Source organism: Bos indicus x Bos taurus, chromosome 23 (genome assembly GCF_003369695.1).
Source record: "Bos indicus x Bos taurus breed Angus x Brahman F1 hybrid chromosome 23, Bos_hybrid_MaternalHap_v2.0, whole genome shotgun sequence".
In the NCBI taxonomy this organism is placed as follows: Eukaryota; Metazoa; Chordata; class Mammalia; order Artiodactyla; family Bovidae; genus Bos; species Bos indicus x Bos taurus.
This window is the reverse complement of record NC_040098.1, coordinates 30749038-30821126: the sequence shown is the minus strand read 5'-3', so window position 1 is coordinate 30821126 and position 72089 is coordinate 30749038. Positions and strand designations below refer to the sequence as shown.

Below are 72089 nucleotides of genomic sequence, written 5' to 3'. Positions count from 1 at the left end.
AAATAAAGCTGAACTGCACACCCCACATAGCTGATTGTCTTCTTAGACATTCCCAGGTTAAAGAGCATCTGAGGGACAATGCTTGTGGTGTAGCACATGTCCAAAAAGGAGAGGTTGGTGAGGAAGAAATACATGGGACTGTGCAGACGGGTGTCTAACTTGGACACCAGAATGATGGCTATGTTTCCCATCATGGCCATGGGGTATGTTATAAGCAGAATAATGAATAGAGGAAGCTCTAGCCAAGGACGGTCAGTAAAGCCTAGTAGAATAAACTCTTCAGGATGGCTTTTGTTATTTGGTTCCATTATCTTCAATTTGTTTCACCTATAGCAGGGAGGTAGCAAGAAAGGTAGAAAAAATTTGAGAAATGATAAAACAGAATTATGTAGCTCGCACCATTAAGCATCCAGTCATAGGAGGTTGAGTATAGTAACTAACTGGAAAAAAGTCAAAGTGAAGTCGCTTAGTCGTGTCCAACTCTTTGCAACCCCATGAACGGTAGCCTACCAGGATCCTCCGTCCATGGGATTTTCCAGGCAAGAGTACTGGAGTAGGGTGCCATTTCCTTCTCCAGGGGATCTTCCTGACCCAGGGATCAAACCTGGGTCTCCCACATTGTAGGCAGATGCTTTACTATCTGAACTGGAGGAGAGGACTAATGAAACAAATGTGACACTAGGTGACTTAATTTCTTTTCAAGAGTCTACAGAATAAAGGTAACTAGCTTAAGTAACCTAACCTTTTTGAAATTGAATTTTCTTTTGTGTATAGTAAAGATGCTGTGCCTATGTCCTTGTGCTATGGTGAGGATTAAATGTCAAGTAGAAATGACTGTGTTTTATATTCTCCAAAGGAATGCTTTCAAACTATGTTTGCATACTTATCAGCTGAAGATGCAGCTAAAATGAAGTTTATTGGTTCCTATATTCACATGTCTAGTAGAGTAGATGTGGCATGGGACCTAGGAATCAGGTAGTTTCTTTTCAGAATCACTGCTGCAAGGTATTACTGAAATATTTAGACTAAAATCGTTAGCTATAGCTACAGCTGTAGCACAAGAAGAAGGTGGGGAAAACCCTGCACTTAAGCATCATCAAGGTAGCCTTGTTCAGATACAAGTATATTATTATAGTTGAAGAGTTACATCATCCGCATAGGAACTGACAAGGCAGGTTTTATTCAAATCCATCTTAGTAATTTATAATTGAAAAAGAAATTTAAACATTTTTGTGCCAGTGTCCTGAAATATAAATGGAGAGGATTTAGCTATGACATGTTTTCCTATACTCAGAATTTTGTTTTGGAATGTAAATTTTCTTGCCCAACTACATCATTTAAACTGGGCAATTGGTTTTTCATGTTAAATTTTAATCATCTATCTTGCAGGAATTTTTCTTTATTGAGTGGGCTTATCCTGTTTGTACATAAGAATTTGGATAGTTATCAATGACTTAGTTAATTGTCAGTTCAATTGCTCAGTTGTGTCTGACTATTTGTGACCCTGTGGACTGCAGCACGCCAGGCTTCCCTGTCCATCACCAACTCCCAGAGTTTACTCGAACTCATGTCCATTGAGTCAGTGATGCCATCCAACCATCTCATCCTCTGTTGTCCCCTTTTTCTCCCACCTTCAATCTTTCCTGGCATCAGGTCTTTTCAAATTCAAATGAGTCAGTTCTTCGCATCAGATGGCCAAAGTATTGGATTTCAGCCTCAGCATCAGTCCTTCCAATGACTATTCAGGACTGATTTCCTTTAGAATTGACCAGTTGGATTTCCTTGCAGTCCAAGAACTCCAAGAGTCTTCTCCAGCACCACAGTTCAAAAGCATCAATTCTTCAGTGCTCAGCTTTTTTTAATAGTCCAACTCTCACATCCATACATGACTACTGGAAAAACCATAGCTTTGACTAGACAGACCTTTGTTGGCAAAGTAGCTACAAATCTAATCTTTATGTCTAGGGAACTGGATCAGGAGGCAAATCTTTATTCCTGTTCAGGATAGGAGACTTATCAGTTTAGGGGCAACAGATTACATTTGTAGGGTTGCAGAGCAAAGTTCTCACATTCACTAGTTCATCAAATCCTCAAAGCCATCCTGGGAAGTGTCACATAAGATTACTCAGGGCCAAGATGTCACCATGGCTCTTTGATTTCACACTACCCCAGGTCAGGTGTGTGAAATACAATAATAAAATAATAATTCCAAGTAATCCTTGATGAGTGCTGTGTGTCAGACACTACAGGAAGCATTTTACATCCATTGACTCATTTAGTATCTATCCCTAAACCTCATGACAAAGGAAATATTAGTATCCATATTTTAAGATATAATTAATCATTTATCCCTATTAATAGCCTAACAACTATGAATGTTCTAAAGATCAAAAAGCAATCAATTTCTTCAACCAGGTAGGAGATAATGAGAGTAAAAATTCAAATTTAAAGATTCCAAAACTGTATATTTAATCTATAATCCTATCCTAGATCTCTTTCTAGTCTTTTCCATGTGATTCTCATGATATTTCTTTACTTTTAAATCTCAAATATCATGACATTTTAATCCAACTTTTGAAGTACTTCCAGTGATTTTTCCATCACTGTTTAACCACATAGGGATCTCTTTATCTGTGAAGGTTTAATGTCCACTACATTTTATTGTAGTATATCTTTTACTATATAATTTTCATTACACAGTATTTTATTTATATTTACAGTGACTTTAAAGTTATATGTGGAAAAAGATTATTGAAGAAAGAAAATATTTTATCTGATTTCACAACATCTGGATCAATCATGTAGACAAGTTGATCCACCAGATTTTTACTACATATTAAAAATGTTCACATAATTGACTACAAGATGCACATTTAATTCAGGTATTTAATATTTGTCAGATTTAGTGTTTATTGGGCTTCCCTGGTGGCTCAGATGGTAAAGAGTCTGCTTGTAGTGCAGGAGACCCAGGATTCATCCCTGGATCAGGAAGATCCCCTGGAGAAGGAAGCAGCAACCCACTCCAGTATTCTTGCCTGGAAAATCCCAGGGATGGAGGAGCCTGGAAGGCTACAGTCCATATGGTTGCAAAGAGTCAGACACGACTGTGCGACTTCACTTTCACACTTTTATAGTGTTTATTAAAATGTACATGCTTTTAATGTAGGTTCAAATGAGAGAATGAGTTTGATTACAGAGAAAAATCTAGTTTCTTTCTACAACACCACACTAGTTATTTCCAACGTTTAAAGAAGGCTCTCAGAATTGAAATGCTTTCTGATTTTCCTTCAAATATTTGGCACTATGATGTACACACATTCCAACCTTTCCTAAGAATAGATAGATTTTAAAAGAAGAGTCTTTTTGCTTACCCTTATTTTGATAAATATCATTTAAGAAAAAGAAGTGTGAGACATCAAGGAATGCACTTGATTTTTCAAATTTTCAGAGAAGGATTAGAAACTGGAGTGTGCAGATGAGTACTTAAGAAATAGCTTCAGAAGTGTGAGTTTTCCATTTGATAAAATGCTGCCACAAAGGAAAAAGCCCAGCTTAGGAAGACCTTAGTAGATAATGTCAAGAGTGTCCTGTGGGTGTGCAATTTTATTATATTCCTGAGACCCTTGGGCATTATTTTCAAACAGCGTATTTATCGTTATCTCAGATGAGTTAGCAGACAAGGTTCCTTGGGACAGAGTTCTCCATGGGAATGCTCCTTATGTACGTTTGTTTACCTTCTGAATTGAGGTTTGTATTAAACCTCCTCTATTGCTAGATTTGTTTTATTTTTATTTTTTTTTTAAATTCCAAGAGTTTATTTTATTTTATTTTTAAACTTTACAATATTGTATTAGTTTTGCCAAATATTGAAATGAATCCACCACAGGTATACATGTAAATAGACTCATTTGATTTCCCAACACACTGGAAACTAATTTTATTTTATTCACTTATTTTCCTTTTAACTGTATGTTTTATTTTCATGATTTTTAAAATTGAAGTATAAATGACATATATTACATTATTTTCAGGTGTACAATATGATGATTTGACATTTATATACATTTCGATCACAGTAAGTCTAATTACCATTGATCATTATACAAAGTTACAATTTTTTCTTTGTGATGAGATCTTTTAAGATTTATTTTCTTAGTAATTGTCAAATTTGCAATGTAATGATATTGACCATATTCACAACGTTGTACATTACATCCCCATGACTAATTTATTTTATAGCTGGAAATTAACCTGTTGATTCCCTTCACCCTCTTTTCCACCTTTCAACCCTCATCCTCTCTGGCAAACACCAGTCTTTTTTCTATAAGACCCGTTTTGTTTGCTCATTTGCTTTTTAAAAAATATCCCACATACAGTATGTGTCTTTGTTTGTGTGACTTATTTTCTTAGCATAACTTCCTCAAGGTCCATCTGTGTTATTACAAATGGCAAGATTTCATTCTTTGCTTATGGCTAGGTAGAATTGCGTTGTGTATGTGATACTACATCTTCTTTATCCATTTTTCCATTGATGGACACTTAAGCTGTTTCCATATCTTAGTCATTGTAAATAAGGCTGCAATGAACATATAGGTGCATATATCTTTTTGAATTAGTGTTTTTGTCATCTCCAGATACACACCAAGAATTGGAATTGCTGGATTATATAATAATTCTATTTTCAATTTTTGAAGGAATGTCCATATGATTTTCATAGTGTCTCCACAAATTTTCTTTCCCATGAGTTGTGCATATGTTCCTCTTTCTCTACATTCTTCCCAGCACTTATTATTTCTTGTTCTTTTGATAAAAGCCATGTGAGAAATGTGAGGTCATACTTTTGGTTTTGATTAGCATTTCTCTAATAATTAGTCATGTTGAACATCTTTTCATGTGTTTGTTGGCCATCTGTATGTCTTCTTCAAAAAACTGTCTATTTGGAACTTTTACTTGTTTTCAGTTAGATTGTTTGTAGTTTTGTTATTAAGTTATATGGGTTCTTTATTTTGGATATTGTTTTTATAAATTTTTCTGTATAATGATTTGTAAATATCTTTTCCCATTCTCTAGGTTGCATTTTTTATTCTGTTCATGGTTTCCTTCATTGTGAAGAAGCTTTTATGTTTGATGCAGACTCATTGGATTATTTTTGCTTTTCTTGCCATTGCTTTTGGGGTTAGATCCAAAAAAACTACTGCCTTGAGTGATGTCAAGGAGCTTACTGTCTACACTGTCTTCTGGGAATTTTATATGTTTTCATCTCATATTGGAGTCTTTAATCCATTTTGAGTTAATTTTGTGTATAGTGTCAGGTAGCAGCCCAGTTTCATACAAAAAAGATCTTAATGACCCTTGTAACCACAATGGTGTGATCACTCACTTAGAGCCAGATATCCTGGAGTATGAAGTCAAGTGGGCCTTAGGAAGCATCACTATGAACAAAGCTAGTGGAGGGGATGGAATTCCAGGTGAGCTATTTCAAATCCTAAAAGACGATGCTGTTAAAAAATGCTGCACTCAATATACCAGCAAATTTGGAAAACTTATCAGTGGCCACAAGACTGGCAAAGGTCAGTTTTTACTCCAGTCCCAAAGAAAGACAAGGCCAAAGAATGCTCAAACTACTGCACAATTGTACTCACCTCACATGCAGGCAAAGTAATGCTCAAAATTCTCCAAGCTAGACTTCAACAGTACATGAACTGAGAACTTTCAGATGTTCAAGCTGGATTTAAAAGAGACAGAGGAACCAGAGATCAAATTCCAACATTTGTTGGATCATCAAAAAAGCAAGAGAATTCCAGAAAAACATTTACTTCTGCTTCATTGACTATGCTAAAACCTTTGACGGTGTGGATCACAACAAACTGGGAAATTCTTCAAGAGATGAGAATACCACTTTACCTGCCTCCTGAGAAACCTATATGCAGGTCAAGAAGCAACAGTTAAACTGGCCATGGAATAATGGACTGGTTCCAAATTGGGAAAGGAGTATGTCAAGGTGGTATATTGTCACCCTGCTTATTTAACTCATATGTAGAGTATATCATGCAAAATGCTGGGCTGGGTGGAGCACAAGTTGGAATCAAGATTGCTGGGAGAAATATACATAACCTCAGATATGCAGATGACACCATCCTTATGACAGAAAGTGCAGAGGAACTAAAGAGCCTCTGATGAAAGTGAAAGAGGAGAGTGAAAAGCTGGCCTAAAATTCTACATTCAAAAAACGAAGATCATGGCATCTGGTCCCATCACTTCATGGCAAGTAGATGGGGAAACAATGGAAACAGTGACAAGTTTTATTTTCTTGGGCTCCAAAATCACTGTAGATGGTGATTGGAGGCATGAAATTAAAAGACACTTGCTCCTTGGAAGAAAAGCTATGACAAACCTAGACAGCATATTAAAAAGCAGAGATGTTACTGCTGACAAAGGTCTGTCTAGTCAAAGCTATGGTTTTTCCAGTCATCATGTATGGAGGTGAGAGTTGGGACTCTAAAGAAAGCTGAGCGCCAAAGAATTGATGCTTTTTAACTGTGGTGTTGGAGAAGACTCTTGAGAGTCCCTTGGACTGCAAGGAGATCCAACCAGTCAATCCTAAAGGAAATCTGTCCTGAAGATTCCTTGGAAGAACTGATGCTGAAGCTGAAGCTCCAATACTTTGGCTACCTGATGTGAAGAAATGACTCATTTGAAAAGACCCTGATGCTGAAAAAGTTTGAAGGCAGTAGGAGAAGGGGATGACAGAGGATGAGATGGTTGGATGGCATTACCAACTCGATGGACATGAGTTTGAAGAAGCTCTGGAAATGATTGACAGGGAAGCCTGGCATGCTGCAGTCCATGGGGTACTGAAGAGTCAGACGTGAATGAGTGACTGAACTGAACTTCCAATTTTTACAACACCATTTGTTGAAGAGACTGTCCTTTACCACATCATTATTGCTTTTTTTTTTTTTTGCCATAAATTAACCAACCATATGTGGGTGGGTTTGTTTATGGGCTCTCTATTTTGTTACATTGATTACTATGTCTTTTTTGATGCCAGTACCATACTGTTTTGTTTTTTGTTGATTCTTAATATAGTTTGAGATCAGGAAGATACATGCCTCTGGATTTAGTCTTCTTTCTTAAGATTTTCTTTGACTATTCAGGAACTTTTATAGTTCCATAGAAAAATTTACAATTGTATGTTCTAATGTTGTGTAAAATGCCATTTGAATTTGATAGGGAATTCATTGAATCTGTATATTGTTCTGGGTAGTATGGATATTTAAATTAATTCCATCAATCTGTGGAATATATTGCCATTTATCTGTATGTCCTTCAGTTCCTTTTTCAGTGTCTTGTAGTTTTCAGTGTACTGATCTTTCACTTCTTTGGTTAAATTCATTTTTAGGTATTTTATTATGTTTAATGCAATTGTATATGGGATTGCTTTCTTAATTTTTCTTTCAAATAGTTGTTAAACAACAACTTAATATATCATCAGAGTAAAGCTATTTTGAGCAAATGATTCTGGAGGATTTAAATGTGAGTTCCTTCAACACCTTATTTTGTTTATTTGTAGAATATCTCACATAAGACTTAATATTTCTGACCATACAATGAAGGGGCATAAAAATGAGCTGGCAAGAAAAGAAAAAAACCCCATAATTGGTCTTTCCAGTGAGGAAGAATAAAGTGACATTAAAAAATTCTTTAGAACATTTAAAAACTTTTCTAATATAAGGACTTAAGATAGTCTCTCTTTCAACCCTTCACTCTCTTTCTCTTAATCTCTCACTTACACACAATAGTAGTCAGATTTGTATATATGCCTTAAGATTACAAAGTTACACTCATAGATTCCTTGGAAAACCAGGAATAAAACCACCATATAACCCAGCAATCCAACTCCTAGGCATATACCCTGAGGAAACCAAGATTGAAAAAGACACATGTACCCCAGTGTTCACTACAGCACTCTTTACAATAGCTAGAACATGGAAGCAACTTACACGGCCATCGACAGATGAATGGATAAAGAAGTTGTGGTACTTTTACACAATAGAATATTACTCAGCCATAAAAGGAATGTATTTGAGTCAGTTCTGGTGAGGTGAATGAATCTAGAACCTATTATACAGAGTGAAGTAATTCAGAAAGAGAAAGATAAATATTGTATACTAACACATATATATGGAATCTAGAAAGATGGTACCAAAGAATTTATTTGAAGGGCAGAGATGGAGAAACAGACACAGAAAACAGACTTTTGGACATGAGCAGAGGAGAAGAGAGGGTGAGAAGTATGGAGAGAATAATATGGAAACTTATATTACCATATGTAAAATAGATAGCCCATGGGAATTTGCTTTATGTCTCAAGAACTCAAACAGTGGCTCTGTATCAGCCTAGAGGGATGGGCTAGGGAGGGAGATCTGAGGGAGGTTCAAGAGGGAGGAGACATATGTATACCTATGGCTGATTCATGTAGAGGTTTGTTAGAAAACAATGAAATTATGTAAAGCAATTATCTTTCAATTAAAAATAAATTAATTAAAAACTTAAATTCTTACGTACAAAAAAATTTCACTCATATCCATGAGTATATTATATATTTTGAAAAAAGCAAATTTAGATGTACTGAATAACAGTTATAAACAGATATCTCTCCTTGAACATTCTCTTTCATGGCTTATAATCCCACTATCCTTTCCCTAAATGTAGCCACTAGTATAAAGTGAATCATATGTTTGTTCTACTTTACAAGTGTGATGGGTGGATATATTTCATTCCTCTTCTGTCCAGATCCCCTCTTTATTGCATTAGGTATGTAGAAGGACGGGCACTCATCTTCTCTTGTGAGAACTCCAAAATTACAACTTGTTGCTGAACAACCATCGACAGGAGAATGTTGGATCCCACCAAAAAAAAAAAAAAAAAAAAAAATAGCCCACGTCCAAGGGCAAAGAAGAAGCCCCAACATGATAGTAGGAGGGGCAAAATTGTGTTTAGAATCAAACCCCATACCTGCCAGAGATGCTCAGAGGGCTCAAACACAATCTTGTGCACACCAGAAGAACTCACAGAGAATGAGCCAGACCTGCCTGTGAGTGTTTGAGTGTCTCCTGTGGAGGTACGAGTGAGCAGTGGCCTGCTGCAGGGGCAGGGGTTCTGGGTGCAGCAGACCTGGGTATGGCATAAGCCCTCTTGGAGGAGGTCACCATTAACCCCACAATAGAGCCCCCAGAACTTACACAGGACTGGGGAAACAGACTCTTGGAGGACACAAACAAAACTTGTGTGCATCAGGACCCAAGAGAACGGAGCCATGACCCCAGAAGAGGACTGACCCAGACTTTCCATGAATGTCCAGGTGTCTCCAGATAAAGTGTTGGTCGGCAGTGGCTTGCTGCAGGGTTGGGGGCACTGAGTGAGGCAGGAAGTGGAAAGCCACTTCAGTATTCTTGCCTTGAGACCCCATGAAGAGTATGAAAAGGCAAAAAGATAGGATACTGAAAGATGAACTCCCCAGGTCAGTAGGTGCCAATATGCTACTGGAGAACAGTGGAGAAGTAACTCCAGAAAGAATGAAGAGACGGAGCCAAAGCAAAAACAACACCCAGTTGTGGATGTGACTGGTGACTGAAGTAAAGTCCGATGTTGTAAAGAACAATATTTCATAGGAACCTGGAATGTTAGGTCCATGAATCAAGGTAAATTGGAAGTGGTCAAACAGGAGATGGCAAGAAGGAACATCAATGTTTTAGGAATCAGTGAACTAAAATGGACTGGAATGGGTGAATTTACCTCAGATGACCATTATATCTACTACTGTGGGCAAGAATACCTTAGAAGAAATGGAGTAGCCCTCATAGTCCACAAAAAAGTCTGAATGTACTTGGATGCAATCTCAAAAATGACAGAATGATCTCTGTTTATTTCCAAGGCAAACCATTCACTATTACAGTAATCCAAGTCTATGTCCTAACCAGTAATGCTGAAGAAGCTGAACTTGAATCGTTCTATGAAGACCTACAAGACCTTATAGCACTAACATCCAAAAAATGTCCTTTTCATTATAGGGGACTGGAATGCAAAAGTAGGAAGTCAAGAGCTACCTGGAGTAACAAGCAAATTTGACCTTGGAGTACAGAATGAAGCAGGGCAAAGGCTAATAGAATTTTGCCAAGAGAACGCACTGGTCCATAGCAAACACCCTCTTCCAACAACACAAGACAAGACTCAACACATGGACATCACCAGATGGTCAATACCAAAATAAGACTGATTTTATTCTTTACAGTCAAAGATGGAGAAGCTTTATGTAGTCAGCAAAAACAAGACCAGGAGCTGAGATCATGAGACCAAGGCTCGGAGATCATGAACTGCTTATTGCCAAATTCAGACTTAAATTGAAGAAAGTAGGGAAAACCACTAGACCATTCAGGCATGCCCTAAAACAAATCCCTTATGATTATTCTTTGGAAGTGACAAACAGATTCAAGGGATTAGATCTGATGGAAAAGAGTGTCTGAAGAAATACAGATGAAGGTTCATAACATTGTACAGGAGGCTGTGATCAAGACCATCTCCAAGAAAAAGAAATGAAAACCAGCAAAATGGTTGTCTGAGGAGGCCTTACAAATAGCTGAGAAAAGAAGAGAAGGAAAAAGCAAACGTGAAAAGGAAAGATATACCCATCTGAATGAGAGGTCCAAAGAATAGCAAGGAGAGAAAAGAAAGCCTTCCTCAGTGATCAATGTAAAGAAATAGGGGAAAACAATAGAATGGGAAAGACTAGAGATTTCAGCAAGAAAATTAGAGATACCAAAGGAACATTTCATGCAAAGATGGGCACAATAAAGGACAGAAATGGTGTGGGCCTAACAGGAGCAGAAGATATTAAAAAGAGGTGGCAAGAATACACATAAGAACTATACAAAAAAGATATTCAAGACCCAGATAACCATAATGGTGTGATCACTCACCCAGAGCCAGAAATCCTGGAATGCAAAGTCAAGTGGGCCTTAGGAAGCATCACTATGAACAAAGCTAGAGGAGGTGATGGAATTGCAGTTGAGTTATTTCAAATCCTAAAAGATGATGCTGTGAAAGTGCTACACTCAATATGCCAGCAAATTTGGAAAACTCAAAAGTCTCCACAGGACTGGAAAAGGTCAGTTTTCATTCCAATCCCAAAGAAAGGTAATGTCAAAGAAATCTCAAACTGCCACACAATTGCATTCATCTCACATGCTAGTAAAGTAATGCTCTATATTCTCCAAGTGAACCGTGAACTTCCAGATGTTCAAGCTGGTTTTAGAAAAGGCAGAGGAACCAGAGATCAAATTGCCAACATCTGCTGGATCATCAAAAAAGCAAGAGAGTTCCAGAAAAACACCTATTTCTGCTTTATTGACTATGCCAAAGCCTTTGACTTTGTGGATCACAATAAACTGTGGAAAATTCTGAAAGAGATGGGAATACCAGACCACCTGACTTGCCTCTGGAGAAACCTATATGCAGGCCAGGAAGCAACAGTTAGAACTGGACATGGAACAACAGACTGGTTCCAAATAGGAAAAGGAGTACGTCAAGGCTGTATATTGTTACCCTGCCTATTTAACTCCTATGCAGAGTACATCATGAGAAACACTGGGCTGAAAGAAGCACAAGCTGGAATCAAAATTGCCGGGAGAAATATCAATAACCTCAGACATGCAGATGACACCACCCTTATGGCAGAAAAAAAGCCTCTTGATGAAAGTGAAAGAGGAGAGTGAAAAAGTTGGCTTAAAGCTCAACATTCAGAAAACAAAGATCATGGCATCTGGTCCCATCACTTCATGGCAAATAGATGGGGAAACAGTGGAAATAGTGTCAGACTTTATTTTTCTGGGCCCCAAATCACTGCAGATGGTGATTGCAGCCATGAAATTAAAAGATGCTTACTCCTTGGTAGGAAAATTATGACCAACCTAGATAGCATATTGAAAAGCAGAGGCATTACTTTGCCAACAGTGGTCCATCTAGTCAAGGCTATGGTTTTCCCAGTGGTCATGTATGGATGTGAGAGTTGGACTGTGAAGAAGGCTGAGCGCCGAAGAATTGATGCTTTTGAACTGTGGTGTTGGAGAAGACTCTTGAGAATCCCTTGGACTGCCAGGAGATCCAACCAGTTCATCTTAAAGGAAATCTGTCTGAATATTCATTGGTAAAACTGATGCTGAAGCTGAAACTCCAATGGCCACCTGATGAGAAGAACTGACTCATTGGAAAAGACCTTGATTCTGGGAAAGATTGAAGCTGGGATGAGAAGGGGATGACAGAGTTTGAAATGGTTGGATGGCATCACTGACTCGATGAACATGAGTTTGATAAGCTTCATGAGTTGGTGATGGACAGGGAGACCTGGCGTGCTGCACTCTATGCAGTCATGAAGAGTTGGACATGACTAAGTGATTGAACTGAACTGATGTCTTATTCTGTGCTGTACCTCAAGTGAAATTAGAAAAAGAGACTCTGTAATACATAGGAGCTATGACTCCTGTGTGATACCTCCAGGAGCTATGACTTTTGGTTGAGCAACACAGGCAACCTCATGTTTCCCAGCTGCTGCTGCTGCTGCTAAGTCGCTTCAGTCGTGTCCGACTCTGTGCGACCCCATAGACAGCAGCCCACCAGGCTCTCCCGTCCCTGGGATTCTCCAGGCAAAAACACTGGAGTGGATTGCCATTTCCTTCTCCAGTGCACGAAAGTGAAAAGTGAAAGTGAAGTCGCTCAGTCTGACTCTCACCGACCCCATGGATTACAGCCCACCAGGCTCCTCCGTCCATGGGATTTTCCAGGCAAGAGTACTGGAGTGGGGTGCCATTGCCTTCTCCGGTTTCCCAGCTAAGAGGGAGCAAATGGAAAATAACACAAATTTGTTTTTCTCTCATTCTCTAATCGTCAACTGTCTGCTGTCATTGGCTGAACCCAACCAGAAGCCATAAATTAAGGAATTCTTTAATTCTTTTGTTTTGAATACTTGAAGTATACATGAGGTATCCGAATCAAAAGAACTTAAGAATTCTTTGATACCTCAAGCCTTAGGTTTGAGAGAGACTCCTAAATGTGACAAGTTCCAGGGTAGTGCATGTGTAGTACACATATAGAAATCTTTTGTTGATGTTTAAATTCTTCTCACACCTTTGTCAGTTCTTCCTTTGTTCAACTTTTCTCATTTTCCCAGTTGGAATGTGCATCTATTTTATGCTGGGATCATAGCTGATATAACTCTCCATTTAAAAACAGGCCAAGATCATTTCTGGCTTCCATACTGTTTGTTTTTGTTTTGTTTTTTTCCCCTAAACTTTGAACTTTTTATTTTTTATTGGGGTATAGCCAATTTTCAGTGTTGTGGTTGTTTCAGGTGAACAGTGAAGGGACTCAGCCATACATATACATGTATCCATTCTCCCCCAGACCTCTCTTATTCAGGCTGGCACATAACATTGAGCAGAATTCCCTGTGCTATACAATAGGTCCTTATTGGCTATCCAATTTGAATATGGCAGTGTGTACATAACCTTTCCAAACTCCCAACTGTCCTGTCCCCCTGGCAACCATAAGTTTGTCTTCTAAGTCTTTGAGTCTCTGTTCTGTAAGTTCTTTTGTATCATTTCTTTTTAGTTTCCACATTTAAGGGATGTCATACTATATTTCTCCTTCTCTGTTGGCTTCCAGAACTTTGGAATTACCTTTTCTCCCACTTAAAATGCTGTTTCCCTGATTTCATCATGGCTGGCTTCTTCCTGTCTTTCAGTTTGAGTTTAAATATCACCTTCTAGGAAGGAATACCCAATATGAATTTACTACCCAGTATCTCAATATCATATTCTTCTAAAATTTCAATCAAAAGACAATGTATTTTCTAAATTATTTTGCTTTCCAAGTATATCCAAAATTATTTTGCTCTGAAAGATGTAAATTTCATGACACTAGTAACTCAAAACATATAATAGAGTCATCTTCTACATATTATGTCAGTTGATTTTTATACACACATAGAAACCTTTTCATGGCAGATAAATTGATAAATCAACAATTAAAATATATTTATTTTTTATATAAAACATATCTGAAATACTTTTGCTACATTCCATATATTTTGGTATGCTGTGTTTTCATTCTTCTCAAATTCTTTGCTAAGACATTTATTTCTTCTGAGATATTTATTATTTATGAGTGCATTATCTAATTTCTACATACTTGTATATTTCACAATATTTAAAAAATTTATACTAATATCATTTCATTGTGCATAGAGAACATACTTTCAGTCACTTAAAATTTATTGTGATTTTTTCATGGCCTAACAAATGATCTACTCTGTAGAATGTTCCATATGCAATGAGAAACATATGTATTCTGTTTTTGTTGGGTGAAGTGTTATGTAGATCTGTTAGTTTTAGTTTGCTTATATTTTTCAAATCTTCTCTTTCTTTGCTGATTTTATGTCTAATTGTTCTTTCCGTTATTTTAAGTGGGGTATTGAAGTTCAACTATTATTGTGGAATTAACTATTTCTTCAATCAGTTCTGTTAGTTTTTACTTTACATATTTTGCAATATGTTACTAGATACATATGTGTTTGTAACCATTATATCTTCTTGATGAATAGCATAAATTTATCACTATGAAAAGGTTTTTTTTTTTTTTACTGTGGCAACAATTCTTTTCTTTATGTCTTTATTCTGTTATTAGTATAACTAAATAGTGCTGTCTTTTCCCTTTATCTTATTAGCATTTTATTGAAGTATAGCTATTTTAGAATATTATAGAAGTTTGAAGTATATAATATAGTGACTCAGTATTTTTATAGATTATCAGTTCAGTTCAGTCTCTCAGTCGTGTCCGACTCTTTGTGACCCCATGGACTGCAGTACTCCGTGTCTCCCTGTCCATCACCAACTCTCAGAGTTTACGCTTACTCATGTCCATTGAGTCAGTGATGCCATCCAACCATCTCATCCTCTGTCATCCCCTTCTCCTCCCACCCTCAATCTTTCCCAGCATCAGGGTCTTTTTCAATGAGTCATTTTTTTGCATCAGGTGGCCAAAGTATTGGAGTTTCAGCTTCAGCATCTGTCTTTCCAATGATTATACTCTATTAAAAATTATTACAAGAAAATGGCTATAGATGACTGTGTTATACAATGTATTCTTGTTGCTTGTCTATTTTATACATAGTTTGTATCTACTACTGCTAAGTCAGTTCAGTCGTGTCCGACTCTGTGCGACCCCATAGACGGCAGCCCACCAGGCTCCCCCGTCCCTGGGATTCTCCAGGCAATAATACTAGAGTGGGTTGCCATTTCCTTCTCCAATGCATGAAAGTGAAAAGTGAAAGGGAAGTTGCTCAGTCGTGTCTGACTCTTAGCGACCCCATGGACTGCAGCCCACCAGGCTCCTCCATCCATGGGATTTTCCAGGCAAGAGTACTGGAGTGGGGTGCCATTGCCTTCTCCATAGTTTGTATCTATTAAGCCCATACTAATCCCATACTTACTCCTATCTTGCCCCTCCTTTCCCTCTTTCCTTTGGGAATCTCTAGTTTGTTCTCTATATTTGTGAGTTTGTTGTTACATACATTTGTTTTATTTTTTAGATTCCAATAGAAGTGATGATATGGACCATTTGTATCAATATTTCAATATTTATGTTATATATATATATCCTTTATCTCCTTTATGCATTCAAGTGTTGATGAACAGTAAGGTTGCTCTCATGTCTTGGAAAGAAGATGCTGCTATGAACATTGGACTGTGTGTATCTTTTCAAATTAGTGTTTTTTTTTTCTTCAGGTGTATCCCCAGGAATGGAAATCCTGGATTGTAGTATATGTTGTATTTTAGTTTTTTGAGAAACCTCCATAATGTTTTTCATAGTGACCGCACCAATTTATATTCCCATCATGAGGAGTTTTCTTTTCTCCACATCCTTGCCAACGTTTGTTGTGCATACATTTTTTTGATGATAGCCATTCTGATGGGTGTGATGTAACATCTCATTCTGGTTTTGATTTACATTTCACTAATAATTTGTAATGTTGATCTTTTAATGTGCTTGTTAGCCATCTATACGTCTTCTTTGGAAAAATGTCTATTCATGTCTTCTGCCCATTTTTTTGATTGCATTATTTGTTTTTTTTGATACTGAGTTGTATGAGCTATTTATATATTTTGGATATTAATCCCATACCAGTCATATCATTTGCAAATATTTTCTCCCACTTAGTAGGTTGTCTTTTGGTTATGAATAGATTGTTTTCTTTGCTGTGAAAAAGCTTTTAACATTAATTAGGTCCAATTTGTTTGTTTGCTTTTTTTCCTTTTGCCTTTAGCATACAGTTTTAAAAAATATGGCTGTGATTTTACTGAAAGAGTGTTCTGCCTATGTTCTCTTCTAGAAGTTTTATGATTTCTGGTTTTACATTTAGGTCTTTAATTCATTTTGAGTATACTTTTGTATACTCAAAAAATATACTTATTTTGAGTATACATTTGCATTTTGTATATGATGAGAAGAAATGTTCTAATCTTATGCTTTTACATGTAACTGCCCAGTTTTGATATTTTTGAACTTATAAGCCTTTAGAAAATTAGTAAACCAAGTAAAAATGATCATGCTATACAAATTGTTTTTACTTGCTTTAATTTTTAATAATCATTTTTCTAGATTAATAAACACTTTGAATAATAATCCCTAATGCCTGCATATAATTCTTGCCTATTTCTATAGCATAATTGTTAAATAGTTATTTTTTCATGTTCATATTCTTTCCATTTTTGTTAATTTTACACAGATATAAATAAAAACTGCAATATATTATGTTTTGGTCTTCAATGAGTTATATAGCTTTTGGTAAAATGTGTCCAGTAAAACAAATCTTGGTCATTAGTGAACATCACTACCATCCCCTAATCGTAACATTATCACATCTTCTTTTTCTTTTTCAGCTTTATTGAGATAAAATGGAAAAAATTGTCAAGAGTTAAAACGTAAGGTGGATACTGTGATGATTTTATATATGTGTTCATCGTGAAATGATTGTCAAAATCAAGTTAAAAAACATCACCTCACGTAGATATCTTTTGCGTATGTGTGTGGTAGGAACACTTAGGTCTATTCTCTTAGCAAAGTTCAGGTATACAATTCAGTATTATTAACTACAGTCAGCATGCTATATGTTAGATCACTAAAATTTATTCATCCTATTTGTAAGTTGTCATAGCAGCAGAGTTCTCCATTCCTGTCATGTTATCACTACTGTATGGGTAGTTGCTAAATTTTCATAGACCACAGCTCTTCCCCAAGGACTAGAGTTCAAATCCAAGATAATTTCTTCTATAGATGCCTCGAGATACTAGATTTTGTTGTAACTATGTTCATTTCTCTTAAGAGCAAGTTTTGGATAATTTCCAAATATATCCTGCCAGGATTCATCTGCACATTTGTACATGTCGTAAATTACATAAAATCATTAAAATTATTTATATTAATTATTTTAAGCTCAATTTTCTTCTTCCATCCTTGAATTTAAATATGATTTCTCTTTCTTTTCAAAAACATTTTTTCTATGGGGACTCTTGGTAAAAATTTCTCATGCTTTTCTTTTAATATTCTGCCACAATTACCTCTGAATTTTAAGAATTGCTTTTTTGAGTTTTATCCACAACTCAAAAAAGAATTATTTGACTACTTCATATACCAACAATTAAGGATGAAGAATTTAAAACATTTTTATGGAAGAAAGTGATGAACATCATAGAGTTATTAAGGAATTAAGAGCCATATGGGACTGGCATATGTGGAAGCACTGCCTCAGTGACCATGGCAGAAGTCATATTGACCTCTCAGAGGAGAGAAAATGCCTCAGAGTATGAGTGAGAATTTCCTAGGCTTCTGAGATAGATTCTGGTAATTTATACTCTAAGCCTGTACTTTAGCCTAGACTGAAATGTTTTAGAAAGCCAGTCTAGTATTAGATTCACTTATTAAAATTCATTGGTAGCCAATTTCCTTTCAGAATTTGGCAATCAGAACTTTTGCTATAAGAAGAGAACTATCTCCAAAATTAAAATCACTGTTACGAAAGACATTTCTTACAAAACACCTTGACAAGTACAGAGTTTCCTTCCTTCCTTTCTGTCTTCCTTCCTTCTTTCCCCCCAACCTCCTACACTCCCTCTCTCCTTCTCTCCCTCTTTCTTTCTTTCTCTCCTTCCCCCTTCCTTCCTCCATCCATACTCCCTCTCTTTATCCATATCTTTCTTAATTTTCTTCCTTCCTCTGAGGTTGAGTGTGCATCTTTTTCAAAGAAATTTGTGTGGTCCTTTGGTATCTACCCGTGAGTCAAAACATTTTTCTTGCCCAGAGTTCTCCGAAGAGCTGTCTTGACTTCCTTATTCCGTAAGCTGTAGATGATAGGGTTGAGCATGGATGTCACCACAGTATAGAAGAGGGCCAGGAGTTTATCTACCCCAGGTGAATGGCTAGCCTTGGGCCTCAAGTAGGTGACAGATCCTGAGCCATAGAATAGTGTTACTACCAGTAGGTGGGAAGAACATGTGGAAAGAGCTTTTTGACGGCCTTCAGGGGAGGGCATGACCAATACAGCAGCTAGAATTCTGCCATAAGAAGCAATGATTAATAAAAATGGACTGGAAATGCAAAGAATGGCTGCAACAAAGACTGCAGCCTCATTATGGGATGTATCCCCACAGGCTAGTGCCAGAATAGGGGGGAGGTCACAGAAGAAGTGGTCTATTTCACAGGGGCCACAGAAGTCCAAAGAAAAAATATAGTTGGTTTGGCCCAAGCCTACTATGCAACCCACTCCCCAAGAAATCATTGCTAAATGGACACACACTCCATGACTCATTTGTGTTGCATAGTGAAGTGGGGAGCATATGGCCGTATAGCGATCAAAAGCCATGGCTGCCAAAAGACAGCACTCACTGATACCAAATAATGTAAAGAAAAACATCTGTGTAGCACAGCCCTCCCGAGAGATTCCTCGGGCCTCACTCACAAGGTTCTGCAGCATCTTGGGTATAGTAGAGCAAGTGTATCCAATCTCCAAGAGAGACAAGTTGGCCAGGAAGAAGTACATGGGGGTATGGAGGGCTGGATTGGTCCAGATGGCAAGGGCTATGAGAGCATTGCCTGTCAGTGATGCTAAAAACATGAATAGAATGAAGGAAAATAAAAGGAAGCACTGTTCAGTGGCCTCAGAGAATTTGACAAATGCAAAGTGTTTCACAGACATGCTGTTGTCTTGCCACAAAGAACAATTGAAACTCATGATCTGAATAAAAGAAAGGCAAAGTCATCAGAAAGATAGTTTCAGATAGAAGTATACATCTTTATATTACTCTTAACAAGCTCTAGTGAGTCAAAGAGATAAATTTCTTACCTATAATTTAAATTTAAATAGTTTGGGAGTTATGCTCATCCTGAAACCAAATCCTATCCTATGTTCACTGTACCAGTTGATTTGTCCAATATATGTCTAGTCAACAAGCATAAATTGGAAAAAAAAATTCAGTACAATTTTCTTCACCCCTTCATTTTCTCAAATAAACGTCTTATGATTTCTATTTCTTTCCTCTTCTTTGGTTGCTTAGTTGCTTTCTTCAGTTGTTCACTCAACAAACATTTATTGAACATTGAGTATTTTCAGATTATTTTGCATTTACTGTTGTCATGGGATTAAAAGGTAGGAAAAAAGGGTCAGAAATAAGTGGACTGATTCAAAATTCTGTTAAATATGGAGTAACAAACCTGCATGATGACAAGAACCCTTGATGGATATGATTGTTGAAAAATTTGCTCATACATAAAATATTATAATGCATTTATGTTATTTAAAATAATTTATATATATTTACCTTGCATTGTATCTAATTAAATTAACTAATACAATTTAATATCTATATTCGACATGTAGCAAAGAAATTCAGTTAAGGCTGTGGCAAGAAAAAGAGACAACTGTTTACTTATTTTTTTTTAAAACCCCAAACATTTTCTTATATATCTTTACTTCTAAATAATAGCCTATGTTGTTGCATAAAAGCTCTGGATGTGGAGAAGTTATCATCTGTTTTGTCAGTTAAACACACAATTTTTTTTTTTTAAACTAATTCTATCCTCCTGTATTTGGGAAGAACTGCAGCTTTCTCAGTGAGACTGATGGAAGAACCAAGGGGGAAATTCTGACCAAAAAAGGAGAATACCTGACTCTTTCCTAGGTAGTGATATCGCAAAGATTTCATTTCATAAATATCCTTGCCCATTTAGGCTGTAGACATAAATGCAAAAGCCTGTGTTGGGGGTGAAAGTCGGGGGATGTGGGGAATGGGAGAAACCTAGTTGTGGAAGGCACACAGGGAGGGTTGACTGCACAAAGGCTAATGCATGCTGTTAGTCATTCTATATTCTCAGATGCACAGGATGAATAAACAGTCATCCTGTGTTAAGTGCTTTTTAAAACCTCATGAAATTCATAGATATTTGAAAAAATAAGTTGTCCAAAATAGTGAAGTGAGTGCTTTGAAATATTTAAATGGACTTAAGAATATTAATAAAACTATACCAGGTAAAATCTGATTTCTTCATTGCACTTTCTATTGTTTTCAGGATTTGCTCTGTTGACCTTTGTGCAGGGACCTTCAGACACATGTAGTAGAGGTCAGCTTTATGTTCATAGCAAGAATGTTTCATTTTAATCATTGTTACAGAAAAAGAGCAAGATGCTCAAGGACAGGTGTCAGGAGTCTGCAGAAAGGACCATCACAGGCAGTATAACAGTTTGGACAGACATTTTTCTGTCTCTCACCTGATACGTTTTCTTGACCTAAAGCCTCTGATTAATCATTTCTGTATGAAGTAAGGATGATGAAGCCTTTCCAGTCTTGCTTGCTGAGTTGTTTTGAGTTAAAATGGAAACATTATAGAGGGAAACCATGAATGAAAAATAAGGAATTAAAATTCACTTTTATCATCATCTAAATTCAACTCATATGGCCTGCAGTATTCCCTATTATCACCAGATTATTAAATAACTATATTCAGTCACTCATCAAGCAAATATGCACTGTGATATTAATATAAAGACATAAGAGCTTCATGCCCTATTTTAAATTGTATTTGCCTATTCCTACTCAATGTGATAAAAGATTTTGTGGACATTGGACATTGACATATGTGTGAAGGTTTGAATCTTGACATGGAGTTTCAGTGACAGAGGAAGAAGACAAGATAATTTTAATAACTTAATGGCTTGGGATCATGTACCACCTTACCCAGCCTCAAGATCCAAGACAAGCACATTCTATATAGTTCTGCTTTGGAAATAATCCAGCAGAAGTGATTCATTTTGGGTCAGTACCACATAGTTAGAAATGCTCCTTAACTGACTCAATCCCTGATTAATCTCAGTTTTCATAATGAAATGTTTGGTTCCTATTAGTCAAAGGAAAATGTCTGAGACATTATCAGATATTTTACCTGAAACAATACAGTGCCTGGCATACAAAAAAACCTCAATGAATATTAACCTTTGTTATTCTGAAATCATCATTTCAAAATTCTTGAATAGTAGATACAATTTATATAAACTGGTCATTTGTTTGTAGAGATTTCCCATTGCTTTCCACAATTCACCCATAGCCTTTTCATCAAGCACCTAATATTTAGCTGGGTGATGCCTTAACATAGCTCAGCAGAAACTATGTTATCATTTGTTTGGAGTAAAATTTACAGGATAATCTAGGCATTTGCATTACCCAACAATAAGAGATATGCCTATTTCCTGAGAAATAATTATTTTAGAACAGCTTATAACAATTTTATAACTGCAAACTGAGTAAATCCTTATAGTCTTCAGATAAGGAGAAAAGAACTGATTAAAATAATCTCCAGAACTGAATAATGCTTTTGGTATTGTCTATCCATGTGCACATTTTAATCCACTGTTTTCTACAACCCTCTTTTCTTTTAAGGCATCAGTTATATCACATACCTTTAATTCTAATATTTGAAGAAAAAAGTAGATAGTATTTGCTTTTGATGAGCCACTCCCAATTTTTGTCTAAACACTCTCTGTATAACCTCCCAAAATTCAGAGGATGTATATCTCCCTAATCCTCTTTTCTAAGAGGAAGATTTTGTTGTAATCAGGGCCACGTCTGATCCCAGGATGATTGTCTTCTCAGAGAGCACTCTGTCCCTCCTAGCCATGCTCTCAACTACACACACACACACACACACACACACACACACACACACAACACATGCATGTGTGGGTGCGTGAGGGCTGTGCTAATTACATGATGATATATTTGAACTTTTCTCGCCATGAAAAAAAGGGTATATGAATATGTTACACTTCATTTCTTCTCCCTGTTCTGAATCCTTATCCTGTCTCTCTTGCCCAGGAGACATATTCTCAGAAGTATGTCAGGAAGTAGTTTGATCCATCTCTCAGGGATTGCCATGGACACATCTGTCTCCATTTGTTGGTGAATATGAACATTTAGGAAGCAAAATAAATAAATATAAGAGGTAATGTAGGGACTTTCATCATGGTACAGTGTTTAAGATTCTGCACTTCCAGTGTAAGGGGTATGGGTTCAATCCCTGGTCGGTAAACTAAGATCCCACATGCCTCAGAGTATGGCAAAAAAAAAAAAAGTAAAACAATAGTAAAAGTACATCAACAGTAAAATATAATGAATAACCTATATTATATGTAACTGCTATCATAGAGTGCATACACAATGTGATATTAATTCTGTGGAAATGTACTACTGAAATCAAATATTTATGTGACCATTCTATGGTATTAATATTACTATGAAATTCTCAGATTTAAAATTTTTGTTTGAATTAAACCAAGTAGTCATCCAAAATAATTATGAAAACAACAAATAACTTTCATATCATATTATATCAATGCAGTTAGTATTTATTTTGATTATTATAAAACATTCTAGTAAATCTTAATAATCTTCCAGATACACAAGAGTTCACAAAAGTATCTATTTGTTTCTGTCAAAAGTAATTAAAAAAAACCTCAGTAGTCAAAGGTATATATTAAGATGATGAAAAAAAGTAGATGATACTTAATACTAATTGTTTAAATGATTTAAAAAGTGGATAAGGTACTGAATACCTATCAGTGACATGATCTAAAGGGAAGTGAGAAAGACTAGGAGCAGGAAGTTGGCATTTGGATATAAATTCTGCTTCTTGCAGCCCCATTAGATGAATTATGCATAGGAAGAGAACAGATGGTGGAATAGGAGGATGGGGAAACTCTCTCCCCTAATGAATGCACAAAAATTATATCTACATGTGGAACAATTCTTACTGGAAACTAACTGGAGACTGGGAGAAAGACTCCTGTACAACCAAGGCTATAAGAAATATCCACATGGAAGCCAGTTAGGAAGAGAAGCAGTAGGTCAGGACCCGTACCCTTGGGATGGGACTCAGAAGAAAAGAGAGATTACATGGGCAGAGATCCTCCCCAGGGAGTGAGTGGTTCCAGCCAGATACTGGGCACCCCAACTCTGTGTTCCTTGACAGAGAAGATGAGCCCCTTTGACTGATTGGAGGACTTGTGAGATTAAGAGAAGGGCTGTGGGAAGCTTGGACTCCACTCCTTAGGAGCCGTGCACACTTGCTTGCTCCTAAAGCAGTGAGGAGAGAGAGGATTGAAAACGGCATGAGTGACTGACCAGTTTCCCAAGACTGCTCCCCAGGCCCATGTCCCAGCCTGAGCCTAGGGAACCCTCCAACTCTGCTTGCTTCAAGATGCAGCTCCACATTTCCATATTCCATACTCTTCTCTCTCTCTCCTCTTTCTGGGATCCCTATAAGGTGAATGTTGGTACCCTTGATGTTGTCCTAGAGATTCCTTAAATTGTTTTCACTTTTAAAGAGAAAGGCGTTTCACTATTTATTTAACATTTAAGTCCTTACACTGTATTTTTATAAGCTGGTGAATATTGACAAATTATTTCTCTCACAGAACTATAACCACATGTTCCCAGACAGTATAAATATATGGTTTTAATCAATTACATAATAAAACAAATTGTCAAGTATCAAATATTAAGTTACCCAGCTCCAAAGGCATATAAAATATTAAATGTCTGCTCAATTCATTAGCAGAAACCACTTTTTTTGTGTGTGTGTGTGTGAAAGAGGTTGGGAATCACACTTCAAACAAAAATAAGTTGGTAAACAACTTCGGACAAGTATGGGAAAATTACAAGAATTTCAGAAATTTTATGATTAAGAATTGTTTTAGCCAGAAGTATTTTTTAATGAATAAAATTCCTTTTAATTTCACATAAATTACACCCACCTTGAAAGTGAAAGTGTTAGTCGCTCAGTCGTGCTCAACTCTTTGTAATCCCATGGACTGCAGTCCACTAGGCTCCTCTGTCCATGAGATTTTCCAGGCAAAGATACTGGAGTGGTTTGCCCTTTCCTTTTCCAAGGGATCTTCCTGCCCCAGGGAGGGATCCTGAGTCTCCTGCACTGCAGGCAGATTCTTTACCAACTAAGCTATCAGGCAACACCCACCTTATTTCTCTCTATATGGTTCTGATTCAAAGTTAGAGTTATTATAGATATTTCCTCTCTAAAAGGTTATTCCTTAGTATTTTCTAAGGAATTTATTCAACTAATATTTATTTAAAAAGTAACACTAATCATTGGTTTTTCAGGGATTCATACGCACACACTAAAGACATAATGGTAGACTTGACACAAAATAGATAGGGAATTCATTAAATACAGGGGAAGAGTAGTGTCTGTTGAAGATGGTTAGCAAAAATAGCTACCTTTTTCTCTCTCCACACCCTCTGCAATGTGTATGATTAAGTGCACATGCATAAGTGATATGTTAGTGTTTCTCAAGTGTTTCCTCCCTTGAATTTTGACTGGTCCTGTGACTTGCTTGGCTAATAGAACGTGTGTGGTAGAAGGGATATTGTGCTGGACTTCAGAAGTGTTGCATGCTTCCACTCTCTCCCTTGGATCCCCATGATCTTACCATGCGAACAAGTGTTAGCTAAAAGATAAAGCACTATCTGAAAGGGGGTTCATTTACCTTGGTAAGGAGTCATTCAACTTCTGAATTTATGAATGAGTCCTTACTATTCAGCACCACCGTCAAAAGGCCAGCTGAGATCACAGATGCCTTCTTTCTCAAGAATAGTGTTGTAAGTTTCTTCACACAGTCTTATTATTGTGGTAACTTCACATACTCTTATAATTGTAGTAACACTTTGCTGACAATGGTCCGTATAGTCAAAGCTGTGGTTTTTTCAGTAGTCATGTATTGATGTTAGAGTTAGACCATAAAAAAAGAATGAGTGCAGAAGAATTAATGCTTTTGAATTGAGGTACTGGAGAAGACTCTTAAAGTCCCTTGGACAGCAAGGAGATTGAGCCAGTCAATCCTAAAGGAAATCATCCCTGACTATTCACTGAAAGGACTGATGCTGAGGCTCCAATATTTTGGCCACCCAATGCGAAGAGCTGACTCATTGGAAAAGACCCTGATGCTGGGAAAGACTGAGGGCAGGATGAGAAAGGAGCCACAGAGGATGAGATGGCTGGATGGCATCATTGACTCAGTGGAAATGAGTTTGAGAAACCTCCATGAGATAGTGAAGGACTCTGATGCTGGAAAGGTTGAAGGCGGGAGGAGAAGGGGATGACAGAGGATGAGATGGTTGGATGGCATCACCAACTCAATGGACTTGAGTTTGAGTAAACTCTGCGAGTTGGTGATGGCCAGGGAAGCCTGGCATGCTGCAGTCCATGGCGTTGCAAAGAGTCGGACAGGACTGAGCGACTGAACAACAACACATACTCTTATTATTGTGGTACTTCTTAAGTTCCTCTATACAGTTGTTTAAGTTTGCATTAATTTGATTGTGTGTAATAAGAAATCTCATGTTCTTGTATATGAGTTCCACAGGATCTTGGTGGTTCATTTGAAGCATGTCAATTTAGTTAAAAAATGCTCGATTATGAAAAAATTTAAAAATTGAATAACAGAAATGATGGAAAGAAACTGAATCTACTTCAATATACTCCACTTGAAATACTCAGTGCTTTAGAGTATGAAGTTGAGAGGAACGGGAAATGAAATGACCCTCCTAACAAGAAGCAACAATTCTTTGGTCCAGTAATACTAAGGTGATAGAAATGAAGTGCGCTGAGGTTTACTCCATCCAGGTCAGAAGTCTTGTAAAAAATGCTCTGTGAATTTCAGTTCAGTTCTTCTGTGTCCAGGTTACTCACTGGGAGCTTCTTATTGGAGTGGTAGTGAATTTCTACAAATCACTTTTCTGCATAGAGGTCATGCTGTGCCTCGCAATAGTCTCCACTGCCCTTCAGAAACTTCATAAATGTGTGATGAAGAACACCACAGAACTGAGGAATATGTCTCCTCACTGAAGGCTGTGGCCTAACTATACATCCTGTCCCCAGGTGGTGGTGACACAGGTGGTGGCGGTGGCAGGGCAGGGAGGAGGTTGTTGTCACAGGGTGGTGGTGGAGTTTTTGGCTTTGACAGGGGTGTTGGACTCCATCCTGCAGTGAGCAGCACCGAGAAGCTCATTTTTTGAAATTCTGTTTTCTTTTTGCTAGTCTCATTTGGTGATTTTAAAGTAATCTTTCAAATCCCTTATGTATTTTTCTTTATCACCTAGTCTGCTGTTTGTTTCTTCTGCTGCTGCTGCTAAGTCGCTTCAGTCATGTCCGACTCTGTGCGACCCCATAGACAGCAGCCCACCAGGCTCCCCCATCCCTGGGATTCTCCAGGCAAGAACACTGGAGTGGCTTGCCATTTCCTCCTCCAATGCATGAAAGTGAAAAGTGAAAGTGAAGTCGCTCAGGTTGTCTACTTGAAAGTTATACAGTCGTGTCCAACTCCTAGCGACCCCATGGACTGCAGTCTACCAGGCTCCTCCATCCATGGGATTTTCCAGGCAAGAGTACTGGAGTGGGGTGCCATTGCCTTCTCTGGTTTGTTCCTCCTAGTGTGTTTTATTTTTATTTTATTTTTTTTATTATAATTTTAGTTATTGTATGCTACAGTTCAGACTTGTTCTTTTAAATTTTTCTATTTTCTTGGTAAAATTCTTACAGTTTTCATCTATTCTTTTCATCCATTTTTCATCTCATGCTTTCCATTTATTCAGTTAGCATTCTTATCACTAATGCTTCCAACGTTTTTGTTGTTGTTCAGTTGCTCAGTCATGTCTGACTCTTTGCAACCCCATGGACGACAGCAAGGCATTGTCCTGTCCTTCACCATATCCCGGAGCTTGCTCAAACTCATGTCCATTGAGTTGGTGATGCCATACAACCATCTCATCCTCTGTCGTCCCCTTTTCCTCCTGCCTTCAATCGTTCCCAGCATCAGGGTCTTTTCTAATGAGTCGGCTCTTCGCATCAGGTGGCCAAAGTATTGGAGCTTCAGCTTCAGCCTCAGTCCTTCCAATGAGTATTCAGTATTCAGGGTTGATTTCCTTTAGGTTTGACTGGTTTGATCTCCTTGCAGTCCAAGGGACTCTCAAGAGTCTTCTCCAAAACCACAGTTCAGAAGCATCAGTTCTTCAGTGCTCAGCCTTCTTTATGGTTCAACTCTCACATCCATACATGACTACCAGAAAAACCTTAGCTTTGACTAGATGGACCTTTGTTGGCAGTAACATCTTGGCTTTTTAATATGCTGTCTAGGTTGGCCATAGCTTTTCTTCCAAGAAGCAAGCATCTTTAATTTCATGGCTGCAGTCACCATCTGCAGTGATTTAGGAGCCCAAGAAAATAAAGCTTGTCACTGTTTCAATTGTTTCCGCATCTATTTGGCATGAAGTGATGGGACTGGATGCCATGATCTTAGTTTTTTGAACGTTAAGTTTTAAGCCAACTTTTTCACTGTCCTCTTTCACTTTCCTCAAGAGGCTCTTTAGTTCCTTTTGACTTTCTACCACAAGGGTGATGTCATCTGCATAACTGAGGTTATTCAATTCTTTAGTAAATTGTTTATTTCATCTCATTAGTTCCCCACCCCCCCAGGAGTGTTCTCTTGCTTTTTCAACTGAGAAAAATTACTCTGTCTTCTCATTTTGCTTAACTTCCTCTGTTTTTATGAAATTAGGTGAAACAGTTATCACTGGCAATCTTGAAATAGTGTACAGATTTGGCAGTGTCCCTGTACAATTCATGTGGGTGCAGTGGCTTTGGGGGAAAAGCTGAGTTTGATTTGAATACAAGACAGATATTTCTTCAGAGTGTGCTGGCAGGTACCACCTGGTTAGGAGGTGGGGTTAGAGATGAAGGGGCTAGGGCCAGAGCCAGGTGTGAGCCAAGACATCCTCTCTGCTCAGTTGCTATCACCACCCTATTTAAGGCAAGGGTGGGTCCCACGTTGCTGGAACAGAAGCCCTGAGGGTTGAGTCAGTTGGCTCCATTCCCTTATAGTGTGTGTTCCTCTCCCTTCCAGCACTGGCCCCCTCAGCCCCAGAGGGGAGCAGTGCTGGAGTAAGAGAGGCTGGGGATGTTTATTTGGCGATAGTCAGTGTATTGGGTGTGGTGGTCTGGCTGCCATCAGAGATCTGTTCTGTTCATGATGTGCTACCTGTGTAAGTGCCCATAATGGCTGCCCCCTCCCTGCTCAGAGGCCATTTGGTTTTTCAGCTGCCTCAGCATTCCACACTCAGCTTTTCCCTCCGTCATGGCAGCCCTCCCTCCAGTGAGCAGCTGTGAGTGTTTGCTCAGCTCAGAGTGGGGCTTGCAGAAGGGCATTCTAGGAAAACCAGTCAGCTAACTGGTGGTTTCAATTGGTCCTTTCCACCCTGCTTTGGGAGAAAGCAGGAAACTGTTCTAACCTGGGACAACTCCTTGAAGGGCATTAATTGCTGCTTTGGGATTTATACTCCCAGTGGCCTCAGTCAGGGAAAACAAAACAGTATTCTTTTGTTTCCATAAGGGCTCTGTTTGCTCTAGGAAAAGGGGTCCATTCCCTGACACAGTATATGCTCCAACTAGTTCCTCCTTCCAGATAAAATGAGATCTTTTTGGTAGACTCAGGATCCTTTCTTGTGTTGTAATGGTAATCATAGTTATTTTCAGTCTCTGCTTTCCTGTACTGATGTAGTAGATTAGAATACATGGTGTAGGCAGACATTTATATTGGTGATTTCAAAGAGATCATTGGCCCACAGATAAAGAGGCATGGATTGGGCAGACAAATACAGGGAATCCTCCATAATGTTGTATTTCAAAAATAGAGAAGAGATATTTCATTCTACAGCCTATGAAAGCAACCTTTGATGAGGTCTTTATTTTCCTTTCTTACTGTAAGTAGAAATTTAATCCTAAATTTCCTACCAGTTTTCTACTTACATCAATTTTTAAATTAAAAAAAAAATTTTTGGTCTCATATCTTATTTTTAACTTCTATAAGAATACTGAACGATGGGTCATGCAACAGATAAATATATCTCAGAGCTGCTACTCTTTAAAATTAATATATTATGTTATTCATGCAACTGTGTAAGGAAGAAGAAAATTATATCTGCATCAGAAGAAGCAACAAAAGCATCTGGGTTTATATTTCTCATGATATACTGTCTCATTCTAAAGAAATATTTAAAAATCTGAAATTTTCCTGCTGCTGCTGCTGCTAAGTCGCTTCAGTCGTGTCCTACTCTGTGTGACCCCATAGATGGCAGCCCACGAGGCTCCCCCGTCCCTGGGATTCTCCAGGCAAGAACAGGAGTGGCTTGCCATTTCCTTCTCCAATGCATGAAAGTGAAAAGTGAAAAGTGAAAGTGAAGTCGCTCAGTCCTGTCCGACTCTTAGCGACCGCATGGACTGCAGCCTACCAGGCTCCTCCGTCCATGGGATTTTCCAGGCAAGAGTACTGGAGTGGGGTGCCATTGCCTTCCTATTACCCCTCAAATGGCAGTGATCTCTAAGTGATGTATCTTTGTAATTCACTCTTGGACCATTGCTATATTTTGATTCAGCCACAGTTAAGTTCATCATCCAGGGGACGCAACCACACCCTCTTTGAGGAGGTCTGAACTGTAGCCTTGAGCAGGAAGTGCCTCTTTCCAAGCTTGTCCTTTCTTGGATACTGTCCCTTGGGCCAAGACATTATTTAGAGTTCTAACAACATTAAAAAAAATAGTTCCTCTCCTTTTATAGCTTAATAATTCTTTATAATAAATCTTATGTTTAATTACAAAAAGTTTCTTTTAGGCAATTTGCTATCTGATTATCATCCATGGTTTCTGAGCTGTAGACAGTAGTCTAGCGTAACAATTAGTTAAAGACTAAGAGTTTTAAAGCCTAAATCAGACTTACAAGTGTGAGGCTAACTGTTTTTAATGTGCCTGTTGAAATTCAAGTATTTGTCTACTGCTAACATCTTTTTCAGGAGTTGTACTTATAAAATACAAGCAATTAAAAGACCCCAAAAGAGGTAACTACAGGTGGCTCCAATGTACTTTTTTTTTTTTTGCTTTTGCAGTATTTCTTTAAATTTCTAGGGTATATATGATACTTGCCTCAGATAACAAGTAATGAATGACCACGAGAAAAATGAATGCAACCTCTGAAGCCTACTTTGTTCTACTGGGGTTTTCTAATTGGCCTCATCTGGAAGTAGTTCTCTTTGTGGTTGTCTTGGTGTTCTACTTGATGACATTGACAGGCAACCTGTTCATCATTATCTTGTCATACTTGGATTCCCATCTCCACACTCCTATGTATTTTTTCCTCTCAAATCTCTCTTTTCTGGATCTCTGCTACTCTACCAGCTTCATCCCTCAGTTGCTGGTCAACCTCTGGGGTCCAGGAAAAACCATCTCTTACACTGGTTGCATGATTCAGCTTTATTTTGTCCTCGCACTGGGATGCACAGAATGTGTGCTTCTGATGGTGATGTCCTATGACCGTTATGCAGCTGTGTGTAGACCCCTGCACTACTCTATCCTCATGCACCCTCGTTTCTGCCATCTGTTGGCTGTGGCTTCTTGGGTAAGTGGCTTTACCAACTCAGCACTTCATTCTTTCTTTACATTTTTGGTACCCCTGTGTGGACATCGCCAAGTGGACCATTTCTTCTGTGAAGTTCCAGCACTGCTTCGACTGTCATGCATTGATACCCGTGCTAATGAGCTAACCCTCATGGTCACAAGCTCCATTTTTGTTCTCATACCTCTCATCCTCATTCTCAGCTCCTATGGTGCCATTGCCCGGGCAGTGCTGAGGATGCAGTCGACAACTGGACTCCAGAAAGTCTTTGGGACGTGTGGAGCCCATCTTATGGTCGTATCCCTCTTTTTCATTCCAGTCATGTGCATATACCTCCAGCCACCATCAGGAAATTCTCAAGATCAGGGCAAGTTCATTGCCCTCTTTTATACTGTTGTCACACCTAGCCTCAACCCTCTAATCTACACCCTCAGAAACAAAGATGTAAGAGGGGCAGTAAAGAGACTAGTGGGGTGAGGATGGTCTGTTTATACTGGTGACATGAATGGTAAAATGGAATATCTCTTCACCAATGGTTTTTCCAGTCATCCACTCATCAATCTTTCATTCACTCAATTAACACTTAATGAATGTGTACACTCACAAGGTCACAAAGTTCGTGGTAATAGATATGAATTAGACACAGTCTGTCTTAATACTAATCATTCTTTAGTGGTGATAACAGCCATGTAAAAATGGATCAAACATGAATATTCAGGTTTTAGTGCACAAACATAATAAAAGTATAATTTTCTTAATTGAAAATGAAGTATAGAATTTATTATAAAAATTGACAAAATTCAGGTATAATTCCTTAAAAAAAACCTAGAATATATTGTTTAATTTCTTGCTTTGTAGGCAGAATTTGTTATTCAATTTGTCTTCCATCTTTGGTCTAACGAAAGACATTTTGAAAAACTTTACATGTTTTCTCCAACATTGTTATTCTTTTTTTGAATGCTAGTTAATATTGAGAGGAATTTTGGTCTGTATTCTATAATGTCCCATTATCATTAGTAACAAAGTGACTTGCATGAGTCGTAACAAGAAGTGCTCTCAGTAATGCAGCGGAAGTAAGCGTCTCATATTTCTCTCTTTTTCAAGTTAGTGAGAAGTGTAAAGGAAGGGAAAATAAGTTTAAAGCTGTGCTATATAGCTCATAAAGTAATGGTCATCGTAGGCTAGGTATTGTTAAGTGAAATAAGTGCTTGTAGCACCTGCGTAATCCAAGAAGCAGTAAACAGTATCTAAAGCGACCAAGTGCTAGGCTCTGAAAAGTGTATTGATGAATCCAATGGGTATTTGAAGGAATTACTTGAAAATATATTGGAAAAATTTTATGATAAAAGCTATATGAAAATGGTAGTTTTTTCTTTTCTAAGCTCGATCTGATTTGAATATTTGTGGTTAGAAAGTTCTTATGAAAATTAGCATGTATTTTTCAAATAAATAAATAAATGCACTTTGAATTAAAGTAATAGTGTTGTTTCCTATATTATTAATACCATCTCCATCTGAAGTAAATGTACTATGTATATAACATTTTAAACTGCACCATATTGAGATTATTGAGATAAAAAATGGAATAAGGAATAAAGTAAAATCTTGGCAACACCTGAGTTTTGTATGGTTCTTAAATGTCTGTTTTAGTTTTGGGGGCCTCTAAATTTTAGATATGATTGATTCAAGCCCTTTTCCCTAAATTATTAAAAAGAAAAACGTCCCACATCTTTGTCTCAACTTCTCGTGTGGCTCTCATGTACGTTGATTCTGATGTCTGTGTCTTTGCCTTTGTATGTCTGTGGTTGTTTACTCTAACTAGCAATAAACAATAATATGGGGTATATACATTTGTCCTTAAGCTACTTTCCAAGAAATGAAGAATCAAGAATCATGTCTATAAAAGAACTTTTAGTAAATAATTGGGGCCACGCAAAAGAACTATCACAGAGCAAAAATCTTTTAAGAACTTACAAGACATAGTTTAGTTCTTTGAACCACCTTGTACTTATGGAATTCTTATTGTTTGCTATACCTCATACAGTACCAGAGTATCTCACTAACTTGAAAAAGCTTTGAAATTTCCCATTTCTTCTTTTCCTTTTATGCTTGAAAAACACAGAAATATCTTTTTGTATGTGTAGACTATTTTTCTTGAAATGTATAAATTTAGTGTTTATGGTTTTGAATCCTAGCCATGTTACTGTAATATTTATTTGTAATCTAAAATAAAGATTACTTTCAAAAAATTCTCCCAAAGATCACCACAGATACTATTGTTTATATTGCTTCTATTTTCATACTTCTTACATGAAACTTTTTTTATCACAGGCAGGATATAAGTATGTTTTTTTCTCACCTTCTAGATGAGAAAACTGAAGAGAAGAAGATATGAGACTTACCTAAGCTTAAGTAACTTGTATATGACAAATCAGGTAACGACAATAGATTTTTACCTGAGTTCCCTTGTTATGGTCAACAACAACTAGATCTAAGACTCTATCATTGCCAACCCTAAACCTCCAACCAATATTTGGTAAATTGACATTTAAACAGCACACATGAATTTGGGTCACAGGCAACTTTACTGAAGAACTGATGATGAAAGCATTTTCTCAGCTAAGAATGGAAGCTAAATGCACTGAAGGATCATCTTCTTTTATCTTAGTAAAATTTTCCTCCTCTTCAGGACGATATCTCCCAATCTTTGCCCACTTCTCATTACTGATTCCTGTGCAGCATATTCCCTAAACACATGCTCAATTGTTTGTTCTTAGTATATCTCAGCAGTGCAGGATTATTGGCACAAATATGCCATCAGATAGTTACAGAAACTAGCTCTGGCTTCCAGTTCAGATTCACTCATTCTCTACTATTTTATTAGCCTCATTGCCATACATTGTATTCTTTTTACAAATATGAAGCTGAAAGGTCACTGGTTATCATATGCTATGACAGCATCAAGTGATTTCAAGCATAATAATTTCAAATACAAATACACCATATTCAAATTACAATTCAACAACAGTAAAACTTCCAGAAAAGAAAATAGTGCAGATTTAGACCTCCACCAGATTTCATAGTGTTAATGTTTCACCACGGGTGCTTTGCCATTCTGTCTATAATTATATAATATTAATATGAATTTAAATATTTTTCTGAAATAGTATATATGCTGACCCATCCCTAACTGTTCCTGAGAGTATTTCCTAAACTGAAGAGCTAATTCAGGATAACAAATTAGATTTAGGTGTTATGTCTCTTAGTGTCCTTTAATCTAAAACCATTTTTCAGTTTTTCTTTGCCTTTAATAGCTAAATATTTCTGAAGAGTATAGGCCATTTATTTTATACAATGTTTTTCAATTTATAGTTGCCTAGTGTTTATGCAGAATTAGAATTTTCCTTTTTGACAATGAGACTCCACAAAACTGATATTGTGTCACCTGAGCTGCATCTTATTAGAAGGAACCTGGTATTTACTTATTCTATTACTGATGATATGAGCTGTGAACACTTGGATAACATGGTGTCTTTTAGGCTTCTCTACTATAAAGTTACTATGTTTATTTGGTAGTTCACAAGAACCTGGTGGGGAGAAGGTCGAAAATTAGGCGGAATTCCAATTTCCTTTAATTTTCATCCATAATTTTTATGTATTTATATTTTTATTTTTCCTCCAGCTTTATTGAGGCATCATTGACATACAATATGTTCAAGTTCAAGGTGTACATTGTGATGATTTATACATGTACATATTGCAGATATTTACCAAAAAATAGTTAACCTATCTGTTCTCCCATTTATTATACATTTTTTTTTGTAGTGAGAATATTTAAGATCTACTCTTTTAGTAAATTTGAAGTATATAATACATTAGGTGGCACTAGTGGTAAAGAACCTGCCTGGCAATGCAGGAGACTTAAGAGACTAGTGTTTGATTACTGGATGGAGAAGATCCCCTGGAGGAGGGCATGGTTGCCCACTCCAGTTTTCTTGCCTGGAGAATTCCATGGACAGAGGAGCATGGTGGGCTACAGTCCCTGGACTTGCAAAGACTGAAGCGACTTAACACGCACATATTGTTATAGTCACCAGTGTAAATTAAATCTACAGAAAGTGTTTTAGTGCTGAGAATTTGTACTCTATAACCAACATTTTCTGTTCTCCCAAGCAGCCCCTAGTAACCATTCTTTTACTAGCTATTTTTCTGTTTGCCTTTTATTTATTTTTAAATTTCACATAAAAGTGAGAACATACTTGTTTTTGTCTTTCTAATTTATTTTACTTAGCATAACACCCTCAAGTTTCATCTATATTTTTTGCACAAGGCAAGATTTTCTTCTTTCTCAAGGTTGAAGGATATTTCACTGTATGTAAGGTATTCTTTATCCATTCATCTTTTGATAGATTCTTAACTATTGTGAATAAAGCTGCTCTCTCTGTTTTTCTGTGCTAATCTTGCTAAAGGTTTGTCAGGTTCATCTTTCAAATAAACCAACTCTTAGTTTCGTTGGTCTTTTCTGTTGTTTTTCTTGTATCTCTATCATTTATTTCTGCTCTTTGTTATTTTCTTTCTTGTTTCTAACTTTGGGCTTAGTTTGTTTCTTTTTCTAGTTACTTGAGATAAAGATAGATTGCTTTTTGTAATTTTTTCTTTTTATCTTTATAAACTTGCCTATTAGAATTGCTTTTGCTGCATCTTGCAAGTTTTGGTATTTTGTATTTCCATCTTCATTTGTCTTAAGATATTTTTGGTTCCCCCACCCCCCCATTTTTTTGACCAATGGTTGTCAGGAGTATGTTGTTTAGTTTCCATTAGTTTGTAATTTTCCAATTGTCATCCTGTAATTGACATCTAATTTCTTATGTTTCTGGTAAGAAAAGATACTTGATATGAATTCAGTCTTCTTACATTAGCTAAGGCTTGTTTTGCAACTTAACATACGTTCTATGCTGAAGAATAATCTGTGTCCACTTGAAAAGAATGTGTGCACTGCTGCTGTTGGATGAAAATTTAATCTACCAACTGTCTAACAAAGAATTCAAATAATCCTTTAAAAAATTCAGTGAAGTACAAGAAAACAGAGGTATACAACTAAATAAAATTAGGAAAATATTATATGAACAAAATAAAGTTCAACAAAAAATGGTATGGAATTGGATATTAATAATAGGATGAGAATTGAGAAGTTGGCATTTCTTTACAGTATGTATTGTGTTTGGTGGTATCATACCTTCTTGATTACTCATGATATTTGTGGTCTTGCCTTGGTATCTGTGCATCTGAGGATGTAGGTTCCTGTACTAGTCTTTATAAATCTGCTTTGGCAGGCAAAGGCCTCTACCAGTCAGCTTGTCTAGGGAGTCTATGTGTGCATTCTGGTGGCATCCATGGTCAACTGCTGCAGGAGTATTTTGGTGACCTGGTGCTGGGGTGCATCAAAAGCCTGAAATAGGAGTCAACCTGGTACTGGGGCCCTACAATATCATGAGTTAACAAGTGCTCTCTAGACCCTGGTTTGTGGTCACTGATTGGAAGCCTAAGACCAGAGGAGATATCCTGGACTGTGGGAGTTGGCCAGGGCAGAAATATGCCAGAAGCCTGGGTGTGCTGGCCTGCTGGGAGCCTGTTACTTAGGAGATGCCCATGGTCGTGGGAGCTGGTCAGGAACTTGATGCCATGGGTGTTGGTTGGTGCCCTGCTTGATTGGGAGCCTGGGTTCACAGGATCTCTTTATTTATTTATTTATTTTTATCAATAAAAGGTTTATTTTCTTCTAATCTTATAAATATTAGGCTCTTCTTTACAACAGATTTCATAATAGGCAGCACTCAGAAGACAATGTTGGTATAAGTTGTTTTGGAACATCAACTTATATGCCATTCTTTCAATGCTGGAACAGCCACTGTTTCTTTTATGTTACCTTAGAAGTTTATTGTCTAACCCCCTGCTGCTGCTAAGTCGCTTTAGTCATGTCCAACTCTGTGCAACCCCATAGACAGCAGCCCACCAGGCCCCGCCGTCCCTGGGATTCTCCAGGCAAGAACACTGGAGTGGGTTGCCATTTCTTCCTCCAATGCATGAAAGTGAAAAGTGAAAGTGAAGTCACTCAGTCGCGTCCGACTCTTAGTGACCCCATAGACTGCAGCCCACCAGGCTCCTCGGTCCATGGGATTTTCCAGGCAAGAGTACTGGAGTGGGGTGCCATTGCCTTCTCCCACACAGGATCTCTTTAGAATCTTGGAGCAAATGAAGCTTCCTCTAGCCAAGGGAAACTTCTGGGGCCACCGAGTTACTTGTGACTACTGGAAGCGACTAGCACTCAGGTGGTCAGGAAGCTTAGGTTTGCAGGGCCCTCTGAGAGCCTGAAGCCATCACCCACTGGTCTTATTATCAAGCACCCTTTATTAATTCTTCCAAGAAACAGTGATTGTTATTTTGCACAAAATGGTGATTTTTAGAGTTCATTTATTCTTGTGCAGAAAAGGGAACATTTGTGTACTGTTGCAGAGATTGTAAATTGATGCAGTCACTATGGAAAACAGAATGTGGAGGTTCCTCACAAAATGAAAAATAGAAGTACCATCAGTTCAGTTCAGTCCAGTCCCTCAGTCCTGTCTGACTCTTTGCAACCCCATGGATTGCAGCACAACAGGCATCCTTGTCCATCATCAACCCCCGGCGCTTGCTCAAACTCATGTCCATCGAGTCGATGATGCCATCCAACCATCTCATCCTCTGTCATCGCCTTCTCCTCCTGCCTTCAATCTTTCCCAGCATCAAGGTCTTTTCCAATGAGTCAGTTCTTCGAATCAGGTGGCCAAAGTATTGGAGCTTCAGCTTCAGCCTCAGTCCCTCCAATGAATATTCAGTATTCAGGGTTGATTTCCTTTAGGTTTGACTGGTTTGATCTCCTCGCAGTCCAAGGGACTCTCAAGAGTCTTCTCCAACACCACAGTTCAGAAGCATCAGTTCTTCAGTGCTCAGCCTTCTTTATGGTCCAACTCTCACATCCATACATGACTACTGGAAAAACCATAACCTTTGACTAGATGGACCTTTGCTGGCAAAGAACTACCATATGATCCAGCAATTTCTCTTTTGGGTATTTACCAGAAGAAGACAAAACCACTAATTTGAAAGAATATAAGCACACCAAAGTTCATTGTGGCATTACTAATAGCCAAGATATGGAATCAATCTAAGTGTTCATCAATAGAGGAATAAAGAAGACATATATATACATTGGGCTTCCCAGGTGGCTCCGTGGTAAAGAACCCACCTGTCAATGCAAGAGATGGAAGTGATGTGAGTTTGATCCCTGGATCGGGAAGATCCCCTGGAGTAGGACATGGCAACCCACTCCAATATTTCTTGCCTGGAAAATTACATAGACAGAGGAACCTGGGGGACTACAGTCCATGGGATCACAAAGAGTCAGAAAAGACTGAGTGACTGAGCATGCATGCACGCTCAGTAATGGAATATTACTCAGCCATAAAGAGGTATGAAATCTGCCATTTACTTCAACATGAATAGATCTATAAGATATTATGCTAAGTGAAATAATAAAGAGAAAGACAAATATCATATAATCTCACTTATGTATAGAATATAAAAAATAAAGCAAGCAAGCAAATAAAACAAAACAAACACACTCATAGATACAGAGAACAAGTAGATGGTTTCCAGAGGGGGTGTAAAATATGAAATGGGATTAATACATACAAACTTTTTTTTTTAGTTTTATTTATTTATTATTATTATTATTTTTACTTTACAATATTGTATTGGTTTTGCCATACAAACTTTCATTTAGAAAATAAGGAAGTCTTAGGAATGTAGTATACAACATAAGGAATATTGTCAGTTCCCCATTATATTGCATGGCGACAGATGGTTACTAGACTTATTGTGGTGATCATTTCATGGTGCCTGCAAATGCCAAATCACTACATAGTACACCTGAAATGAACATAATTGTTCAGTTGCTCAGTTGTGTCCAACTGTTTGCGATCCCATGGACTGCAGCATGCCAGGCTTCCCAGTTCCTCACCGTTCCCCTGAGTTTGCTCAAACTCATGTCCATATCTGCTATATTTCAATAAAAAAGAAAAAGTTACATTATTTATTGTACATTTATTACTTAATTTGGTATGTAAATAATGCATTGTTGTTCTTTTTTCTCAAATTGTTCACATCCCAATCCCTGGAACCCGTGATTATACATTGTCTTTCACAGTATAAGAATTTTTACAGATAAAAATAAATCAAGGAAATTGAGATGGGGAGATTAACCTGAATTACCCAAGTGGGCCCATATAATTACAAAGGTTCTTATAAGACGAGGCAGGAGTTAGGGAGGAGACAGGATATTATGCTTCTGACTTAAAAGATGGAGAAAAGGATTATCGGTGGCCTCTAGAAGTTGGAAAAGACCAGTAAATAGATTCTCTCCTAATGTCTGCAGAAGGACACAGCCCTGTTGACCTATTTTAGCCTCCTCATCTCCAGAACTCTAAGGTACTAAACATTTGTGTTATTTTAAGCCGTTAAGTATATGGCAATATGTCATAGCAATGATGGGAAACTAGCACAGTTGTCATTCTACTGGAAGGAAAAGTTTTTTTTTTACCATATATGTTTATATATACTGTATCATATATCATTTTTAATAAGATGATCTTGACTAGTCTCAGATTTTCCTTTGGGATAGAAAGACTAATTTACCTGTTTTGGTCATATGACCACTCCTGTTACCACAGAGGTGAAGTTTCCTAATGAGCAGTTCACCGGAAATGCATGGAGTGGACCAAATCAAGAGTAAAGAGTGTCTTGATGAAGGTGAAAGAGGAGAGTGAAAAAGCTGGCTTAAAACTCAACATTCAGAAAACAAAGATCATGACATCTGGTCCCATCAGTTCATGGCAAATAGATGAGGAAACAAAGGAAACAGTGAGAGACTTAATTTTCTTGGGCTCCAAAATCACTGCAGATGGTGACTGCAACCATGAAATTAAAAGACGCTTGCTCCTTGGAAGAAAAGCTATGACAAACCAAGACAGCATACGAAAAAGCAGAGACATTACTTTGCCAACAAAGGTCCATTAGTCAAAGCTATGGTTTTTCCAGTAGTCGTGTAAGGATGTGATATTTGGACCATAAAGAAGGCTGAACTTGTAAGACTTGGTGCTTTTGAACTGTGGTGTTGGAGAAGACTCTTGAGAGTCCCTTGGACTGCAAGGAGATCAAACTAGTCAAACCTAAAGTAAATCAACCCTGAATACTCAATGGAAGGACTGATGCTGAAGTTGAAGCTCCAATACTTTGGCCACCTGATGTGAAGAACCAACTCATTGGAAAAGACCCTGATGCTAGGAAAGATTGAAGGCAGGAGGAGAAGGGTACAACAGAGGACAAGATGGCTGTATGGTATCAATGACTCACTGGACATGAGTTTGTATAAGCTCCAGGAGATGGTGATAGACAGGGAAGCCTGGTGTGCTGCAGTCCTTGGGGTTGTAAAGAGTCAGACACGACTGAACGACTGAACAACAACAAAGATCAAATCAAGACATGGCACTACTGTTGACAACATTTATTAGTTATTCTTTTCTTTCTTCTGAGAAATAGAATTTTTCTATTGTGTTTGAGAATGAGGCAACACTGGTATGGGTTTGGAGAGTCATTTATGGCAGGACTGTAAATCCTTGAAATTGAAGACTTTCCAGGTTAACTTGATTCTTTAAGACTTCTTAAATTTGAAGTTCAGGCTGATAAGTTAACAACAATTTGAATTCAACTCTGCATGACTACACTTGTGATCTAACCAAAAATGAAACAGGGGGAACATGTGTACACCTGTGGCAGATTCATGTTGATATACGGCAAAACCAATACAATATTGTAAAGTAATTAGCCTCCAGTTAAAATAAATAAATTTAAATTAAAAAAAATGAAACAGGGATTGGTTATTGAAGGCGAGAAAATGATCTTTTAAAAATATTAGGCCCTGTGCTCCCAGAAAGATAAGCTTAGTTTAAGAGAACATTGACTATTAATGTGGACATGTAAATTTGTAATCTCCAAGCTTCTGAAACAGTGATCCTTGTACTGTACATGTGAGAAAAGGCCTTTATCCTCTCAGACTTTGCAGTTACTAATTAGGGCCTGGGAAGGACAGAGTCACTGTAGTCAGTGTCTTCTTAGACTTGTACATTTCCACCTTATGTTGGCATTGGTGGAAACCAATAAAATGAAGACATTTGGTAATGTTTGTTAATTCTCCCCCACTGCTACCTTACTGATGGTTTCTCTTGGTTTTTAGGTGCTGATTTATCTTCCAAGCAGGACCTTCTTGATGTTCTTTGCAATTTGTTGTATAATAGAAAAGTCCTGGAAGCTTGAGGCAGATCTGTTGCTGTGGTGAACGTGCTTAGTATTACAGATTTCTACTTATGCAAGTCCTGGAGAAGCTGAGGCCCGCCATGTCAGTGTTGCTAGAAGCCAGGGCACTCACACAGGATCAGAAGGCTTCACCTAAAGTTGGCGTTAAGTCTAGGTTTATTTGGGCTTCCCAGGTGGTGCTGGTGGTAAAAAACTTGCCTGCCAATGCAAGATATGTAAGATGTGGGTTCAGTCCCTGGGTTGAGAAGATCCCCTGAAGGAGGCCCCTGGCAACCCAGGAGGGCACGGTAACCCATTCCAATGTTCTTACCTGTTGAATCCCATGGACAGAGGAGCGAGGAGCCTGGTGGGCTACCATCCATAGGGTTGCAAAGACTCAGAAATGACTGAAGTGACTTAGCAGGCACACACTAGCTTTATTTATTTATGTATTTTTATTAAAAGTTCACTCTATGCAAATAAGAAAAAAAAGTTTATCATAAGATTTTCTTCTCCAGTGAAAGCGAATATAAGGTTGCTGATAAATTAGTCTGATTAAAAAATAATATAAAGGCCTAACTTAATGAAATCTATTCTTGAGAAAAAGGCATCAAGTGCTTTAAGTCTAAAGGAACTTTGAGTTTAAAATATAAACTTAAAAAGAGTGGAGAGGAAGGACTTTTTTTTTTTTTTCCAGGTATCTACTCTTTTTCAAATTCTCTTCCCATTTAGGTTATTACAGAGTATTGAACACAGTTCCCTATGCTATACAGTAGGTCCTCATTGGTTATATATTTTAAATATAGCAGTGTGTACATGTCAATCCCAAACTCTATCCCTTCCCCCCAGCCTTCTCCCTTAGTAACTACAAGTTTATTCTCTAAGTCTGTGAGTCTTTCTGTTTTGTAAATAGGTTAGTTTGTATCATGCTTTTAGATTCCACATATAAGTGATATCATATATTAGTCTTGTCTGTCTGACTTACCTCACTTAGTATGATAATTTCCACATCCATCCATGTCACTGCAAATGTCATTATTTCATTCTTTTTAATTACTGAGTAATATTCCACTCTCTCTCTCTCTCTCTCTCTCTATATATATATATATATATTCCATTGTATATATGTATGTATATGTATATGTATATATACTTCAGTTCAGTTGCTCAGTTGTGTCCGACTCTTTGCGACCCCATGAATCACAGCACGCCAGGCCTCCCTGTCCATCACCAACTCCCGGAGTTCACTCAGACTCACGTCCATCGAATCAGTGATGCCATCCAGCCATCTCATCCTCTGTCATCCCCTTCTCCTCCTGCCCCCAATCCCTCCCAGCATCAGTCTTTTCCAATGAGTCAACTCTTCGCATGAGGTGGCCAAAGTACTGGAGTTTCAGCTTTAGCATCATTCCTTCCAAAGAAATCCCAGGGCTGATCTCCTTCAGAATGGACTGGTTGGATCTCCTTGCAGTGAATGTATATATACAATGGAATATTGTAGTATATGTATACATATGTATACTACATCTTGTTTATCCTTTCATCTGTCAATGGATATTTCTGTTGGTTCAATATTTTGGTTGCTTTCATGTCCTGGTTATTGTAAAGAGAGTTTCAATGAACATTGAGGTGCATGTATATTTTCAAACCAAGTTTTTCTCTGGATATATGCCCTGGGATGGCATTGCTGCTGCTGCTGCTGCTAAGTGTCTTCAGTTGTGTCCGACTCTGTGCAACCCCACAGAGCCTGTGCTGCTGCCCAGCAGGCTCTTCCATCCCTGGGATTCTCCAGGCAAGAATACTGGAATGGGTTACCATTCCCTTCTCCAGGGGAATGAGTACCAATAATTGTTCTGTGCATTTGGAATATATTAGACAGAAAATATTCAGAATTAAGATATTCATTAATTTGTAAATAAACAACACAAGAAGGCTATACTAAGAGGTATATTGATGTACCTTGCCAGCAATCAGAATCAATTAATAGCCCTACTAATGTGACCTTTCTGGTGTGCCTTTTCTGTTTAGACTCATTTAGTAAACTTGGATTCAGTCAGTAGTTTGCACCATCTCTTTTTGTGCTATAAATTATCTTCATTTAAACTGGGCAATTGATTTTTCTTGTTAAAATTTAATTACCTATGTTGTAGGAATTTTTCTTATTGAGTGGGATTATCTTATTTTTATTTAAGAGTTTGGACAGTTATCAGTGATTTACTTAATTTTATGTAGCTACGAAGACAGCCTTTGGGTCCAGGAGAAAAATCTTTTTCCAATTTAGGATCAGAGACATTGGTTTAGGGGCAACAGACTACATTTGTAGGGTTGCAAAGCACAGTTTTCTTTTCTTTTTTTTTTTTTTCACAGTTTTCATATTCTCTGTTTCATTAAATCCTCAAAGCTATCCTGGGAAATGTCACACAAGATTTCTCAGGGATAAGATGTCACTATGGCCCTTTGATTCCACACTACATTTAGGTCAGATGAGTGTAATACAAAAATAAAACAATAATTCCAACTAATTCTGAATGAGCCTGGTGTGCCAAACACTACAGGAAGCATTTTACATCCATTAAATCATTTAGTTAATTAATGATTAATTAATGATTAAATCATTAAATCACTGATCCCCAAATGCTTTGACAAAGCAAACTTTAGTATTCCCATTTTAAGATATTGTTAATAATTCATCCCAATTGTATGCTAATAACTAGGAAATTTTTTAAGGATCAAAAATCAATACATTTCTTCAATGAAGTAGAGAGATAATGAGAGTATAAATTCAGATTTCTACATTCCAAAAATGTATATTTAAGTGCTATAATTCTACCCTAGATCTCTAATTTTCCCCATATCAATCTCATGATATTTCATTACTTCTAACTCTTGCATTCCATGGCATTTTAATCCAATTTTTGATCTACTTTCAGTGATTTTCTGTCACTGTTTAACCATAGTAATTTAGTCGTTAAGTCATGTCCGACTCTTTCGACCCCATGGACTGTATCTGCCAGGCTCCTCTGTCCATGGGATTCTCCAGACAGAATACTGGAGTGGGTTGCCATTTCCTTCTCCAGGGGATCTTCCTGACCCAGGGATTGAACCCAGGTCTCCTGCATTGTAGGCAGATTCTTTACCAACTGAGCTATAAAGAAAGCCCATAGGCTTATGGTTTAACCATATAGGGATCTATTGATCTGTGAAGGTTTAAAGTTCTTTGTCTCTCCACTAAATTATCATTCTAGTGTATCTTTTTATATACAATTGTCTTTATACAGTATTTTATTTATATTTAAAGTGGTTTTAAAGTTATGTGAGGGAAAATATTATTTTTTATTCTAAAATATTTATACATTTGAAATGGTCACAGTAAATCTAATTACCATTCGTTATTATACAAAGTTACAATTTTTCTTTGTGATGAGATCTTTTAAGATTTATTTTCTAAGCAATTAAGAAATTGCTAAGAAAGAAAATATTTTTATCTGACTTCAAAACATCTGGATGAAATATGTGGACAAGTTGTCTATCAGATTTTTATTATGCTACACATTAAAAATGTTCATATGATTGTATGAAGGTTACACACTTCATTCAGGTATTTAATATCTGTCAGATATAGTGTTTACTAAAATTTACATGTTTTTAAGGTCGGTTCAACTGAGAAACTGAGTTGATTACAATGAAAAATCTCATTTCTTTCTATAGGTACCACACTAGTTATTTCCAATATTTAGAGAAGGCTCCCAGGAATGAAATACTTTCCAATTTCCCTATGAATATTTGGCACTATGATGTACACACATTCCAACCTTCTCTAAGAATGGATAGCTTTTAAAGCAAAAGTCTTACTTACCCTTATTTTAGATAAACATCACTTAAGAAAAAGGAAGTGTGAAGGAACATACTTGAATTTTTCAAATGTTCAGAAAAGGACAAAGAAACTGTAGTTTGCAGATGAGTACTTAAGAAATATCTTCAGAAATATGAGTTTTCTATTTGATAAAATGCTGTCAGAAAGAAAAGAAGCCCAGATTCAAAAGACCTTAGTAGATATTACTAATATCAAGAGTGCTTTGTGGTGTGCTATTTTTTTTTTTTTATATTCCTGAGCCCCTTGGACATTATTTTCAGCAGCCCATTTATGGTTATACCAGATGAGCTAGCAGAAAAAGTTCCATGGGACAGAGTTCTCCATGGGAATGTTCCTTATGTATAATTAGTTACCTACTGAATTGAGGTTGGTATCATCTCCTCTATTGCTAGATTTGTTTTAAAATAGACTCATTTGGTTTTCAACACACTGGAAACTAATTTTATTTTATTCATTTATTTTCCTTTTTAGTGTGTCTTTTTAAAATTTTATTTATTTTACTTTACAATATTGTATTGGTTTTGCCATACATTGACTTGCTTTTACATTATATGACATAATGATTTGATACTTGTATACATTTTGAAATGATCACAGTAAATCTAATTACCATTGGTTATTATGCAAAGTTACAGTTTTTCTTTGTGATGAGATCTTTTAAGATTTATTTTCTTAGCAGTTTTTAAGTTTTCAATGTAATATTATTGACTATATTCACCATGCTGTAGATTACACCCCCATGACCAATTTATTTTTATCTGGATATTATACTGCTTGATTCCCTTCACCCCCTCTCCCTTGCCTCAACCCTCCTCCCCTCTGACAAACACCAGTCTTTTCTCTATAAATCTTGTTTGGTTTGTTCATTTGCTTTATTAAAAAAGTATCCCTCATATAGTTGAAATCATATGGTATGTATCTTTGTGTGACTTATTTCCTTAGCATAATACCCTCAAGGTCCATCCGTGTTGTTGCAAATGACAAAATTTCATTCTTTTCTTATAGCTGAGTAGGACTGCATTGTTTTATAATACACCTTCTTTATCCATTCATCCATCCATGGACACCTGGTCTGTTTCCATATCTTGGCTCTTGTAAATAATGTTGCAAATGAGCATATATGTACACATATCATTTTGAATGACTGTTTTTGGTGTCTCCAGATAAATAACAAGAATATGAATTGCTGCATCACATGATAGTTCTATTTTTAAGTTTTTTGAGGAACCTCCGTATTATTTTCCATAATGTCTGCACCAGTTTTCAGTTCCATGAATCAAGCATATGTTCCCTTTCTCCATATTTTTTGCCAACACATTATTTCTTGTCCTTTTGATAAAAGCCACTGTGACAAGTGTGAGGTGATTTTTTTTTGGTTTTAATTTGCATTTCTCTAATAATCATGTTGACAACTTTTCATGTGTGAAGTGGTGACATGGACTATTTGTATTTCAGTACATATGTGACATGTATATTGTAACATCTCCTTTATCTCCTTTATCCACTAAGATTGCTCCCATATGTTGGCTATTATAAATAATGCTGCTATGAACATTGGATTCTATGTATCTTTTCAAATTAGTTTTTTTTTTTTTTTCTTCAGATCTATATCCAGGATTGGTAGTTGTATTTTTTTTTTTTTTGGAGAAACCTCCATAATGTTTTCCATTAGTGGCTGCACCAGTTTACATTCCTATCAAGAAGAATTTCTTTTCCTTTTCTCCACATACTTGCCAAAATTTATTGCTCAAAGATTTCTTTTTTTTGATAGCCATTCTGATAGCTGTGAGGGTGATATCTCTTTCTGTTTTTTTTTTTTTTGCAGTTCTCTAATAATTAGTGATGTTGATCATTTTTTAATGTGCCTGTTGGTCATCTATATGTGTTCTTTGGAAAAATGTCTATTCATGCCTTCTGCCCATTTTTTGACTGAGTCGTTTGGTTTTCTGAATACTGAGTTGAGTGAGCTATTTATATATTTTGAGTAGTAACCCCTTATCAAGCATATCATTTGCAAATATTTTCTCACATTCAGTAGGTTGACCTTTGGTTATTTATAGATTGTTTTCTTTGCCGTCAAAGGCCTTTAACCTTAATTAAGTCCAATTTGTTTGGTTTTGCTTTTATATCTTTTGCATTAGCATACAGATCCAAAAAGATTGCTGTGATTTATCTCAAAAAGTGTTCTATGTTCACTCCTAGGAGTTTTATGGTTTCTAGTCTTGCTATTACTTTTAGGTCTATAATCTATTTCTTGAGTCTATTTCTTGAGTTTATGGTTAGAAGAAATGTAGTTTTATTTTTTACATGTAACTGACCAGCTTTTGATCATTTCAAACGTGTAAAACTTTTCAAAATTAGTAAATGAAACAAAAATGATCATGCTACCTAAATTGTTCCTAACTTGCTTTAATTTTTAATATCATTTATTTTTTAGATTAATAAACACTTATAAATAATAATATCTAATGCCTACAGATAATTCCTGCCCATTTTTATAGGATAATTTTTAAATAGTTATTTTTGCATGCTTAGTTTATTTCCATTCTTCACTGACTACACACAAATAAAAATACAAATAGAAACCATAATATGCTGTTCTGGTCCTAAATGAATTTATTAGGTTTTGGGAAAAACAGCATATGTGGCAAAATACATCTTGGTCATTAGTGAGCATCACTACCATCCCCTGATTGTAACATTATTATAACATTTTTTTCTTCTTCATCTTTATCAAGACAAAACTGACAAAATTGTCAAGAGTTATGACTTAAGGTATATAAGGTGATGACTTTATGTATGTGCGCATTGTGAAATGATTGCCACAATCAAGTACATACTGATAACATATATTAGTATAACATATTAATTATTTTCAATTCAACCTTCTTCTTCTATCCTTAAATTTAAGTATTATTATTTTTAAAATTTTTACTATGAGGACTCTTGGCAAAAATTTCTCATATTATTCTGCAACAAACACCTCTGAATTTTAAGAGTTTGTTTTTTTATGTTTACACATTTTTATATACTCACAACTCAAAGAAGAATCATTCAATTCTATATTATGTACCAGTAACTGAGAATGAAGAATTTTAAAACATTTTTATGGAAGGAAATAATTCACATCATAGTTATTGCGGAACTGAGAGTCATATGAGACAAACATATGTGGGGGAACTACCCCAGTTACCAGTGCAGATGTCATACAGACCTCTCAGGGGATAGAAAATGCATAAGAGGATAGAGTGAGAATTTCTGAGGCTTCCGAGGATAAATCTGGTAATTTATACTCCAAGCCTGTACTTTAGCCTAAAATGAAATATTCTGGAAAACCAGTCTAGTGTTGACTTCACCTTTAAAATTCTTTGCTAGCCAACTTCCTTCCAAACTTGGCAGTCAGAACTTTAGCTATAAGAAGAGAGCTGTCTTCAAAATTACAATCACTGTTACAGTCACTGTTATAAAAGAAGCTTCTTATAAAACACACTGACAAGTACAGTGTTTTCTTCCTTCCTTTCTTCCTTCTTTCCTCCCTCCTTTTCTCCTTCCTCCCTCTCTCCCTACTTTCTTCCTCCCTTTCCTTCTTTCCTCTTAGGTTGAGTGTGCATCTTTTTCAAAGAGGAATTTAGTTGTTCCCCTAGTATCTTACCCATGAAATCTGTAGAATAGACTCCTCTAAATGAAGTTGCTTTTCTTGCCCAGAGTTCTCCGAAGAGCTGTCTTGACTTCCTTGTTCCGTAAGCTGTAGATGATAGGGTTGAGCATGGATGTCACCACAGTATAGAAGAGGGCCAGGAGTTTATCCACCCCAGGTGAATGACTAGCCTTGGGTCTCAAGTAGGTGACAGATCCTGAGCCATAGAAGAGTGTTACTACCAGTAGGTGGGAGGAACAGGTGGAAAGAGCTTTTTGACGGCCTTCAGGGGAGGGCATGACCAATACAGCAGCTAGAATTCTGCCATAAGAAGCAATGATTAATAAAAATGGGCTGGAAATGCAAAGAATGGCTGCAATAAAGACTGCAGCCTCATTATGGGATGTATCCCCACAGGCTAGTGCCAGGATAGGCAAGAGGTCACAGAAGAAGTGGTCTATTTCACAGGGGCCACAGAAGTCTAAAGAGAAAATATAGTTGGTTTGGCCCAAGCTTACTATGCAACCTACTCCCCAAGAAACCATTGCTAAATGGACACACACTCCACGACTCATTCGTGTTGCATAGTGAAGTGGGGAGCATATGGCCATATAGCGATCAAAAGCCATGGCTGCCAAAAGACAGCACTCACTGATACCAAATAATGTAAAGAAAAACATCTGTGTAGCACAGCCCTCCCGAGAGATTCCTCGGGCCTCACTCACAAGGTTCTGCAGCATCTTGGGTATAGTAGAGCAAGTGTATCCAATCTCCAAGAGAGACAAGTTGGCCAGGAAGAAGTACATGGGGGTATGGAGGGCTGGATTGGTCCAGATGGCAAGAACTATGAGAGCATTGCCTGTCAGTGATACTAAGAACATGAATAGGATGAGGGTAAATAAAAGGAAGCACTGTTCGGTGGCCTCAGAGAATTTGACAAATGCAAAGTGTTTCACAGACATGCTGTTGTCCTGCCACAAAGAACAATTGATGCTCATGACCTGAATAAAAGAAAGGTGAAGTCATCAGAAAGATTCTTTCAGATAGAAATATAAATCTTTATTATATTACTCTTAACAAGCTCTTAAAAGACGCTTAAAATAAAAAGACGCTTACTCCTTGGAAGAAAAGTTATGACCAACCTAGACAGCATATTTTTGGACTCTGTGGGAGAGGGAGAGGGTGGGATGATTTGGGAGAATGGCATTGAAACATGTATAATATCATATATGAAACGAGTCTCCAGTCCAGGTTCGATGCACGATACTGGATGCTTGGGGCTGGTGCACTGGGATGACCCAGAGGGATGGTATGGGAAGGAAAGAGGGAGGAGGGTTCAGGGAACATGTGTATACCTGTGGTGGATTCATGTTTATATATGGCAAAACCAATACAATATTGTAAAGTTAAAAAATAATAAAATTTAAAAAAAGATAAATAAAAAATAAAAAGCAGATACATTGCCAACAAAGGTCTGTCTAGTCAAGGCTATGGTTTTTCCAGTAGTCATGTATGAATGTGAAAGCTGGACTATAAAGAAAGCCGAGCACCGAAGAATTGATGCTTTTGAACCATGGTGTTGGAGAAGAGTCTTGAGAGTCTGTTGGACTGCAAGGAGATCCAACCAGTCCATCCTAAAGGAAATCAGTCCTGAATGTTCATTGGAAGGACTGATGTTGAAGCTGAAACTCCAATACTTTGCACTTGATGCGAAGAGCTGACTCATTTGAAAAGACCCTGATGCTGGGAAAGATTGAAGGTGAGAGGAGAACAGGACGACAGAGGATGAGATGGTTGGATGGCATCCCTGACTCAACGGACATGAGTTTGAGTAAACTCCGTGAGTTGGTGATGGACAGGGAGGCCTGGCGTGCTGCGGTCCATGGGGTTGCAAAGAGTCAGACATGACTGAGCGACTGAACTGAACTGAACTGAGCAAGCTCTAGTGAGTCAAAGAGATAAATTTCTTACCTATAATTTAAAATATATGAAGTTTGGAAGTTAGAAGTTAGACTCATCCTGAAACTGAATCCTACTTTATGTTCACTATCTCAGTTGATTTGTCAAAGATATATCTACTCAGCAGGCATAAAATGGAAAAGAAATTTCTGCACAATTCTGTTTCATTCCTTCATTTTATCAAATAAAGTTCTTCTCATACCTATTTATTTCCTAATCTTTTGCCACTGACTTGCTTTCTTCACTCATTCAGTCCACAAGTATTTATTGAACACAGAGTATTTTCAAGTATTTTTCAGTTACTGTTGTAGGTCCTAGGATTAAACAATGTAAAATAAGATAGAAACAAGTGGACTCTTTCAAAATTCTGTTAAATATGGACTAACAAGTCAGCACGACTATAGGAAACCTTTATAGATATAATTGTTGAAAATTTTTCACACATCAAATATTCTATTATAATGCATTTACCCTTGGACTGCAAGGAAATCCAACCAGTCTATTCTAAAGGAGATCAGTCCTGGGTATTCTTTGAAAGGAATGATGCTAAAGCTGAAACTCCAGTACTTTGGCTACCTCATGAAAAGAGTTGACTCATTGGAAAAGTCTCTGATGCTAGGAGGGATTGGGGGCAGGAGGAGAAGGGGACGACAGAGGATGAGATGGCTGGATGGCATCACTGACTCGATGGACGTGAGTCTGAGTGTACTCCGGGAGCTGGTGATGGACAGGGGGCCTGGCGTGCTGCAGTTCATGGGGTCGCAGAGTTGGACATGACTGAGCGACTGAACTGAACTGAACTGAACTGAATGCATTTACACTTGTAGCATTTATAAACATTTACCTTGCATTCTGTCAAATTAAATTAATTAATATAATTTAGTATCTGTATTCCTCATGTAGGAACACATTTCAGTGAAGATTTTGGCAAAGAAAACAGACAATAGTTTACTTATCTTTTTTAAAAACCCAAAATATTTTCTTAAATATCATCAGTTCACAATAATAACCTATGCAGTTACTTAAAAATTCTGGATGTGGAGATGTTTTCATTCTTCTTGTCATTTAAATACTCAAATATTTTTCAAACTAATTTTATCTTCCTGCATCTGAAAGGAACTGCAATTTCCTCAGTGACAATGATGGAGGAACCAAGGTGGAAATCCCAACCAGAAAAGGAGAATGCCTGACTCTTAAGTCGTGACATTGTAAGGATTTTATTTCATAAATATCCTTGTCCCATTTGGACCTAGACTGTAAATGCAAATGCCTGTGTTGGGGGTGAGAGTCAGGGGATGTGAGGAATGGGAGAAACCTACTGGTAGATGGCACATGGTGAGGGCTGAGTGCACAGAGACTAATGCATGCTGTTAGTCATTTAATATTCTTAGACCCACAAGATGAATTAAAGAATCATCCTGTGGTAAATACTTTTTAAAACCTTACAAAGTTCAAAGATGAAAAAAATTACCTGTCCAAGAGAGTGAAGATCTGTGAGTGCTTCTAAGTATTTAAACTGACAAAGAATTATACTTTGTCTAGAAATAAAAATTAAATCATATAGAAATAAATGCATATACCCACTTGGAAGTGAGAATACAGACAGTCAAAATCTCTTCTCCATTCCTGTCACCAGGAATAATTCTACATCATGTAAAATCTGATTTTTTCATTATCCTTTCTATTGTTTTCAGGATTTAATCTATTGACCTTTGTCCAGGGACCCTGAGTTCCATGTAGTAGAGGTCAGTCTTATGTACATACCAAGAAAGTTTAATTTTAATCATTGTCTATAGAAAGAGAGTGAGTTGCTCAACAGCAGGATGTCAGGAGTCTGCAGAAAGGAGCATCACGGGCAGTACAAAAATTTGGGACATTCTTCTGTCTCTCACCTGATATATTTTCTTCACAAAGTTTCTGATCCATTATTTCTGTGTAAAGGAAGGATGACGAATCCCTTCCTATCTTTATTGAGGAGTTGTTTTGAGGTAAAATGGAAACACAGAAGCAAACCACAACTGAAAAATCAAGAACTAAACTACTTCATCAGTCTCAAAACCTACTTTTTAAAAGCCTCATGTTAATGATCTCATAGAATGTTGCCTACAATATTCCCTATTATTACCAAGCTATCAAAATCACCTATATTCAGTGCCAATCATCAAGCAAATGTGCACTGTGATATTAATCTAAAGATACAGAAGTTTAATGCTCAATGGCAAATTGAATTTTTCTATTCCTACTCAATATAATAAAAGATTAAGTGACCATTGGACATTGACAAGGTTCTAACAGTTTGAATCTTGAGATGGAGTTTCAGTGACAGTTGGGTATATGAAATAAACAGAGGAAGGAGACAAGACAATTTTAATACCTCAGTGGCTTGACTTCATGTGCCACCTTACCCAGCCTCAAGATCCAAGACAGGTGCATTCTATATAGTTCTGCATTGGAAATAATCCAGCCTAAGTGTTTAATTTTGGGTCAGTGCCACATAATTAGAAGTTATCTTTCACTGATTCAGGTCCTTATTAATCTCTGTTCTCATAATGAAATATTTCTTTGTTTCCTAACAGCTAAAGGGAAACGTCTGAGACATTATTAAAATTTCACCTTAAACAGTACAGTGCCTAACATACAAGGGAAACTCAATAAATATTAATGTGTTATTCTGAAATTGTCACCTCTAAAATGCTTGAATAGTAGATACAATTTATGTAAATCGATCATTAAATTTTGTAGAGATGATTCACCCATAACCATTTTATCGAGCACCTAATATTTAGCTGGGTGATGCTTCAACATAACCCAGCAGAAACTATCATTTGATTGGAGTAACATGTACAGGATAATCTAGGCATTTCTATTACCCCCAAATAAGAGATATATCTATTTCCTGAGAAGTAATTATTTTGGAACACCTTATAGCAGTTTTAAGACAGGGATCCTGGCAAAATGAGTAAATTATTATACTACTCAGAGAAGGAAAAAGAACTGATTAAAATAATGTTCAGAACTGAATAATGATTTTGGTGTTGTCTATCCATTTTCACATTTTAATCTACCATTTAATGCAGGCTTCTTTTTTAAGGCATCAGTTATACCACATACCTTTGATTCTAATATTTGAGGAAAAAAGTAGATGGAATTTTCTTCTGATGAGCCACTGCCGAATTTTGTCTGAACATTCTCGATATAACCTCCCCAAATTTAGAGAATGTAAATCGCCCCAATCTTCTAAGACCATGCACTGAGAAGTTTTGTTGTAGTTAGGACCATGTCTGAACCCAGACAAGATTGTGTGTCTTCTCTGATAGCATTATATTCTTCCTAGCAATGCCATCAGCTAAACACACACACACACACACACACACAAAGCATGCTTGGCTGTGCTGTTTACATGATGATGTATTTGAACCGTTCTTGCCTTGAAAAAAATGGTATATGGATAGTTGTACTTCATTTCTTCTCCTTGTTCTGAATCCTTATCCTGCCTCCCTTCCCCAGGAGACATATTCTTCTCACTAGAGTATGTCAGGAAGCAGTTTGATTTTATCTCTCAGGAATTCTCTCTCTCAAGTCAGTCTGTATTTATGGTAAACATGAATATATAGAAAGCAAAATGATAAATATAGAAGGTAATATAGGGACTTCCATGGCAGTGCAGTGGTTAAGACTTGTATTCCAGTGCTTGAGGCACTGGTTCCTTCCCTGGTCAGACAACTTAAGTTCCCGCATGCTGCAATGTGGGCAAAAAAAAAAAAAAAAAAAATTACTGTAGAACAAAATAGAGTGAATCAACAGTAAAATATAACAACCTATCATTACCAGTAAAATAATATAATCTATCATTTAGGTAACTGCTATCATAGACTTGGTACACAATGAGATTAACTCAAGAGAAATGTACTACTGGAATCAAATATTTATGTGACCACTCTATATTATTAAGATGAAATACTCAAAAAATATTTATAATTTTTGTTTGAATTAAACCAAGTAGTCATCAAAATATTATGAAAATGACATAAATAACTTTCATATCATCTTATATTGAAGCAATTATTATTTATTCTGATTACCATAAGATACTCTAATAAATCATAATAATCTTCTAATTACAACTGAGTTTGACAAAGTACCTATTTGTGTCTATCAAAAGTAATAAAAAAGAACCAAGAATCAGAGAGATATATATAGGGTGATGAACAAAACTGTATGACACAATATTTATTGTTTCGTGATATTAAAAAGTAGATAAGGTACAAGGTACTGATTACCTAATATTGAATATATCGTTGACATGATGTAAAGGCAAAGGAGAAAGACTAGGGAAGAGAAAGTTGTTTAAATAGAAAACGCCCCTCACCAAAGCCCCATTAGATGCAATATGCACTAGAAGAGAACAGATGGTGGAGTAGCAGGATGGGGAACTCCCTTCGCTAATGAACACAGCAAAAATACATCTACATGTGGAACAGTTCTTACTGGAAATGACCTGGAGACTGGGAGAAAGACTCCTGTACAACCAAGGCTGTAAGAAATATCCACATGAAATCCAGTAGGAAGAAAAGTGTCAGGTCAGGACCTGTGCCCTGGTAGGGGACTCAGAGGAAAAGAGAGATTACATGGGCAGAGATCCTCCCCAGGGAGTGAGTGCTTCCAGCCAGATACTGGGCACACCAGCCCTGGGGTCCTGCACAGGGAAGATGAACCCCATAGGCTGGTTGGACAGCTAGTCGGACTAACAGAAGGGCTGTGGGAAGCTTGGACTCCACTCTTTAGGAACACATGCACACTTGCTTGCTCCTGAAACAGTGAGGAGAGGGAGAACTGAAAACTGCACGAGGGGCTGGCCAGTTTCCCAAGACTGCCCTAGGCCCATGTTCCAGCCTGAGCCTCGGGATTGCGCCAGCCCTACGTGGTTCAAGATGCAGCTCCACGTTTACATTTTCCACACTCTTCTCTCTCTTTTCTCTTTCTGGGAGCCCTATAAGGTGAGTGTTGGTACCCTTGATGTTGTCCCAGAAATTCCTTAAATTGTTTTCATTTTTTTAAAAAAATGTGCTTCATTATTTATTTCATGTTTAAGCTTCCCTGGTGGTTCAATGATGAAGAACTTGCCTGTCAATGCAGGAGATGTGGGCTCAATCCCTGGGTCAGGATGGTTCCCTGGAAAAGGGAATGGCAACCCACTCCAGGATTCTTGCCTGGAGAATCCCATGGACAGAAGGAGCCTGGTGGGCTGTAGTCCATGGGATTGTAAAAGAGTCGGACATGACTTAGTGATTAAACAGCAGCAACTATAAGCTCTCCTACCGGATTTTAAAAAGATGATGAACACTGACAAATTATTTACCCCACAGAACTATAATCACATGTTCTCAGGTCGTGTAAATATATGGTTAAGCTAACATTAATATATTTCACTATTTTATCAATCACATAATAGAACAACTTGTTAAGTATCAAAATACTAGGTCACACAGCTCAAAATGCATATAAAACATTAATTGTCTGCTCAATTCATTAGCAGAAACCCACTTCTTTATTTTATGTTTTTGCAAGAGAGGTTGGGAATCACACTTCAAACAAAAATAATAAGTTGGTAAACAACTTCAATTAAGTGTGAAGAAATTGCAAGAATTTCAGAAATTTTATGATTAAGAATTGTTTTAGCTACAATAACAAAGTATTTCTACCTTTAAAAACATTTACTCAATTAAAGTGTATAGTCTACATGTTCTACAAGAGACAGAGGCAATATTTTACTAAAAACACTTAATAACCCTTCCCATTCTTTTTCATGCCCTCCTTGAAAGTTGCATCTAGAAGTGCAAACATTAAAATGAACTGTAAGGCTTTTTTTGTTTGGAAACATTAAAGACAAGATTCTGTACAATGTAGATTTTCAGAATGGAGGTTTCTATAATAGAAAAAATGAGTTTTATATGGATGAAACTGGAGCCTATTATACAGAGTGAAGTAAGCCAGAAAGAAAAACACCAATACAGTATACTAATGTATATATATGGAATTTAGAAAGATGGTAACAATAACCCTGTATATGAGACAGCAAAAGAGACACTGATGTATAGAACAGTCTTTTGGACTCTGTGGGAGAGGGAGAGGGTGGGATGATTTGGGAGAATGGCATTAAGATATGTTTAATATCATATATGGAATGAGTCGCCAGTCCAGGTTCGATGCACGATACTGGATGCTTGGGGTTAGTGCACTGGGACGACCCAGAGGGATGGTATGGGGAAAGAGGAGGGAGGAGGGTTCAGGATGGGGAACACATGTATACCTGTGGCAGATTCATTTCGATATTTGGCAAAACCAATACAATATTGTAAAGTTTAAAAATAAAATAAAATTTAAAAAATAAATAAAAATAAAAGTGCAAACATTAAAATGAGCTGTAAGGCTTTTTCTGTTTGGAAACATTAAAGACAAGCTTCTGTACAATGTAGATTTTCAGAATGGAGGTTTTCTATAATAGTAAAAAATGAGTTTTATATAAAGACTTTAAATAATCACTGTAAAAGAAAAAGGAGCAAATCTGATATATAATGGTGTGAATGTGGGAGATGTAAATATACTGTTTGTAAATATCCTTACAGGCCCTACTTTCCATGTTTGAAATGGTGGAAGGAATAAACCTCATATAGTCCAGAGTGTTCATAGTTTCTGAGATTTTAGTTCTATATGATACTAAAAATACTAATATGCAAGTATTGTGCTGAGTTATCTTGGCCCCGAGTCTTTCTAAATTTTTTATAAGAAACATTGATAAGAGTCTGGCATGGAAACAAATTTAAAGACGTAACTCAATACTGCATGATTCACGAAAGGTCAATTTGTACAAACAATAAGCACATTTGGAAAGCTGAACAGTAAGAATCCTTTGCTAAGTGTCTGCATAGGTTGATTACAACCCCACCATAGAGGCTGCAGTTCTGCCAGGCTTGTGGCTTGGTAAAGTGGCTTTTCGATACACTTATGGAAACTTCATCAGATTTATCCACCAAGCCAATGTATTGGCTACTATATATGACAAATTTGGTTCCATCTCAGCTTCTACCTCCCAAGCAATGGCACCAGGCAACCCAGTTTTATTGAACGCAACAGTTGTTTCAATGACCATTGGAGTGTTTGAGGTGCAGCTGCATGTTAGGATGTTGTTGCTGTTGTTTAGTTGCTAAGTCATATCTGACTCTTTGTGACCACGTGAACTGCAGCATGCCAGGCTCCCTTGTCCTTCACCAACGTCCTGGAGTTTGCTCAAACTCATTTCCATTGAGTTGGTGATGTCATCCAACTATCTCATCCTCTGTCATCCCCTTCTTCTCCTGCCCTCAATCATTCCTAGCATCAGGGTCTTTTCCAATGAGTTGACTGTTTGCATCAGGTGAAAAAAGTATTGAAGCTTTAGCTTCATAATCAGTCCTTAAATGAATGATACAGGTTGTGGATTCAGGGCAGGGCAGCAGTAGTCCTCATAGGAGGTGGCAGCTTCATGGGCTGCGGCAGAGGCACAGACTCAGTTGTGCAGCAAGCAACTCTGGGAAGCTCATTTTTAAAAATTCCTTGTATGGAAAAAGTAACATGGAAACTTACATTACCATATGTAAAATAGATAGCCAATAAGAATTTGCTGTATGGCTCAGGAAACTCAAACAGGGGCTCTGTATCAACCTAGAGGGGTGGGATGTGGAGAGAGATGGGAGGGAGTTAAAGAAGGGAGGGGAGATATATGTATACCTATGGCTGATTCATGTTGAGGTTTGACAGAAAACAGCAAAATTCTGTAAAGCAATTATCCTTCAATAAAAAATAAATTGATTAAAAATTTTGTTTTTTCTTTATGTTAGTCTCACTCGGTGATTTCCATTAATCTGTCTTTCAGATAATTTATGCATTCTTCTTTATCACCTGGTCTGCTGTTCATTCCTTCTATTGTGTTTTTCATTTTTGTTATTGTATGCTACAGTTCTGACTGGTTCTTTCTTATAATTTCTAGTTCCTTGTTAAGATCTCACTGTGTGCATCTATTCTTTTCCCTAATTCAGTTATTATTCACACTACTAATGCTTCTAATTTTTTGTCTAGTAAATTGTTTATTTTTGTCTCATTAGTTGCTTTTTCAGAAATTTTCTCTTGCCATTTCAGTTGGGACAAGTTACTCTGTCTTTTCATTTTACTGAACTTTGTGTGTCTCTATGAAACTCAATGGAAAAGTTACCTATGGTGGGCTTGAGGAGGTATCTTTATATGGGAGCATCCTTATACCATCTGCATGGGGCCAGTGACTTTGATAGCAGAGCTGGATTTGACTTGAACACAAGTCATGTCTTTCCTCAGGGTGTGCTGTCAGCTATCATCTTGTTAGGAGGTGGGGTTAGAGATGAGGGGCCAGAGCCAGGTGTGAGCCAGGGCTTCCCCTCTGCTCAGTGACCATCACGGTCCTTTTAGGGCATGGGTAAGTCCCAAGTTGCTGGAGCAGAAGCCCTGAGAGTTGGGTCAAGTTGGCTCCATTCCCTTATAGTATGTGTTCTTCTCTCTCCCAGCACTGGCCCCTTCAGCCCCAGAGGGGAGCAGTGCTGGAGCAAGGAGCCAAGGTGTTTATTTGGCAATAGTCAGTGTAATGGGTGTGGTGGTCAGGCTGCCCTCAGAGACCTGGTCTGCTTGTGATGTGCTGCCTGTGTAAGTGGCAGTAATGGCTGCCCTCTCCCTGCAGCCATGAAATTAAAAGACACTTTCTCCTTGGAAGAAAAGTATGACAAACGTAGACAGCATATTAAAAGCAGAGACATCACTTTTTTGACAAAGGTCCATATGGTCAAAGCTATGGTCTTTCCAGTAGTCATGTACGGATATTAGAGTTGGACCATAAAAAAGGCTGAGCACTGAAGAATTGATGCTTTTGAACTACAGTGCTAGAGAAAACTCTTGAGAATCCCTTGGACAGCAATGGGATTGAACCATCCAATCCTGAAGGAAATCAATCCTCAATATTCATTGAAAGGACTGATACAGAAACTAAAGCTCCAATACTTTGGCCACCTGATGTGAAGAGTGGATTCATTGGAAAAGACCCTGAGGCTGGGAATGATTGAGGGCAGGAGGAAATGGGGACAACAGAGGATGAGATGGTTGGGCGGCATCATGGACTCAATGGATTTGAGTTTAAGCAAGCTCTGAGAGATGGTGAAGGACAGGGAAGCCTGGCATGCTGCTTTCCATGGGATCACAAAGAGTCGGACATGACTGAGTGACTGAACAACAACTCCCTGCTCAGAGTTGGCGCTGCCTTAACATCTCACAGTGAGATTTTTTCATGGTCTGCACTGCTCTCCCTCCAGTGTAGAACTGTGAGCGTTTGCTCAGCTTAGAGTGGGGAAGCACCAGGACAGTATCGTGAAACCAGTTAGCTAGCTGCACAGTTTCATTTGGCCCTTTCCACCCTGCTTTGAGAGAAAGAAACTGTTCTAACTACGACAACTCCTTGAAGGGCATTAATTGCCACATTGGGATTTACTCTCCCAGTGGCCTCATTCAAGGAAAACATAGCACAGTATTCTTTTGTTTCCATAAAGGCACTACTTGCTCTAGGAAAAGAGGTCTATCCCTGGACACACTACGTGCTCTAATGAGTTCCTCCTTCCAGTTAAAGCTGGATATTTTTGGTAGACTCAGGACTCTACCAAATTGTGTAGCAAGGACAATCATAGTAATTTTCAGACTCTGCTTTCCTATACTGATGTAGTAGATTAGAATATATGGTGTAGGTAGCCATTTATGTTGGTGATTTCAAAGAGGTGAAAACCAGAGATCAGATTGGTCCACACATAAAGAGGCGTAGATTGAGCAGACATATACAAAGCACTTGGACAGACACAGAAGGGATAGACATGAAAGGAGTTATGTGAATACTACTTAAGCACTAGATAAGAGTATTAAGGATTAAAGCTGACCAGTGATATAGTGATGGAGAAGAGAAGCTCATGTCCACCAGTATTTCCTCCATAATGTCTTATTTTGAAAATAGAGAAGAGATAATTCATTCAACAGTCCATGAAAGCAACCTTTGTTAAGGCCTTTATTTACTTCTCTGGTAAGAAGAAATTTAACCCTAAAGTCTACCTTTTTTCTACTTCTATCTTTTTTTTGGGGGGTCTCTTATATCTCTTTATAATGTGTATAAGAAGGCTTAAAGATGTGTCATGCAAAAGATAAATATATCTCAGAGCTGCTGCTTTGTTGTAATTAATGTATCAATATGAAGTTACTCATGCAACTGTATAAGGAGGAAGAAAATTATATCTGCTTCAGAAGAAGCAACGAGAGCATTTGGGTTTATACATCTCATGATGTACTATCTCCTATTCTAGGAAAATGCTTAAAAATCTTGAAATTTTCCTATTATCCTAAAAATGGCAGTGACCTCTAAATGAAATCATCTTCATAATGTACTATTCAACCATTGCTATTATTTGATTCAGCCATGGTGAACTTCTTTACCATCCAGTGGGCTCAACCACACCTTCTCTGGTGAGGTCTGAGCTGTAGCCTTGAGCAAGTCTTTCCAAGCTTGTCCTCTCTTGGATACTCTGTCTTGGTCCAAGTTATCATTTAGAGTTCTAGTTACATCTTTATAGTTACTTTCCTTCTATAGTTTAATAATACTTTAATCTTCTATTTAATTACAAAAAATTTCTTTTAAGCAATGTACTGGCTTATAATCCTGCATGGTTTCTGAGCTATAGAAAGTAGTCTAGTTAATGATTCATCATTAGCAATTAGTTAAAGATAAGAGTTTTAAGGCCTGAATTAGTCTTAAAAATATGAGGCTACATTCTCTCTAATATTCCTGCTGAAATTCCACCATTTATCTACTGCTAGTATCTTTTCGAGAGTTGTACTAATAAAAATGTGAGCAATTAAAAGACCTCAAAAGAGGTAACCACAGGTGGCTCTTCTGTGATTTCTTTCTTTTTTTTCTTTTTGCCATAGCTTATTAGGAAGCATGAGAAAACAAATTGTGGAAAGAGGAAGCAGAAGTGATATGGCAATGGAATGAGGATGAGGCAAAGCAATTACAGAGAGGAGAGGCATATTTAAATGTTGGTTATTATGCCTTATCAGGGTTAACTGTATAAAAAAAGGTGGTATTAATCTTTCATATGAAGGACTGAAACCCATAAGAGAAAAAGAATCACTTAAGATTTATAGCTATTTGTGAAATGTACTTCATTTTTTTAACCAAAAAGAAATACAGGATTCTCTAGGCACAATATCTTAAATGATAAAGTCATTTAATGGTTTCAGTAAATAGAATTCTTCACTAAGTTGGAGAATAAAAATATATGTAGACATTAAAATTTATGAATAGAAAAAAATTATGATTAGAATTTAAATATGGTCTCAGTTATTGTCCTAATGAAAAAGAAATACTTTAGAAACCACCTCAGGCCCTGTGTTCGTGTTTCTCAGCTCTGTGGTACACATCTGTACATTTTCAACTTGAAGCACTGTAATCTGGTTCCTCTCCATCATCCTCCATTTTCACACCCTTCCTTACTTCTTTGTTCTTTCAATGACTTTATATCTTCCTTTTCCTAAAAATTTCTCTTTTCAAATCAGTTATATTCATATGTTCTTTGGGAGGCTTTTTATCACTGTTCTCCCCATCTATTTCAGAGTCAAATCATAAGGACTGTGATTGTAAGTTTTGTTTGTAAGCTGATATGCATGTGTTTCTTGTCTCTTTTTTTGGTATCTCTATTTGGGTTTCAGTTTAGAAATAAGCTGTGAGTGCAAGTAAACAAATAAGAAGGAAAAGTTTTTCTATAAGAATATATAATTGAAACAATATTTTTCACACTATGTAAACATCTTGAAATCATAAATAAATTTGATATCATTCATCATATCTCTTATTCTATATGTAAGATTATTGAGCTTGCAATTATTCTGTTTTCTATAATCACATAAATGGAAATTGTCTGAAAATGCTGAGAAGAAAATTAAAACTGTTTAAAGAAAAGATTATTTGTTTCATGGAGATTTTCTTCTTTCATTATGTTAGAAATTTTCAAGTTGCTATTTACCCTGATGTCATCCTTGGATGAGTGAGAAAAACTTAATAGTTAAGTTATTTTTCTATAATAGGACAAATATTTGGATGAAATATAAAAGCAAAGAAAAGCATTTAATTTACTTTCTGGAGTTTTTTATTCTGGTAAAATATAAAATTTGTAGAAAAGTTGTAAAACGGTACAGAAAACTGCTATTAACCTTTTAACCAGATTCAACAATAGTCTACACTCTGCCTGAAAAGATTTATTTTATCACCTATCCTCTCTCTCATCTGTTTCTATGTCTGTCATATATGTATCTATGTATTTATCCTCTATCTTCATTTCAAACTCTTTCTTGAATTTGGTGTTTTTAAAGAGTGCAGGTCAGCTATTTTACCCATCTTGTCTCCATGTGAGTTTATTTCATGCCTTTTCATTATTAGCCTCAAGCTATGCATGTTTTGGCTTGAACAAGACTGAAGTGACACTATGCCCTGGTTCAGAGCATTGTATCGGTGGTCACATGATCTTGGTTTGTAACAACATTAATGATGTTAACACTGATTATGTTGTTATGGTGCTCTACTAGGTTTTTCTGTTGTAAAGTCTACTATATATTTTATAATTAACAAGTAACTTGTGGGGAGATATTTTAGACTATGTCCATGGCTCAACATTTCTTCATTCACTCATTTTTAGCATATATTTAAGTTTTTCTAACTCCACCATTCCTTCTATATTTACTATTTAGTATCCAGCCAACAGGAACAGCCTTCTGTTCGCCACTATAAATTTACTCTTTTTTAAGTTTATCAGTATTAGCTTGTGGGTTCTTATTTCTTTCAATTCGTTGGTACCACAGTTTCTCTTAATGCCCAAATTGTCCTACAATTGAGCAGTGGTATGCCCTTGAAACTGGTTTTTTAAATTTCCTGTGTCTCTTTGATTCTCGGAGTCATTCCCTACATTTTTAGGATGTATGTAATTCTTTCCTCAGGTAACAAGATATGAATGATGATGGAAAAAAGAATGCAACCTCTGAAGCCCAGTTTGTTCTATTGGGTTTTTCTGATTGGCCTCAGCTTGAGTTAGTTCTCTTTGTGGTTATCTTGATGTTCTACCTGATGACATTGATAGGCAACCTGTTCATCATTATCTTGTCATACCTGGACTCCCATCTCCACACTCCCATGTACTTCTTCCTCTCAAATCTCTCTTTCTTGGATCTCTGCTACACCACCAGTTCTATCCCTCAACTGCTGGTCAACCTCTGGGGCCCAGAAAAAACCATCTCTTACAATGGTTGTATGATTCAACTTTATTTTGTCCTCGCACTGGGATCTACAGAATGTGTGCTACTGATGGTGATGTCCTATGACCGTTATGCAGCTGTGTGTAGACCCCTGCATTACACTGTCCTCATGCATCCTAGTTTCTGCCAACTGTTGGCTGTGGCTTCTTGGGTAAGTGGCTTTACCAACTCAGCACTTCATTCCTTCTTTACATTTTGGGTACCCCTGTGTGGACATCGCCAAGTGGACCATTTCTTCTGTGAAGTTCCAGCACTGCTTCGACTGTCATGCATTGATACCCGTGCCAATGAGCTAACCCTCATGGTCACGAGCTCCATTTTTGTTCTCATACCTCTCATCCTCATTCTCAGCTCCTATGGTGCCATTGCCCGGGCAGTGCTGAGGATGCAGTCGACAACTGGACTCCAGAAAGTCTTTGGGATGTGTGGAGCCCATCTTATGGTCGTATCCCTTTTTTTCATCCCAGCCATGTGCATATACCTCCAGCCACCATCAGGAAATTCTCAAGATCAGGGCAAGTTCATTGCCCTCTTCTATACTGTTGTCACACCTAGCCTCAACCCTCTAATCTACACCCTCAGAAACAGAGATGTAAGAGGTGCTGTAAAGAGACTAGTGGGGTGAGTATGATCTGGTATACTTGTGACATTAATGATGAAATGGAGCATCTCTTCACCAATGGTTCTTTAACCTATCCACTCATTACTCTTTCATTCACTCACTCTATTAGCACTTTTTGAATGTGTACTCTCACAAGGACAGAGTTCATGGTTGCAGATATGATTAAACACAGTTTGCCTAAATAGTAATCACTCCTCAGTGGCAGTAACAGCCATGTAAAATATGGATCAAACATCAATATTAATTTTTTTAGTGCACAAATCTAATAAAATAAAGTATCATTTTCTCAATTAAAAATGAAGCATAGAATTTGTTGTAAAAATTAATAAAATTCAGATATAATTCTATGGAGAGATGCTATTCTTAATTTAAAAAGCCTAGAATATGTCATTTAATTTCTTGCTTTTTAGGCAGAATTTGTCATAAACTTTGTCTTCTATCTTTGGTCTAATGAAAGCTATATATGACAAACCCACAGCAAACATTATCCTCAACGGTGAAAAATTGAAAGCATTTCCTCTAAAGTCAGGAACAAGACAAGGGTGTCCACTTTCACCATTACTATTCAACATAGTTTTGGAAGTTTTGGCCACAGCAATCAGAGCAGAAAAAGAAATAAAAGGAATCCAAATTGGAAAAGAAGAAGTAAAACTCTCACTATTTGCAGATGACATGATCCTCTACATAGAAAACCCTAAAGATTCCACCAGAAAATTACTAGAAATAATCAATGACTATAATAAAGTTGCAGGATATAAAATCAACACAGAGAAATCCTTTGCATTCCTATACACTAATAATGAGAAAACAGAAAAAGAAATTAAAGAAACAATTCCATTCACCATTGCAACGGAAAGAATAAAATACTTAGGAATATATCTATCTAAAGAAACTAAAGACCTATATATAGAAAACTATAAAACACTGGTGAAAGAAATCAAAGAAGACACTAATAGATGGAGAAATATACCATGTTCATGGATTGGAAGAATCAATATAGTGAAAATGAGTATACTACCCAAAGCAATTTATAGATTCAACGCAATCCCTATCAAGCTACCAACGGTATTCTTCACAGAGCTAGAACAAATAATTTCACAATTTGTATGGAAATACAAAAAACCTCGAATAGCCAAAGCGATCTTGAGAAAGAAGAATGGAACTGGAGGAATCAACCTACCTGACTTCAGGCTCTACTACAAAGCCACAGTTATCAAGACAGTATGGTACTGGCACAAAGACAGAAATACTGATCAATGGAATAAAATAGAAAGCCCAGAGATAAATCCACGCACATATGGACACCTTATCTTTGACAAAGGAGGCAAGAATATACAATGGATTAAAGACAATCTCTTTAACAAGTGGTGCTGGGAAATCTGGTCAACCACTTGTAAAAGAATGAAACTAGACCACTTTCTAACACCATACACAAAAATAAACTCAAAATGGATTAAAGATCTAAACGTAAGACCAGAAACTATAAAACTCCTAGAGAAGAACATAGGCAAAACACTCTCCAACATACATCACAGCGGGATCCTCTATGACCCACCTCCCAGAATATTGGAAATAAAAGCAAAAATAAACAAATGGGACCTAATTAACCTTAAAAGCTTCTGCACATCAAAGGAAACTATTAGCAAGGCGAAAAGACAGCCTTCAGAATGGGAGAAAATAATAGCAAATGAAGCAGCTGACAAACAACTAATCTCAAAAATATACAAGCAACTCCTACAGCTCAACTCCAGAAAAATAAACGACCCAATCAAAAAATGGGCCAAAGAACTAAATAGACATTTCTCCAAAGAAGACATACAGATGGCTAACAAACACATGAAAAGATGCTCAACATCACTCATTATCAGAGAAATGCAAATCAAGACCACTATGAGGTACCATTTCACACCAGTCAGAATGGCTGTGATCCAAAAGTCTACAAATAATAAATGCTGGAGAGGAGAAAAGGGAACCCTCTTACACTGTTGGTGGGAATGCAAACTAGTACAGCCACTATGGACAACAGTGTGGAGATTCCTTAAAAAACTGGAAATAGAACTGCCTTATGATCCAGCAATCCCACTGCTGGGCATACACACTGAGGAAACCAGAAGGGAAAGAGACACGTGTACCCCAATGTTCATCACAGCACTGTTTATAATAGCCAGGACATGGAAGCAACCTAGATGTCCATCAGCAGATGAATGGATAAGAAAGCAGTGGTACATATACACAATGGAGTATTACTCAGCCATTAAAAAGAATACATTTGAATCAGTTCTAATGAGGTGGATGAAACTGGAGCCTATTATACAGAGTGAAGTAAGCCAGAAGGAAAAACATAAATACAGTATACTAACGCATATATATGGAATTTAGAAAGATGGTAACAATAACCTGGTGTACGAGACAGCAAAAGAGACACTGATGTATAGAACAGTCTTATGGACTCTGTGGGAGAGGGAGAGGGTGGGAAGATTTGGGAGAGTGACATTGAAACATGTAGAATATCATGTAAAAAACGAGATGCCAGTCCAGGTTCGATGTGCGATACTGGATGCTTGGGGCTGGTGCACTGGGACGACCCAGAGGGATGGTGTGGGGAGGGAGGAGGGAGGAGGGTTCAGGATGGGGAACACATGTATACCTGTGGCGGATTCATTTTGATATTTGGCAAAATTAATACAATTATGTAAAGTTTAAAAATAAAATAAAATTAGAAAAAAAAGAAAGTAAATAAATAAATAAAATTAGATAATATATATAAAAAAATGAAAGACATTTTGAAACACTTTAAATATTTTTTCCAACGTTGTTATCCTTTTTGAATGCTAGTTAATATTGAGAGAAATTTTAGCCCGTAGTCTTTAATATAACATTATCATTGGTCAGAAAAAACCTTTTTTGAGTCATGGGAAGAAGTGCTCTCAGTAATGCAGCAGAAGTAAGCATCTCATATTTCCCTTTTTCTTCAAGTCAGTGGGAAGTGTAAAGGAAGTAGAAATAAGTTGTAAAGCTGTGCTATATAACTATAAAGTCATGGTCGTTACAGGCTAGGTATTGTTAGGTAAAGTAAGAGCATAGCACTCCTGCAAAACCTAAGAAGAAATAAAGAATACCTGAGGTGACCAAATACTAGGCTCTGAAAAATGTGTTGATGAATCTGATGGATATTTGAAAGAATTACTTGAAATGTGTTTGAAAATATTATGATAAAAGTTGTATGATATATTAATTTTTTACTTTTAAGCTTGATGTGATTTGAATATTTGTGGTTTAAAAGTTCACTATGAAAATCAACATATATTTTTTAAATAAAGAGATGAATTTTTATTTAAGTAATAGTTTTGTTCTCTATATTATTGATACCACCTCCATATAAAGTAGGTGTCCTAGGGATATAACACTTTTTTTTTTTTTTTGGTATATAACACTTTAAACTGCACCCATATTGAGCCAAAATGGAGTAAGGAATAAAGTAAAATCTTGGCAACACCTGACTTTTGTATGGTAGCTTAACTGTCAGTTTTACTTTAACACAGATTCAATCCCTGAGTTGAGAAGATCCCTTGGAGAAGAAATGGCAACCCACACCAGTATTCTTGCTTGAAAAATCCCACAGTCAGAGGAGCCTAGTGGGCTACAGTACAAATGATTGCAGAGTCAGACATGACTGAGCGACTAAGCAAAAGCTAAAGCACAAGCACAAAGTTTAGGTATGATATTCAAATGCTGATTCCTAAATTATTAAAATGAAAAACACATCTGAAACCTTCTCCTCAATTTCCTGTGTGGCTTGCAGCTGCATTGATTCTGATGTCTTTGTCTTCCCCTTTGTGTGTCTGTGATTCATTATTTCCAACAAGGCATAAACAATAATATGGGGTATATGCATTTGTCCTTAAGCTCCATTCCAAGAAATGAAGAACAAGTAATCATGTCTATAAAAGAAGTTTTAGTAAATAATTGGGGCCACACAGAGTGAATCATTACAGAGCAAAAAATCTTTAAAACACTTGAAAGACATAGCTTAGTTCTTTGAATCATTTTGTGGAAATCTTACTGTTTGGGATACCTCATGTAATTCCCAAGTCTCTGACTATGTAACTTAAAAAATTTTGAAATTTCCAATTTCTTCTTTTCCTTTTCTGTGTGAAAAGCATACATTCATCCTTTTGTACATGTAGAATATTTTTCTGGGAATACATAATTTTAGCATTTATGCTTTTTGAATCCTAGCCACACTACTATAATATTTTTTTAATTTGTAATCTAAAACAAAGATTAGTTGCAAAAAATTCTCCCAAAGATGACCACAGATACTATTGATTTTATTGCTTTGTAATTTTCAAACTACTTACATGAACCTCATGCAATTTTATAGCAGGCAGGATATAGGAATGTATTTTCTCACTTTGTAGATGAGAAAATAGAAGGGAAGAAGATATGTGACTTACTGAAGCTTAAACAACTTTATGTGACAAATAAAGTAATGAAAATAGATTTTTACTTGAGTTCCCTTGTTATGGTCAAGAACAACTAGAATGTCTGAGACCCTGCCACTGTTAACCCCAACCATTTACACAGCACACATGAATTTGTGTCACAGGCAATTTTGTTGAAAAACTACCAGTGAAATCAGCCTTTTCTCAGCTAAGAATGGAAGTGAAATGCACTGAAGGACCAACTTCTTCTTTATCTCAGTAAATTTTTCCTCCCCATTGGGACCATATCTCCCAATCTTTGTCCAATTCATCTCATACTTGTTCCTGTGCAGCATATTCCCCAGACGCATGCTCAGGGATTTCTCCTAATATATCTCAGCAGTGTGGGATTATTGGCACAAATATGCCATCAGATAGCTACAGAAACTAGCTCTGGCTTCCAGTCCAGATTCTCTCATTCTCTACACTTTCTTTGGCATCAGTGTCACATACTATATCTCTTTTTACGAAAGTGATGCTGAAAGGTCACTGGTTATCATATGCTATGACAATATCAAGTGATTTCAAGCATAATAAAGTTTCAAATACAAATTCACCATATTCCAATTATAATTCAGCAACAATAAAACTTTATGATCAAACTCTCACATCCGTAAAGAAGGCTGAATGCCGAAGAATTGATGTTTTCGAATTGTGGTACTGCAGAAGACTCGGGAGTCCCTTGGACAGCAAGGAGGTCAAACTATCCAATCTTAAAGGAAATAAATTCTAAATATTCATAGGAAGGAGTGATGCTGAAGCTGAAGCTCCAATACATCAGCCACCTGATGTGAAGAGTCATCTCACTGGAAAGGACCTTGGTGCTGGGAAAGATTGAGGGCAGGAGGAGAAGGGTGTTACAGAGGATGAGGTGGTTGGATGGCATCATTGTCTCAATGGACATGAGTTTGAGCAAATTCTGCGAGATGGTGAAGGACAGGGAAGCCTGGCTTGCTGCAGTCCATGGGGTCACAAAGAGTTGAACACAACTGAGTGACTGAACAAGACAATATAACTTAGAAAAGAAAAATAATATGAATTTGCAATAAGCCTTCACTAGATTTCACAATATTATTTCACAAAGCCATTGGTGCTTTGTTGTTCTGTCAATAATAATATATTAATATGCAGTTAAATAATTTTCTGAAATATTATAGAGTATAATGCATGCCCATCTCTAACTGTTCCTGAGAGTATTTCCTAAAGATATAATCCAGTATAACAAATTAGATTTCTGTGTTATGTCCTTAGTATCCCTTAATCCAAAACTATTTTTCAGTTTTTCTTTGCCTTTAATTAACTAAATATTTCTAAAGAGTATAGATCATTTATTCCCAATCAAAAAATGGGCCAAAAAACTAAACAGACATTTCTCCAAAGAAGATATACAGATGGCTAACAAACACATGAAAAGATGTTCAACATCACTCATTATCAGAGAAATGCAAATCAAAACCACAGTGAGGTACCATCTCATGCCAGTCAGAATGGCTGCTATCAAAAAGTCTGCTGCTGCTGCTGCTGCTGCTGCTAAGTCGCTTCAGTCATGTCTGACTCTGTGCGACCCCATAGACGGCAGCCCACCAGGCTCCCTGTCCCTGGGATTCTCCAGGCAAGAACACTGGAGTGGGTTGCCATTTCCTTCTCCAATGCATGAAAGTGAAAAGTGAAAGTGAAGTCTCTCAGTCTTATCTGACTCTTCACGACCCCATGGACTGCAGCCTACCAGGCTCCTCTGTCCATGGGATTTTCCAGGCAAGAGTAGTGGAGTGGGGTGCCATTGCCTTCTCCAATCAAAAAGTCTACAGACAACAAATGCTGGAGAGGATGTGGAGAAAAGGGAACTCTCTTACAGTCTTGGTGGGAATGCAAACTAGTATGGCCACTGTGGAGAACAGTGTGGGATTCCTTAAAAAACTGAAAATAGAACTGCTGTATGACCCAGCAATCCCACTGCTGGGCATACACACTGAGGAAACCAGAAGTGAAAGAGACACATGTACCCCAATGTTCATCGCAGCACTGTTTACAATAGCCAGGACATGGAAGCAACCTAGATGTCCATCTGCAGATGAATGGATAAGAAAGCCATGGTACATATACACAATGGAATATTACTCAGCTATTAAAAAGAATGCATGTGAATCAGTTCTAATGAGGTGGATGAAACTGGAGCCTATTATACAGAGTGAAGTAAGTCAGAAAGAAAAACACCAATACAGTATACTAATGCATATATATCAAATTTAGAAAGATGGAAATGATGACCTTACATGTGAGACAGCAAAAGAGACACAGATGTATAGAACAGTCTTTTGGTCTCTGTGGAGGAAGGAGAGGGTGGGATGATTTGAGAAAATAGCATTGAAACATGTATATTATCATATGTGAAACAGATCTCCAGTCCAGGTTCGATGCATGAGACAGGGTGCTCAGGGCTGGTGCACTGGGATGACCCTGAGGGATGAGATGGGGAGGGAGGTGGCAGGGGTGTTCAGGATGGGGAACACACATACACCCATGGCTGATTCATGTCAATGTATGGCAAAAACCACTATAATAAAACTATAATTTTATTTAGTTGTGTCCCTCTGTTTTCTTGTACCTTGCCAA

General features: G+C 37.2%; 5 protein-coding genes across 6 annotated transcripts in view; 2 read left to right on the top strand and 3 right to left on the bottom strand.

The window, feature by feature from the left end:
* Positions 1 to 437, bottom strand: part of LOC113882043 (olfactory receptor 2B6-like) — a 1383-nt gene extending 946 nt beyond the window's left edge. Inside the window, exon 1 of the mRNA XM_027525215.1 lies at positions 1 to 437. This exon is cut by the window's left edge and continues 946 nt beyond it. Coding sequence (XP_027381016.1) covers positions 1 to 308 — 308 coding nt within the window. The 5' untranslated portion in view covers positions 309 to 437.
* A 17903-nt stretch (positions 438 to 18340) lies between these two features.
* LOC113882047 (olfactory receptor 10C1-like) lies at positions 18341 to 19342 on the bottom strand. The gene has a single exon (XM_027525217.1). It carries the CDS (start codon positions 19340 to 19342, stop codon positions 18380 to 18382), a length of 963 nt encoding a protein of 320 aa, XP_027381018.1. The 3' UTR covers positions 18341 to 18379.
* Positions 19343 to 30660: 11318 nt separating this feature from the next.
* LOC113881870 (olfactory receptor 2J3-like) lies at positions 30661 to 32698 on the top strand. The gene has a single exon (XM_027525000.1). The coding sequence runs from the start codon at positions 30664 to 30666 to the stop codon at positions 31588 to 31590; it is 927 nt and encodes a 308-aa protein (XP_027380801.1). The 5' UTR covers positions 30661 to 30663; the 3' UTR covers positions 31591 to 32698.
* A 6469-nt stretch (positions 32699 to 39167) lies between these two features.
* LOC113882021 (olfactory receptor 7C1-like) lies at positions 39168 to 49990 on the bottom strand. 2 transcript variants are annotated; one of them, XM_027525188.1, is made up of 3 exons: positions 49739 to 49990; positions 49029 to 49121; positions 39168 to 39207 (listed from the first exon to the last, which is right to left on the bottom strand). In XM_027525188.1, exons 1-3 carry the CDS (start codon positions 49973 to 49975, stop codon positions 39196 to 39198), a joined length of 342 nt encoding a protein of 113 aa, XP_027380989.1. In that variant the 5' UTR covers positions 49976 to 49990; the 3' UTR covers positions 39168 to 39195. The 2 variants fall into 2 exon arrangements, with proteins under 2 accessions (XP_027380989.1, XP_027380988.1); XM_027525187.1 differs by having other exon boundaries at positions 39171 to 39210; positions 49739 to 49987.
* Positions 49991 to 63957: 13967 nt separating this feature from the next.
* LOC113881490 (olfactory receptor 2J3-like) lies at positions 63958 to 64995 on the top strand. Its single transcript, XM_027524506.1, has one exon. The coding sequence runs from the start codon at positions 64066 to 64068 to the stop codon at positions 64993 to 64995; it is 930 nt and encodes a 309-aa protein (XP_027380307.1). The 5' UTR covers positions 63958 to 64065.
* The last annotated feature ends 7094 nt before the right edge of the window (positions 64996 to 72089 follow it).

Bases quoted from the DNA above. Each gene is read 5' to 3' on its own strand.
- LOC113882047 (XM_027525217.1), bottom strand. From the start codon at position 19,342: ATGAGTTTCAATTGTTCTTTGTGGCAAGACAACAGCATGTCTGTGAAA.
- LOC113881870 (XM_027525000.1), top strand. From the start codon at position 30,664: ATGACCACGAGAAAAATGAATGCAACCTCTGAAGCCTACTTTGTTCTA.
- LOC113882021 (XM_027525187.1), bottom strand. From the start codon at position 49,975: ATGTCTGTGAAACACTTTGCATTTGTCAAATTCTCTGAGGCCACCGAA. The intron at 49,122-49,738 runs GTGAGTGAGGCC...TATCATCTACAG, and splicing joins CCAAGATGCTGCAGAACCTT to CTTACGGAACAAGGAAGTCA.
- LOC113881490 (XM_027524506.1), top strand. From the start codon at position 64,066: ATGAATGATGATGGAAAAAAGAATGCAACCTCTGAAGCCCAGTTTGTT.